General features: G+C 41.3%; 1 pseudogene across 1 annotated transcript; it reads right to left on the reverse strand.

The window, feature by feature from the left end:
- Positions 1-12,574: 12,574 nt before the first annotated feature.
- On the reverse strand, positions 12,575-28,576 carry LOC148507478 (mucin-12-like; annotated as a pseudogene). The gene is made up of 8 exons (XR_015869721.1): positions 28,411-28,576; positions 26,127-26,189; positions 19,777-19,839; positions 15,210-15,375; positions 13,990-14,151; positions 13,720-13,784; positions 12,889-12,953; positions 12,575-12,745 (listed from the first exon to the last, which is right to left on the reverse strand). The product of XR_015869721.1 is annotated as a mucin-12-like (transcript).
- Positions 28,577-72,089: the final 43,513 nt, after the last annotated feature.

Raw genomic sequence — 72,089 nt, forward strand, 5'->3', positions numbered from 1 at the left:
TAATGCCACACCGTAATGCCCTTTATAACACATTATGCCACACTAAGTAATAACCCTAAAAGCACATTGTGACACACAGTAATGCCCCTTACATGTTATGTCACACAGTAATGCCCATTACATCCCACCCTGAAAGATCTACTTCACCAACCCTCCTTTATGCTCCTGTTAATCTGTCACCTCAGCTTAAGACAGGTCGCAGTTTCTATGTCCGTGTAGAAGAAGATTATTGGGAACATATCTTATAACCTGTAAACTGTGTTTGTCAAGTTAGTGCCCCTTATACAGTGCCCCCGTAGTAGTCCTCCTGTAGTTGTGCCCCTTATGCAACGCCCCCTGTACAAGTGCCCCTTGTGCAATGCCCGTGTAGTATTGCCCCTTATGCAATGCCCCCTGTAGCAGTGCCCCTTCTGTAGGGCCATTTTGTTACTTTCGTATACTTTGGGCCATATTCAATTTGAGGCGAAAGTAAATTTTCTCGTGTTTTTGGCGGAAACTTTTCACCGATGACGTAATTTTTGCCTGTTTTGGTTTTACCCCGTATTCAATTTGGAAGACTTTTCACCTAGGCGGAAAGTCCATGCAGTGTAATAGGCAAAAAAGTATCACCTATGAATAGCAGGAGGAAAAAAGTGCAGAATTGGGGTTTAGGGGTGCAACATTGCGGAAACCCCCGTGCAGCCTTCAGACAGTCCCCCAAAGGTAAACTGTGTAAAAAAAAAATTAATAAAACACTTAAGGACACCCCAAAAAATCACTTTGAATTTGGGGACAAAAATAAATAAATTGGGGGGACAAAGTTAAAAACTAGCAAACTTGACTCTGGGGGGCTCCCCAAGTATGCCCCAGGTGTTTTTTTCATTGCAGCTGCTTGCGGCAGGTGGGTTTTTCATGATTTTATCAACTCACTTGAGCAACTTTAAAATATGCTGAACCCCATTTTCAAGTACCCCAAATTTGCTGGGCATAGTTATTTTTCCCTAAAAAACATCTAAATGCTCTTTTGTACCACCTTGTTCAAAGCCGCGGCTATTAGAAACCCCTACTTCCTTCAGGAGATAAAAATGGGGGTACCCTTTGTCATCCCCTATGTCTACACATCTTTAGGGGGGGTCCCTGGAATATTTCTCGAAGATTCCCATTGTGTTTTACCTCTAAAAAACGTGTTTAATGTTTTTTTTTAAAAATTACATAGGGTTAGCCCCCCAAAAGCCAAAACAGCCCCAGGCTTGCCAGCCAGTCCTGGTTTCTAAAAATATGGGGAACAAATTGCGTAGGGTTCCTCCTTAATTTAGAAACCAACACCAGGCTGCAGGGATCAGTCCTGGTTTTAAATATAGGGAGAAAAGAAGATGTAAGGATCCCCCTATATTTAAGACCAGCACCAGACCCAACCGACTGGGGTGTAATGCCACAGCCCGGAGACCTAATTACCGGGGCTCCAGGTCCAAAGCATTAGCACCCCAAGTCGGTCAGCACAAGGCTGTGATCTCGGGGGAGTTGGGGACCCCCAAAGAAGGGTCCCCCCCTCCCGAGCACCACAGGATTACGCTGAAGCCTGAGGCTCTTCCCCATACCCCTGGAGCGGTGGTAAAACTATTGTATTTACAGTGGAACTACAAGTGCCAGCATGCCTGTCATTTTGCACTTGTGGAACTACAAGTGCCAGCAGACATGCGGCACCTGTAACTTCACTGTAAAATAAATAGTTAAATAAAGACACCACACACACACCGTGATTAGTATAACTTTATTTCACACACCTACCCATTCACACATACTTACCTATACCAGATGTTTCTGTCCCCTTGTCCAGTAGAAAATCCTTAATGAATGGCCCTGCAAAAAAAAAAAACATACTCACCTATATCCTGGTGCTGGTCTCCGCAGTAATCCATATCAGTCTAGGCCTGGGGTGCCCTGGAGAGGGGGACCCCTTTATTGGGGGGTCCTCAACTCCCCAGGGATCCCCGGCCTGGACTGACTAGCGGTCAGAGATAATGCTTTGGCCGGGGAAACCGGTGAAAGGTTTTCCCTGGCTGTGGCATTATCAACCCGCTAGACAGAGTTCGGTGCTGGTTCTGGAATTTTCAGGGGACCCCTACTCGTTTTGTCCCCTGATTTTCCAGAACCAGGACCAGCTCAACAAAGCCCTGTGCTGGTTCTTAATATACAGGGGCCCCCTACACATTTTGGCCGCTGTATTTTAAGAACCAGAACAGGCTTTATAAAGCCCTGGGCTGGTTATGCTTTTGGGGAGGGAGTGCACGTTTTTGTTTTTTTTAACACACACAGAAGCCATCACGGATCTCACTGATCTGTGATGGCGTCTCTAAAACTCGCACCTTTAAATGCTACTCGCATTAAAAGGTGTCAGTTTACATAGTCCTAAACTCGCCTAAACTCGCAAATGCAGTAGCCTCGAGCTGAAAAATTTGAAGGCTATAGAATTTGCGAGTTTCAGTACAAACTCGCACTTTTTAAAAGTGCCAGAAAGTGCGAGTTTGTACTGTTACTAAAACTGACTACCTATTACATTTGGCCCTATATGTTTTTTCACAATAAAATGTTCATTTATTTGTATCATACTTAATACAGAACCAATATAGAACAACCTGCAGACCATTGTTACTTTGACCATTCCTATATTCTATTATATGATGAGTCAATACCCAGACAAGATAATATCATAAGGAGCCCTTTTGAATGTGTGATAATACCCCTGGCACATTATTTTAATCTTTCATTTCAATTTATTTCCCTATATATTATTTTCAAACACTTTGCCATGATTATAACTCTCGGAGGGGAGCGACATATTTTTTAATGAATACTCAATAAAAGTTATTTTTTTATGTGTTTACATTTAGTTATATTTGAATAGTGCACCAATATACTACCCCTTTTCTTTTGTGCTTGTGTCAATTTCTGAGACAGGTCAGAGCTGCTGTAATTGTGCGTGAAGGGCCGATGTTACCAATGTGTACATAGGACTGCAAGGTATTATGGATGTGAGAACGCGGCAGTGGACGTCTCTATGCTGGCTGAGCGGTTGCAAACATTTGCATATGTTCGTAGCTGAATTGCGTGCAATTACACAGCCGTGATCGCCATAGCCATCCGTGCTGAATTAGGCCCACTGTCAGCCACTGTCAGGAGGGGAGACCCCATTTGATTTTATTTTTTAGTGTTTTTTGAAATGACCAGTTTGGGGCTGGTTAATGTGATGGCAGGGTGACCCCATGCTGTGTGTGGCATTGCTATGGCATTAGCCCCCCGGATGGTTTAGCCCGGTGCTGGTTATAGGAAAATATGGGTAACACCCAGGCATCACTAGGGGAGTGCGGACCACCCTGAGTGTTACCCTCAGAGGGGGTGACACAAACATGCCGGCTCTTCCTTAGTGACAGGATGCTGAACACTGCACACCAACATCACAATGCATCGCCCGGCTCTCGATGACTGAGGAGGAGCCAGTAGTGCAGGGAGAGACACTCTCTGGGGGCAGCCCGGCAACTCCAGGAGTGCTGGACAGACACGACCCCAGAGTGATGAGACGGGGTGTGCCATGAGGCCACGCCCCTAACCCATGATGACACGCCCCCTTTTCAGCTGTGCACAGGAGTTTATTGGCCGCACTAGGGGCCTGATTCAGAGCCGTTCGCTATTTGCGGTCGTTCGTTCAAAAACAAGGGGTGGCTATTCAAATGATCAGTTTGCAAATTGCAGTCTGTTCACACCTCTAAGTCTGAATGAGCGAGCAAAACATACGCTCGTTTATTTGTTAAAAACGCCCCCTGGCCGCACGCACCATACGTCATGTCCGCTATTTATTAGATTAATCGAGTACATCGACCAGCGTATGAACTGCTCGCTATTCTTGTGGTTGGTTTTTGCTACCACAATCATGCGAGCAGTTCTGGCTATAAAATAACCCAGTGACGTGGTTAATGACGCTGCTGTATTAATTATGCACACCCATAAAACGCCCGTTTTGACCTTTAAGCACGCCTGCGTTCGGATCTCCACTCCCCATTTTCAAACACCTTCCCCTGTTACCACCCACATACGCCTCATTCTGTCACTCAAAATAGCAGGCATTCGCTATATTGCGAGCACATGAATTTCGGCCGCACTGACTGGTTCACGCATGCGTATAACGATCCGTACGCATGCGCAGATGTGCGAACATCGCTCGGAACGAGTGGCTCTGAATGAGGGCCTAGGTGTCCACACACAGTTTTACATTTTTTTTAAACCCTTTCTTTACTGTATTGAAGCCTGTACAGATCGTACTGGGCTGTGCAGTGCTTCGGTTTGGATGGGTTTGCCATTGTTTTTTCACATCTATCTGCCATCGATTTGGAACTGAAAGATCAAAACCCGATGGCATTTAGAGCTGCACAATCCGACTGACATCGATGTCAGGTTTCAGTTGAAGTTGATGGATGATAAATATTTTTTTTTACAGCAATCCAACATTGTTAATGGTCAGTCTCGTACGGTTTTGGTTTAGAACCAAAAGTGACCTAATGTTGTACCCCTCTGTCTTTGTTCATGTTGCCAGTAGATGGCAGCAGTTATCTTGTATCTTGAGTCAGAAGTCTTGTTATCTGCTATTAGACTGTACAGTAGAATGCTAAGGTGGTAAGTTTAGTAAGAATTAATTTGTTTTTTAGTCGGTTTTCTGGTGGTTTTGTGATACGTGGATTCACGAAAAGTTAAACATTTAAGCACTATTGTTTCTTTTTGTTTCTATTAAAAGGATATAAACCCTCTACTTATTGATTAGCAGGTTTAAAACCCACCTGTAAACTGCTGCAAATCCAAACCCGCCCAAATACTGTAAGTGACCTGCCTCTGGCAGGCAAGTTGGGAGAAAGCACTGCACAGATCAATAGGCTCTGTGCAGGCTCTTATGTTAAGAAAAGTGAAAGTGTAAATATGAAAGAATAAAATGGAGTGTTCATCCCCTGCAAATTGATAACCAGAGCTAGGCATCTAAGCCTAGGCTGGTAGTGAAAAACAATCTATTGTTCAATAACCAGCACTTATATTAATAATAGTGTTCTTTACAGGTGGACTACTGCTCCCAGCAAGTTTGTAAGTGTGTGATGGCACTTGGCAAACCACAAGTGCCAGAATGGCTGGGCATCAATGGCCCACTGGCACCTGTAGTCCATGTTCCATGGGGGGGCATTGCTCGTGCAACCCTAGTTACAGCTCTGGATGGGGCTGCGTTGATTGGTCAGCGTGCAAAAGCTATTCACTCCACCAGTGGTAATTACAAGCCCACTGCCAGTTGCCCTTTTGGTGTAGGACCTATATTTTTGGGGGGTTCCCAGTTCCTTGGGAATTCCTGGGCTATCCAGTCTAGGGCTGGTTGTCATTATGATGGGGGGGACCCCACACTGCATGTTTCCCTGCTGCAGTGTCACTTGCTCTAGTTGGTTCAGCTTACTGTTGCTTAGTGAAGTATAGGGAGCACCCCATGCTATTCCCGTTCCCGCCCCCCCCATTATTTGTCACTACCAGCCTAAGCTTAGAGGCTTTTGTTTAAAACTGCAGAACCTGCTGTTAATCCATGGCGAGTCCCGACGGTGCTCTGTAAAGTGACCTCTGCGCATTTTCCAGTGGATGGGTCTGTTGTAGTTACTATTATGGGTCTATTCATCAAAACATAATTATCACATGTGATAATTATAGTTTGAACTCACTGCGTGGCATCTAAGGGGCGGTGCGGGGGCTCTCTCCTTTTTTGGGGGGGTTTGGAAAATTAGAAAGTGTAAGTGGAGGAAGCTTAGCATCACATTACGCCTTATATTATATGCCTACATATTTTTTCCAATATTATTGTGGATTCCTATTACATGTTATATGCAATAACTTTTATTGCTCAAGCTTCGCATCACATTATGCTGTATACTGCATGCTTTGCATACTATTACAATTTCATTGTGGATTTTAATTACATGTCATATGCAACGTCTTTTATTGCTTCTTGAAATGTTTTTGATATCACTGTTTTATCTTGACCTTCATAATTATCTCAACATGTTTCGTGTGACGTCTTTACTAATGGTGATGTTGGATTGTGAAGCTTGTGCTTCAATGAAAAAAAAAAAAAGGAAATTATTAAAAGAAAGACAGGACACATACACTGAATGTTAAAGTTCTTTATTGAAAAATGTAAAATAAAAATACACCCCACACCCCGTGTTTTCCCATTTATTACTTACTAATTCCAAAGGAATAGGTCTTCTTTGTTCCATGTAGGCATCATGTTCCATGGGGATCCAACTGATCAGCTCCCAACTGTCATCTGTTTGAAAAAATGACAGTTGGAAGCTGATTGGCTGGAGCACCATTTATCATACGCAACAAGCTTTATCACTGGTTGTGAGGGATAAACTCATTGATAAAAGAGGCCCCAAGTCTTAGAAGCTCCTGTTTTAAAGGTCAAACTGACCCTTAGTAAATCTATTTTAACTGTAGAACCTGCCATTAATCCACGGTGAGTCCCATCAGTTTTCAAACCCCTGCAAATCTGGCGTTTAGTAAATTTACCTAGTTTTTTCCAGATAATGGATTTGTCCTTTTTATTAACTCAGGGGCAGATGCGTAGTTTGAGCATGCACCAGTTGGTAGAGTGTATCTTGGGTGAATTTGCCCTCCGGAAATAGATGCACGGGCAATGCAGAGCTGTACGCATTTTCATCGCAACTTTACTTACTGTACGACCAGTAAATGGAACTTATTGCAGTTGTAACATGGCATTCCCACTGTATGTAGGGCCAAGTTTAATAATGGTGTGTCGATGCAACTGAGTTACACAGAAGATAAATCCCTGAAGAAATGTGATGTGAAACGCGTTGAGTGGGTTCCTGTTGGTATCCTGTCACCGTCTATTTTGGACGACTTACCACGACTGGATCTCTCACTCTCTGAGTGCATCCCATCTCTTCCTCTTGGGATTTAGTGAAATATATTTGATGCTTATACATTCTTATTTATATAGCATGTATGGGTTTAGACTATTCTTTTTTTATTATTAATAATGTTTTTAAATACAACACTATGATATCTTGTGGTGTTGGTGTTGGGATTTATTACAGATCTGTTGTTACCTTCTAGACTTTGGAATCAATCTTAGTTCCAGTGATGTGATGACTACAATTCTTCTAGTGGAGTGATCTCAGATAAACCAGTCTCAATCATTTTGAAGCACGCATAATATATGACATTAACATTTAATTGTTTGGCTACCTTACTATCCTATGAGCTCCTCCCTGCTCTGTGTTGTGTATTAAAAGACAGTAGACCTGTTTGGAGGCGGACGTACACAATGATAATGCAGACTAGCAGTAAGCCAGGTGTGTGGGAAAGTATACAGCTCAGCAAATGAATGAATATACAACGTTTTTTCATCCACGATTCTTTGGTGCAAAGTACAACCAATATACAAGCAACTCTGCTACCACCGCCGGGAGACGTACAGTAGGATGAATTTAAATGCGTGGAGCTTAGACCCATTGAGTATTAGATGGTCCAGTGCTTTCATCAATTTCTGATTGTGCTCTTTCAAAGTCTGACTAAACATCACTATATCGTCCAGATTCAACACCACTTCCCGGATGTTCATATCTTCTACTGTTTTTTTCCATGCACCTCTGGAAAGTGGCAGGGGCTCCATTTATCCCCTGGTGCATCATAAACCCCAGGGACCCAATAAATGCTGTCTTCCCAACTTCCTTCAGATCCATAGTTCTGATAGAAGAACCCACTGTAGAGATCCGATACCGAGAACTACTGGCTCCCACTTCAGGGCTACGTCTAATTTCAGTACAGTGTATTGGTCAGGGACTGCACACTGATTGAGAGTGTAGTATACACACTTAGGGCTCTATTGACTACAATCTGCATAATGAATGCAGATTGTAGTGTGATATTACGATGATATGCAATGCAATGCGAGATGCATTGTGAATTCAGGCAATATCACAGGGATTTACTGCAAATCCCTTGCAGGGACAGAGCTTGCGAGAAAGCTCTGTCCCTGCGAATCCCCTCCGCACTCTAGTCACGATATTTTCGCAAAAAAATACAGTGACTAGTGCCCCGTGCATGTGCCGACAGGCCCGCCGCTGCCTCCCCCCTCGATGCAAAGCCCCACCCCCGACACTAAGTCCTGCCCCCTGTGATCACAGAATTTTACGAATTCTACTCCAATTGCCCTGTAGTAACTTTAGGTGAAACTAAAATAATGTGAAAAGGGTGTGAAAACACCCTTTTTCACTTTATTTTAGTAAAAATAATGTTAATAGAGCCCTTATGCACTTAATTTTTCTTCCTAGCCAAAACAATTGGATATACGGACAGGCTTTGAGGCTTGATGATTAAGTGGTTATCTAACAGCATCTTCAAAAGCTGCTTTACATCATCAAAGTCCATGGGGTCTAACCCCTAAGATCTCTCCCTGAAAGGGGTATCATCAGTCAGATGTATATGGTATTCCACTTGAGTGGTTAACCCAAAGTCCCACTAATTCTTTACAAAAGCCAGACCTCTTTGTATCAATTCCTTTACCAATGGGTCCTTACCAGTGGCTGATATATCACTGCTGAGGAAACAGATATTGAAGTCATTGTGGGTTCAAACTGCAGCCTTGGGTCCCTTCTCATTTTCAATCTTCTTGTATACCCTTAGACAACTGGGATGGATGTACATAGATCCAGGATAAGTTTCTACCCTTGCTTCATGGTACTTTTGTGCCAATGTCTTAAATAAATTGTTATAGGTCCCAATCACCTCACTCAGGGCAAATGAGAGCTATGGTGGTTATTTCACCATTTACTCCTGCTGTCCCTTGAGAGAACTTTAGGGTTACATTTATGTATCCCAAGTAGGGGTAGCTGTGGTTACTAAGACCCCATATCATCAAACCTGACAGGGATGAGATTGGAATGTTGGCCAGGTATTGCCTGTACCAATCCTCAAATATAATAGACACCTGGGGGTATGTTGGAGATGTTGCCCATAGCAACCTATCAGAATCTAGCTATTATCTTCTAGAAGGTGCTAGTTAAATGTTAAGTATAATCTGATTGATTGCTATGGGCAACATCTCCACTTCTAAAACTCTCTCTGTAATAAATATACCCCCTTGTGTCCACTATTCAAAAAGACATTACATGGGTGGTTGTTAACAATTGCCAGTATCAGTGGAGCCGGTCCCATAAATCCAAAGTGTAAGGGAGATTTGGCCAAGGCAACTCCCCCATTACCTTTTGAAAGGTTTTGAATGAGTTCATAGACCTCCACCTGGCATTTCCAGACATTCCTATGCCAGTGCCCCCAGCTAAATCTCATAGAATTGTAGTTATTGTCACTTGTTCATCATAGTTTGCATTCAAAGGCCCTAAGCCCCAGCCTACCTCAACAGAAACATTTTTTGCTGTCTGAAATTCTGCAAACTTCACCTCCTGTAGAAACATTTGGGACATACTGTAGCTCCTTTTTTTCCTCCACAAATTGCAGTGCCAATTGCCCCTCTTCCTCCCAAAGGTTGTCACGTCCTTGGTTACATCTCTTACTACCATAACTAACTAATTAAATTAAAACCTGTTGCAGACAGAGATTTCTCTCTCAATGGTTAAACACAGGTGCATCATAATTTAACCAATGCTATCGCTCATCAGGTCTTTATCAGATCTATCATTATTTGTACATAGATTTTAATGATAGATCTGTTAAAGACCTGATGAGCAATACCATTGGTTAAATTATGGTGCACCTGTGTTTAACCATTGAGAGAGAAATTTCTGTCTGCAACAGGTTTGAATTTAATTAGTTAGTTATGGTAGTTATATAAACCCACATGACGGAGTCTAATCACCTTCTGATGAAACCGGGAACAGCATAACCCCGGAGAAACGCGTTAAGGATCTCATACCCTGCACACAGATATTTCATCATACGGTCTGCTTATTTGGAGCTATTGGGAAGCAATCACATCCAGCACGCTCCGCGCGGCTTCTACACACAGACACTGTATTTCCGTTTAGGTGCGCTCAGAGAGAGAGCACGCACACCTGGCTCTGCTCCAGAGATAGAGCATTAGACGGAGACCTGCAGATTGCACAGTCACCAAAAGATCACCACTAGCCGGTGGCCACGGCTCTTCCTGCCTCGTTTGTTACCAGCTATACCAGCTACGCGCTCAGTACCCATCTGGAACGGATCTCGGCGCGACATCAGGTACCAGTCTGATCGTCCACAAAGGTCCATATTTGCCAATGCCTACAGGTGACTATCCATACCATTTCGTCTGTGACACCTTTTGTTATTTCTCGCTAGCCCACAACCATATGTTCCATAGAGAACTACAGTGGAATTATTGCAGACCGCAGACTAAAAAGGAAAAGACTGTCAAGGGGTCTGTTATACCATAATTACAATTGTTTGCCGTATATAAAGTGTGCATCGTATTTGTGGTTTTCATCATTATGATGTTTCATTTTTATGTTTGTTAATAAATGTCGTTATTAAATTTGTGTGGTCCCTCTTGAATCTACAAGCGCTCCCATATATTTTTTGTATACAATGTTCATATATGTGTGTGTACATCTGGCTGTGATACTAGCCAGTGCCTCCCCATCCATTGACCTCACCGCACGTCCTTGGCTTAAAAGGTCCCTAAAAAAAAAAAATTTATAAATTAAAAAAACAAACAATAGTACTGGACGGTTTCTCACATAAATCATAATTATATCATGTTATGTTGTAGTTAAACTTGTATCAAAACTAACATGTATTATGTCAGAGTTGATTCATAAAAAGAAATGACACATTATGTTACATAATATTTGCTCTGTTTATTGAGTTAAAATAATGAATATAACAAATTTACAGTATATAGAACATGCGTCAAATAAATAAAAATAATATAAACAAGACAGCATCCAAACTCAGAAACAGCAGGCAGGACGTGGTGTCCAGTACGATGGGGAAACAGGTGGCAGGACGTGGTGTCCAGTACGATGGGGAAACAGGTGGCAGGACGTGGTATACAGTATGATGGGGAAACAGGTGGCAGGATGTGGTATACAGTATGATGGGGAAACAGGTGGCAGGATGTGGTGTACAGTATGATGGGGAAACAGGTGACAGGATGTGGTGTACAGTACGATGGGGAAACAGGTGGAAGGACGTGGTATACAGTATGATGGGGAAACAGGTGGCAGTATGTGGTATACAGTATGATGGGGAAACAGGTGACAGGATGTGGTGTACAGTATGATGGGGAAACAGGTGGCAGTATGTGGTATACAGTATGATGGGGAAACAGGTGGCAGTATGTGGTGTACAGTACGATGGGGAAACAGGTGACAGGATGTGGTATACAGTACGATGGGGAACAGGTGACAGGACGTGGTGTACAGTATGATGGGGAAACAGGTGACAGGATGTGGTATACAGTACGATGGGGAAACAGGTGGCATGACGTGGTGTACAGTACGATGGGGAAACAGGTGACAGGATGTGGTGTACAGTACGATGGGGAAACAGGTGGAAGGACGTGGTGTACAGTATGATGGGGAAACAGGTGACAGGATGTGATGTACAGTATGATGGGGAAACAGGTGGCAGGATGTGGTGTACAGTACGATGGGGAAACAGGTGGCAGGACGTGGTGTACAGTACGATAGGGAAACAGGTGGCAGGATGTGGTGTACAGTATGATGGGGAAACAGGTGACAGGATGTGATGTACAGTATGATGGGGAAACGGGTGGCAGGACGTGGTGTACAGTACGATGGGGAAACAGGTGGCAGTACATGGTGTACAGTACGATGGGGAAACAGGTGGCAGGATGTGGTGTACAGTACGATGGGGAAACAGGTGACAGGATGTGATGTACAGTATGATGGGGAAACAGGAGGCAGGATGTGGTGTACAGTATGATGGGGAAACAGGTGGCAGGACGTGGTGTACAGTACAATGGGGAAACAGGTGACAGGATGTGGTGTACAGTACGATGGGGAAACAGGTGGCAGGACATGGTGTACAGTATGATGGGGAAACAGGAGGTAGGACGTGGTGTACAGTATGATGGGGAAACAGGAGGTAGGACATGGTATACAGTATGATGGGGACACAGGTGGCAGTATGTGGTGTACAGTACAATGGGGAAACAGGTGGCAGTATGTGGTGTACAGTAGGATGGGCACACAGGTGGCAGCACCTGATGTACAGTACGATAGAGAAACAGGAGTCATTACGATGGGGAAACAAGTCCTCTGCTCTTTCTTCTAGATTTTTTTTTTATTCCTACTGTGAAGTTTACTCTTGAGTTCACTATGAGATTCCAATTGCAGTGGTACCGTACAAACTACAGCTGAATTAGTTTATCTCTAAATGATCACAGTCAGTTATAGTAGAGATTGGTTCATTGCTCCCTCAGAAACAGGGATGCCACTTAATTAAGGATGTATCATTCACCCCTTTTTCCTTATGATGTCTTAATCTTCCCAGGTACTGTAGCAGAACATGTCTGTTTCCTCCACAGCTGAAGATGTCGATCTCCCAATACTGTACTAGCTGGGTGATTGTGTCACTGTCCCCATTACTGGTCAATCCTGTCCCACATCGCTGTGCATTGCTCTGTGTCCTTTAGTCCTCAGTTTAGATGGATGGTTGGTGGAAGCCATTAATGTTTAATGATCTCTGGATGTTGAAATCTTACCTAGAAAAGAAAAGGAAACGTATAAATTGGGTCAGGTAGAAAGTGACAGTGGCTGGATGGACAAGTGAAATTGAACATGCTCAGAAAAATACACTTAAATTTGGTAAAAGTTAAACAAGGGAAAAAAGAAGCAGCTATAATACCTGGACTGATGTATTAACTTTCTCCAGTGTAGGTTGAAAGCTTTGATTGCTGTACATGAATGTATCTATTAAAGAGACACAGTATTATTATGGTGAAATAAATGTGTTTGTACTACCCTGCCCTCATACAGTGACATTGAGAAATAGGGGCTATAAGCCTGTCCCTCCTCCTGCAGGGTGTCACAGTGACACATAAAGCTATTAGCATGCCCCTCCCCCTGCAGGGTGTCAAAGTGACACAGACAGGAGGGATCTATGAGACTGTCCCTCCCCCCGCAGGGACAGAAGGGAGCTATGAGCCTGTCCCTCCCCCTGCAGGGTGACACAGTGACACAGACAGAAGGGAGCTATGAGACTGTCCCTCCCCCTGTAGGGTGACACAGACAGAAGGGAGTTATGAGCCTGTCCCTCCCCCTGCAGGGTGACACAGTGACACAGACAGAAGGGAGCTATGAGCCTGTCCCTCCCCCTGCAGGGTGACACAGTGACACAGACAGAAGGGAGCTATGAGTCTATCCCTCCCGCTGAAGGGTGACACAGTGACACAGACAGAAGGGAGCTATGAGTCTGTCCCTCCCCCCGCAGGGTGACACAGTGACACAGACAGAAGGGAGCTATGAGCCTGTCCCTCCCCCCGCAGGGTGACATAGGCAGAAGGGAGTTCTGAGCCTGTCCCTCCCCCTGCAGGGTGACACAGTGACACAGACAGAAGAGAGCTATGAGCCTGTCCCTTCCCCTGTATCATCCTAACTTCTGTATGTCCTATAATCTACAGTATTGTGTAATTATCTCTCTGACCTAGAGAGTCATTCTCCTGGGGTGTGAGTTCACCTGGTGAGGACCATTTGTCTTCCTTAGTTGACCAGATCTCAGATTGATCATCAGAATGGAGATTCCTGTGGGAGGAAGTAATGATATAGTCAAGACAACAATTATTAGACACTTTTACAACACTATTATTACACAATACATAAAAGAAAATACCATATCCTACAATACTAGCATAAAACCGTAACACAAACATGGCAGAAATAATTTATTCAGGTTCACAATTCACAGAATATATAACAAGTGTTATTACTAAACACGCTGAGACCTTACCATGTGTATTTGTGTTTCTTTCTGTATAAAACAAACGTCATTGTGAGTATGATAATGAGAAGAACAGCAATGGCCGCTCCCACGCCACCATACACACCGGCCTTTAGCACCTTCCCTTGACATTGAGCATTCGTGTAGAGGTAGATGTCTGTGTCTTTGCATCTATGGAGAGATAAACAAATAAAGTTGTTACACAGTCAGCCCTCATTATAAAGGTATAGTATCTACATTAAGCATCTTCTTACATTGGTATCTGAGGATCTGATGGGAGACACTGCATCTTCCACTAACTAAATCTCAGTCTGTGACTTCCCGGTTGTCTCCATTCACAGCTCATATCATGTTACTGCCCCTGTCACATGCAGCCCTGTCCTCAATAACATCACTCATCTCCTGATATACTCTGTGCTGCTGGGGGACCCTGCCCCTTCCACTATATATCTCCCCCAGCCTGACATTAACACAAGGCCTGCCATACGGGCATGCCCCCCCAAATAACGTAATTTAGGGGGCGTGGTGTATGCATATGGTACTTAGGCCACACCCCCATTTTCAACGTGTAAGGGTCGACGAGTTACCATCCTGCACAGGGCGCGACTCCCCTCCTTCCACTATATAACTCTCACTCTGTGGCTTCCTGCAGCCTCCATTCCCCTACACACATCATGTCACTGAATCTGTCATGTGTCACACAATCTAGCTGTTCTTAATTCACATTACATATTGAAGTATAGACCTTAGCTTGGGATGAAACCAACGTGAGGTGGTCCAGTTGGATCGTGGCCAGGTTTTAGGGGGGGTTAGGGTCCCGGTTAATAATTTAAAGATTTGTACCTGGGCAACGCTAGTACTCACTACATGCTAATCACCAATCACTGTATCCTTGTATGTCAACTAAACAGGCAGAGAGTGCGAGCATAAGATAATTTAGAATCATGGTTAGCGGTGGGTTAGGGTGATGATTAGGGCTAAAAAAAAAAAAAAAAATCATGTGTCGACCATTTTCATGTTGACCTTTTGACCCTGTCGACCATTTGTACCTGTTGACCTTTAGTGTGTTGACCTTTTGTCCCAGTTGACCTATTGACTGTCTAACATCTGGTGTCTATTTAGACATTGCCGACCTTTTTACTGTCTATCTATAGTCCGGAACCCAGGCTGAAGAGCTGGGCTCCTGAGGCAGCTGCACCTACGCCCTTAACAGTTATAACAATACTTACAAGCACAGAGGACCAGTCTTGTTCTGTATCTGGCAGCTGCCACTGTAGCAGTTCAGGTATTTAGGAGACAGCTCATTACAGTGAGACACACAGCTCAGGCGTCCATTTATCATATAAGGGCTGAAGTATTTCTCAAAACCATTTGGAACAGTCATCATGCATATTTCTGAAAGAAAAGATGATAATCCTAATTATTGTGTGCAAAGTGTTACACAGACTGACGCATATTATACTAACTTCCCTTATTGGTAACTGGCATAGATACTTCCAAATACTGTACAAATACAGTAATGTTTTTAGAGGCATTGCATAATGGACTTTTTTCATAGAAGGTCGTAAAGAGATTAATCAAAGCTTTTTTTTTTTTTTAATTAGAGGAAGAAATTATAACCCACACATGCAGAGATGTGTCAGATTATTAACAGCTTATTCTGGTGCTCTCCTTAAGCTGCATACACACCTAAAGATTTCCTGTCCAACCATCCAACTAGTTGATTGGTTGGAATGAAAATCTGGTAAGGAATGAAAGCAAATGACAATCAGCAATTTGCTCCTAAACGCCAGAAAATGGACAAAAACTGTTGTTTGAACAAATTGTTTAGATCAAACATTTAACAAACTTGTCTGAACGACCATTTTCATCTGTTTTCTGGCATTTAGGAGCAAATTGCTGATCATCAGTTACTCTCATACGTTACCAGATTTTCATTCCAACCAATCAAGTCGTTGGCTGGTTGGACAGAAAATCTTTACGTGTGTATGCAGCTTAAAGGCCCCCATACATCAGAGATTGATTGCAGCAATCGTGCAATTTGCAATCGATTGTGTAAAAAAATCTTTCCCTTTTTCAATCGACTTGCCACAATCGATTGAAAGAGGGAAAGACTTTTATACACAATCGATTGCAAATTGCACAATTGCTGCAATCAATCTCTGATGTATGGGGGCCTTAAGTCCAAGGAGCAATTTCTTTTAGATGACAAAAAGAGGTCATATGAAAGCAGGAATATTGGGGTGAAAAATATAAAAATATCTTCACAGACAAACATCGCAGTGCAGAAAGCAGACAAGGGCACTGTCATTGACAAATTTACTATACGAGAGAAGGCCTACATCAGTGTTTCCCAGCCTCGGTCCTCAAGGCGCACTAGCGGTCCTGGTTTTAGTGATATCCATGGTTGAGCATAGATGTTAAATCAAAATAACTGAAATACTATTTAAGTCACCTGTGCTCAAGTTTGGCTATCCTTAAAACCTGGACTGTTAGTGTGCCTTGAGGACCGTGGTTGGGAACCCCTAGTCTACATGTAGGGAAGGGCATCACTGTATTCAATGTGGGGGATATTCATTTAATGTTTGAAGCTGGGGGGGGGGGGGCTTTCTAAGGAGGTGAATAGTGTCCATCTCTTTTCCAAACCACCTCTTAACATTCCAGGATCTGGACTATCAGCTACAGAGCTGATAACATCGGAGGCAGCAGGTGGTGAAAGCAGTAAATACAGGTAAGGATGGAGCAGTTCACTCTGTAACCTGTCCTGGTTCTAATTGGGCAGTCCTGATTTTGTACAACTGTCCCACACAAGTAAGCAGTGTGTCCGCCTGTAATGTCATGTCACATGACGTCACACAGCAAGAGCCGCAGTAACACCAGAGAAGTAGGGAGCTGGCTACCGGGTGCATCCTAAGCACCCGCCCTGCGGCTTGCCTTTATTAATGCCAACGGGAAATCATTCCTTATTGCTGTTATAAATAAACAAACCCCTGAACGGGAATATGCTTTATTTTAAAGTGAACTAATGATAATGTGCCCGATTCAAAGATGTGCGCTATTCCATTGTTTTCGCAGTTGAGCGATTATCGGTGAACTGCGCATGCGTCTAAGTCGCACTGCGCCTGAGTCAAAGCACCTTACCGTAGTCGCTTTTTTTACTTGCAGTGTTAGTGACGGGCTGGTAGCGAGTGAGGGGAGGTAACAGAGTGGTAGCAAAAAATAAACGCATTGCTGCGTTTGTCTGCGATCCCGTAGTAAGGAACTGTGGCTCCAGGGTTTCACTCCTCACGGACGTTCTTTGGGACCATAGACTGAGCCAGTACTGTGACAATCGACAGTTTTTGTCTTGTACCAAGGGTCGAGCAGCTGCAAGAGATATACCTCCTGACAGGTGCATTCAGTATACTGTACATCTTTATTGTGGTCATTTTGTGAGAACACACCTTTACTGTACTTTGGCCAGTAAAGGAGACTTTACATATCCCCTACAAAAATGCACCTCATTCGGCACAGGAACCGAATGTGTTGGAGAAATTTTCTAGCACATGCAGAGTTCAAAAAAGGAGCCATTGTACAGTAGTTAGCCAGTTGCATTTCTGTCCCACACAGCATGAGCGCCTGTGTCTGTAGCTGCCTGCAATTCATGTCTAACATCACTTATTAGGCACAGTTCTTCAGCACCAGTCTTGCACTGTGTGTGCTGGCCCCCACCCCCACCACATGGTGACCACACCCCCTCCACATAATGACCACACCCCCTCCACATAATGACCACACCCCCTCCACATAATGACCACACCCCCTCCAGGTTGCAAGTACTGGTTTCCCCGGGACCCTGCAAGCCCCATTCTCACACTCTGCTCATGTAACACATAGCTAAATAACTGCATGATAACATGCACTGCATCCTTACCATGTTTTCATGAATGTTCTCCTGAATTTCTGATTTTCTATGATCCGATACAGCAAAATGAAACAAACTGTCGCTGTCCAGATGTTGTGGAAATACAGATCCCAACATTTGTTCACAGCAACTCATTTTGCTTTGAGGTGTATTGTTATAAAGGTTCAAAGTTAGCTGCCATTGTATCCAAACCACACTGACACCGATATACAGTATACAGAATTCAACCATCATATTTGCATGTTGTAATAAAGGACTGGGTACATGATCCCGGCTCACACAATGCCAGCGATCAGCATACTGGGGCTGGAATCCAAACACATGCAGGTAAGTAATCTAACTCTTCCCATAACCGTACCGCTAACCCACCTTTCCTGCAGCCTAAATATAACCCTCCCCCCCACGCAGTCTAACCCTAACCCTCCCCTCCTGCAGCCTAGTCCTAACCCTCCCCATAGTGCCTAACCCTCCCTCCCCTCCCACAGCCTAACCCTCCCCTCCTGCAGCGTAGTCCTAACCCTCCCTCCCCTTAGTGCCTAACCCTCCCATCCTGCAGCCTAGCCCTAACCCTCCCAATAGTGCCTAACCCTAACCCTCTCCTCCTGCAGCCTAGCCCTAACCCTCCCCATAGTGCCTAACCCTAACCTTCTCCTCCTGCAGCCTATCCCTAACCCTCCCAATAGTGCCTAACCCTAACCTTCTCCTCCTGCAGCCTAGCCCTAACCCTCCCAATAGTGCCTAACCCTAACCCTCTCCTCCTGCAGCCTAGCCCTAACCCTCCCCATAGTGCTTTACCCTCCCCTCCCGCAGCCTAACACTCCCATAGTGCCTAACCCTCCCCTCCTGCAGCTTAGTCCTAACCCTCCCATCCCACAGACAAACCCTCCCCTCCCGCAGCCTAACCCTCCCATAGAGCCTAACCCTCCCCTCCCACAGCCTAACCCTTTCCATAGTGCCTAACCCTCCTCTCCTGCAGCTTAGTCCTAACCCTCCCATTCCACAGCATAACCCTCCCCTCCTGCAGCCAAGCCCTAACCCTCCCCATAGTGCCTAACCCTCCCCTCCTGCAGCCTAACCGTCCCCTCCTGCAGCCTAACCCTCCCCTCCTGCAGCCTAGTCCTAACCCTCCCCATAGTGCTTAACCCTCCTCTCCCACAGCCTAACCCTCACCCTAGTGCCTAACTCTAACCTCCCCTCCCACAGCCTAACCCTCCCCTGCTGCAGCCTAGCCCTAACCCTCCCCATAGTGCCTAACCCTCCCCTCCTGCAGCTTAGTCCTAACCCTCCCCTCCTGCAGCCTAACCGTTCCCATCCTGCAGCCTAACCCTCCCCTCCTGCAGCCTAACCCTCCCCTCCTGGAGCCTAGACCTAACCCTCCCCTCCCCTTAGTGCCTAACCCTCCCCTCCTGCAGCCTAGCCCTAACCCTCCCAATAGTGCCTAACCCTAACCCTCTCCTCCTGCAGCCTAGCCCTAACCCTCCCAATAGTGCCTAACCCTAACCCTCTCCTCCTGCAGCCTAGCCCTAACCCTCCCCATAGTGCTTAACCCTCCCCTTCCACAGTCTAACCCTCCCCTCCCGCAGCCTAACCCTTCCCATAGTGCCTAACTCTAACCTCCCCTCCCACAGCCTAACCCTCCCCTTCCCTCCTGCAGCCTAACCCTAACCCTAATACTCACCATCGGGATTCTGACTCCTGACGGCATTTTGTGCACCGGGGTGCTGACTACACCTCGTAACGACTGAGCCTAATTATTTATATGAAATATGTGAGAGTAGTTGTTGTGCAGTACAGTATGTGCAACAATGTGATATTTGTATGTAGTGTAGAGTTGCTGCTATGATAACTCACAAATCCTTTAGCTCATTTCATGGTAAATAAAAAGTTGGTACCTTCATCAGTTGGCAAAGGCTGACCATTGATGGTGGCGTTTTCATGTTCATCTACACACAATCCTGTAGGAAGAAAAAGTCATGACGTAAAAATATTTTGCAGCAATAACGTTAATCTCAATACGGCAGAGCAAAGAAAGTAATTTGCAGCACCGCAGTGTTTGGCAGAGGTCCGTACTCCCAGCAATGCAATATTTCAGCTGCGGAATGGACGGCCCATGCATTGTGTCCTGTGTGGTGGTTGGGGCAGGAGTAGGGGGCAAAAGCAGCACAGCAAAGCAACATAAGAGTAACATGACAGCCAAAATTCATCAATTGACCTGGATTTCATGCACAGTACCAGCAATAAAACATGTAATGAAAAAACATGCATAAAACAACATACAAGGTAAATCGCATCAATAATAGATGATTTCCAATAGTATAAAACTACCTGATGATAAACTAAAATATTTACAGAAATATCGGCGCATCTGCTGGTGTGTACGGGCGACCTGCCAATCGCCCATTACATTCTGCAGGGACCTGGTGGTGACGTCAGGCCCTACACATCGGGTGGGCGATTGGTAAGTGTATATGCACCGAGGTATAAACCCTTAGACCTGGCTGCATCAGAAAACAAATGCAAGCTACTATTGGAAGCTGGTGGGTTACCCCAAAAACAGACCCCATAGAACTCAGGGCCTGATTCAGAGCCGGACACTATTTGTGCTCGCTCGTTCAGAAAAAGGGGCCGGCTATTTAAATTGAGCGCTCACTCTTTGCGGTCTGTTGACGCCTCTATGTCTGAGCGAGCGAATGAAACATGCGCTCGCTATTTTGTAAAGACGCCCCCTGGCCGCTCGCATCATACGTCATCTCCGCTATTTATTAGATTAATCGAGTACATCGAAAGGCATCTGAACTGCTCGCAGTGCTTGTGGTTGGATTTTCCTACCGCAATCATACGAACAGTTCAGGCTAAGAAACAACCAAGTGACGTGGTCGATGACACTGCTTTGTTAATCATGCACACCCTTAAAACGCCCGTTTTGACCGTTTGGCACACCTGCGTTCGGATCTCCACTCCCCGTTTTCAAGCACCTTCCCCTGTTACCACCCACAAATGCCTCATCCTGTCACTCAAATTAGCAGGCACTCGCAATTGTGCAAACACACGTTTTCCGACCGCACTGACTGGTTGGCGCATGCGCATTGCGACCCATACGCATGCGCAGATGTGTGAACATCGCTCGGAGCGAACGAGCGGCCGCTTACGAGCGGCTCTGAATCAGGCCCTCAGTCAAGAAATAATCCTGCACCTCCAGGTCACATCCCAACTCAGCCATTAGCGATTATGCACGCAGTTCAACTGCGATAGTATGCTAATCCATTGCGATCGCTATTCCCTCGCAGCACTACACGAGAGCGCCCACTTTACTTACCACACATCTGTAATGTTTAGCAAGACTGCAAAACCATCGGTAAAATCAAGTACCATTGCAGCCTCATGCACACTTGCACAAGCGCTGACAATTACTAATAACCACGCACGCTATGAGTACTCAGGCTGCGTATGGCATCACAGTGGCTAATTTATGCACGCCCCTGTGTTCGCCCGACCACCCCCCATCATTACCCTCAACGCCACTTCCTGTCAATCACTCTGCAATGTGCCTGCCTAGTCACTGTGATCACAGTCTCGATCGCAATAGCTAGTTCGCGCACGCGCAGTGCGATGTATTCGCATGTGCTGAATGCAACAATTGGCCGATTGCGTGCGTATAAGCAACTGCGTTCCTTGCTGAATCAGGCCCTCAATGTCTAAATAGATAACCAAATCCCGGTATGGGTGGGGAGGGGATGGGGCTGGACCTTCTACCCAAATCAACTTCCTTCTGAACTTTCTCCATAACACTATCTGGCAACTCCAAAGCTGATTGGAAATTCCTGGGATTATGGGAACAAACGCCTCTTACAACTGGCAACCGAAATCCCTCCCTAAACCCTGGAACAAGAAATTGTGCATCCCCTTTGTCAGGGTACCAAGAGAGCCAGTTTAACATAGCATTCAACTTCATTGGCGAAACAGCCTTACTTAGAGAACCTGTCCCAGACCGCGATTTGTTCCCATAGGGTCCCACTTTAAGCCTAGCGCAATCTCTTCCTGAGTGACGGAGGAGTGACGAAACCTACAAAGGGATCTACTTGCACATTGCCCACTATTGTATGAAAAGTAAATTTCCTTAGCAGTGTCTTACAAGCTACTAGCTCCGGAGGGAAACAGCTTAAGCCCCACCTGCAAATCTTGGACCCCCCCCCCCCCTCTTGGGCTGCTTTATCTTTAACAATACTTCTTCATCTTTGTATGCACGCCATCAATTTTTTTCTGGAATCGCTCATCGCAGCACCTCCACATGCTACCATGGGATTTTTGGAATATAGAGTGAATGAGGTGCATATATTTCATAACATTCAAATATTTCCCCGGATGATTTTTCAGGTACTGTATGAGGCCACAAGAGTGTGCATCCCACCAAGCCAAAATAATATGTTTCCTCACCTATACCCCTTATAGCTTTCCCTGCCTCAAAGTCCTATTTATCCTCATAAATTAAAGCGAATATATCTACATTAGGGAGGCCAATCCCGGGATTTGGGATTGAAAAAAAAGCTCAATCCCGGGTTATACGGGATTGGTTTAGTTTTGAAAAAAATGCCCCCACAGTGACTTACCGGGTGGCGGCGGGGCTTTACAGAGGGGCTTTACGGTGGGGTGGGTGGGTGAGCACTCCAGCCGGCACAGGACAGAGGTCTTCACTGCGCAGCCCTGCATCTGCCCGCTCACCCACCCAGTGCACACAGCCGGGGGATCGGGGAGCCAGGAAGCAGTGACCATTGCCTGGCTCCCTCCCTAGTCACCACTGATCTTGGGATTGGCCTCCCTAATCTACATACATACCTGTTTTGACTTTAGCATGCATCCTAAGGCGTACACTCCGAAACACTGCAGTACTAGTACACTGCATAACTTCATCTCCCCCATCTGCGCTAATTATGGGCCCTCCCTGCGCTGGTTTTGCCATTAATCGGCCCTTTGCTGCCAGACTTTTTTTTGACTAACCTAGCAATTTTAGCTGGCCCACCCTCTGGGTTTTGCAAACACCATCGCAAATGCAATCCCTCATGGATTCACAATTTGCGAAAATATGCTAATGAGCCAGTGTTTGGATACACCCACCGAAAGCAGCTCACCTCCGCCACTCACGCAGAAAACCGGAAACATCGGAAACATGGAAACGCAGATCCGGTGGCCATCAGCCTTCTGAGTAAGTCTACGGTCCCGCAGACAATGCAGGTCTCCTGACACGCAGGGGGCTCTCCTGCTGCCAGCAAGAACGCAGTGGTGGCTCGACACGCCTGCGTTTTTCTAACCACCCCCCTCCGTTACCTCCCCCAAATGCTGACTTACCCATCACTCACTTCACAAGTAAATCCACTGTGCGAGCGTTATCGCAATGTAATCACATGCGCAATGGCTAACAATCACTCAGTCTGCCTAAATATTGGCATTGTGTCCTTATAGTGTACTAGGTACTTAGGATTACTGCTTTGACATGGCTGAGTCACAATGTCGTGGAGCACTAAACGAGGCACGTTACTATTGGCAACCGCTGGCATGGTTTGAGGATAAGGGGTAAATTTACTAAGATTCGAGATAGGTCGAGATGACCATCTCGGGTGATTTATTCATTTTTTTCCTGCTTGCAAATTTACTAAAGGCAAAGTGGGGTGAGTTAGAGAGAGATTTCTCTCATCTCACTCGTAAACCTCGGGGGAGATAGCAATCTCGAATCTTATCACCATCGGGCCAAATCAGAAGTACTTTTCACCTAAAACATAAATTTCTCAAATTTACCAAGAATCGGGATGACAAGCCTGGGTGAGATAGGAACAAACTCTCTGTCAAAATCAATTTTCAAACTCTCAACCCCCTGAGCTGCGAGATGGTCAGAAACATACACAAATCATTGTGATTTCTGTATTTTATTTCTGTAAATGGTTAAAATAGGGTCAATTTAATATAAAAAATTATGTGAGGTTCCCCCCCCAAAAAGATTAGCAAGCCAGTCCTGATTTTTAAAATGACAGGGAAATAAATGTGGGACAACAGGTTCCAGCAAGCCTCCCCCGCATGTTGGTACTTGGAGAACTATGTATGTATGTAATAACACTTTATTCTCACAGTGTGTGTTGTGTTTTTTAAACATTTTTTCATAGGTGAACTACACATATCAGTGGGCCCTTAATGCCCAACATGCTGGTACTTGTGGTTCTCCAAGTACCAGCATGCGAGGGAGGCTTGCTGGACCTGTAGTTCCACTGTAAAGTTGTTAATTCTAATTTTACACTACACCTACACTATCAACCCACCACCCACCGCCCAGGGGTGGCGGGGATAGCCCCGGGATATCAGCCTAGGCCAGGGGTACCCTGGAGAGGGGTACCCCTTTATTGGAGGGGTACTCAACTCTCCAGGGATCCCTGGCCTGGGCTGACTAGCATTCAGGACTGATGCTGCGGCTGGGGGGCCCGGAGAAAGGGCACCCCTGGCTGTGGTATCAGCCCCCCGCTAGAAAGGGTCCATGACTGGTTTTAAATATACGGCTAACCTCACGCCATTTTTTTTCTACATATATTTAAAACCAACTCTGTCCCTGCTGCTGGCTTTTAAATTGACAGTGGAACCCTACACATTTTTTCCCTTGTAAATTAAGAACCAGGACAGGCTGGCAAGTCCGGATCTGGTTAGTCTTTTGGGAAAGGACCTCACGTAATTTTTTTTAATAACATTTAACCCTTTTTTACAAGTCTTAACACACATGTGACATGTGCAGGCTGCTAGCTCGGGAGAGATTTGCAGAGGGAAAACACTGCAAGCTCGGGTGAGTAATCTCCTGCAAAACGAGTTACTCGGGAGAGATATCTCGCTCTGCTTCACCATCAGCAAACTCGTTTAGCCTCAAATCGCCTGTTGGTAAATTTGGAATAAAAAAGGGATTAAATTTTGGCGAGTTCCAGGGAGATAAATTACTTTGAAAATCGGGACCGTCTTGAATCTCAGTAAATTTACCCCTAAGTGTATGTGGACACATTTGTATGAGGTCTACTTGTCAACCAGAAAATAGACAATTTTCTGGAGAAAATTTTAGCTTTCTCCAGAGTGAGGTTTTACACCAATTTATTAAGTGGTTATCCTTGGCCAAACAAATGGTTTCTCCTGCAGAACCACAAGCAACGGCAGTCATCACTTTCCCCGTCTAGTGCTATGGGGAACCGTTGCTTGATTCAATTTCTCAGGTGGGTCACAACGTCCCCGAGATTTTCCCCTCTGGAAAGTGAATGCAAATCTAGGAGTGCCTGTTTTGTATTTATCAAGGAGAGCCCTCACTCTAGCACCACTGTCTTGTTCTGCGTACCCAAGGACCAAACTAGGTGCACAATAACAGCAAGGAGTTTTTTGTGTACTGCTGCCTCAACTGTTTTGCGCTTCGTAACTGAGGCCCCGTGTAAACGGCCGCCGTGTTTTGGTAACATAGCCAGGCAGGTGGTGAGGTCGCTGGAACATAGGACCTCATTCAGAGTCGGTCGTTGCGGCTGCACGGACATACGCCACCGATGTTCGCTAAACTGCGCATGCGGAAAGTTCGCAATGCGCGTGCGCAAACTAGCCGCTACGATCAGAAATTTCTCTCTCCTAGAACACAGCCAGGTCGGTAGTTTGAGTGACAGATTGAGGCGTTTGTGGGTGGTAACAGGGGAAGGTGCTTGAAAACGGGGGAGTGGAGATCTGAACGCAGGCGTGCCTAATTATGCGAACGGCGTTTTATGGGAGTGCATAAATTACAAAGTAGTGTCATGGCACATGTGACATGGGAGGTTTTACACTGACTTGATCATAGTGCTTAAGAGAGGGTATGGTCAACCTTAAGCTCTACGACCAGTTCCGATGGTTCCCGATGGTCGCGATTAATCCTTATATGGCCGGAGATGACGTGTAATGCGTACGAGATGGGGGCGTTTTTTTGTGATCCGACCGCTTCCTCCCCTTGGTCGGCCAGCTAACGATCCGACCTTAGGGACGCAACAAATGCGAGTGCATCATTTGCATATCCGGCCCCTTTTCCAGAACGACTGTGCGGCTGCAACGACCGACTCTGAATGAGGTCCATAGTGAATACATTGGCATCATGATAATTGCTTAGTCTCAGACAATAGCTGACTCCAGTGTGCGTATGTCACAGCATGTATAAATATATGTTTATACAGTACTAATGTAAGAGATAACAGGCATGATCACAAATAATTACCGTATGTATCTGTATTTAAAAGATGGACGCCGATCATTGAGTTAAACTTTGACTTTTCATTGGCTCCTAGAATAAAACAGGATAATTTCATGTCAATTACACTCCCATAGTCAGCGCACACAGTTATACCGTAATAAGCAGGGACAAAACTGCCCTTTTTTTTGTAGCTTTTAAGCCCACAAGGACCCACTACCCTCACTGTGGGGTGTGATGCAGCTATATGGTCAGCCAGGCCTAAGGTGTAGAGTACCCAGGCTTAAGGCCTATTTTTATCCTCTTCCTTGTGCCTCTATTCATCCATGTATTTAGCCCTAACAAAATATTGTGCCTATATTGAATAATTCCCTGCACATTCAGATCACATAATCTTCCTTGAAAACTTCTTTTGGACCCACTATGTATGACTGCAGTCTGTTTTCCCAGAGCTCTCTGCGGGAGGGCACATAAGCAGCAGTGACGTGCGGTGAGGTTAATGGCTGGGGAGGCACACATGGAGATGGGTCTGAGTGCTGGGAGCCTGTCTCACTCCCTACTCACCCTCACTACACTAAGCTTCAGTGATTGATTCTCCTACTGTACCTGCATCACTGTGTCTTCTCTTGCTGCTTCTGGCTGAGCTCTGATCTCTAAACACTGCAGTGCACTTCCTAGTCACATGACACATCCAAAGTGTTCATCAGTTCTCAAGGCACGCTCACCATACTCAGAGGCATGCTTCTAATAGTTCTCTTTCTGTGCAGCTTACTGCCCGTGTTGTGGCCCCTCCCCCCACTTTGCAAGCAGTGTCTGACTATACAGAAGCGAGGCTGAGCTGTTGCTGCCTCATCTCTCTTCTCCCTGCAGTCCCAGGGAGCTCCACAAAGCTGGTGAGTGTTAACTATAAAAATGATTACAATAAACAAAGAAGATGTTTATAAGTTATACATATCTTCTTTGTATTTTTATAATAATTTTTATATCAAATCTCAGGAGTATGACAGGGGAAGGCTTGATACATCTCCACCTTTACCATTTAAATGGCAAATATTTTTGACAGAAATGTAATAAAAAATTGTTTTTTTTTCATTATTTAAGTTAAATAAAGTTAACCTATTTAATAACTTATTTTAGCTATTCTAGTGAATATAAAAAATACACCTTGTGGGGGTGTCTAGGACCACTCTGGGGACGTGTCTACCAAACTCATGTACCGTTATCCCATTGCTATTGTTTCCATAGATTTTCATATAGCAAACGGACCCCGCTGTAACATCCACCCACCCCCACAGTGTCCATAGGCCAAATGCTGCAGCTGATGTGTGCACTTGCAGAGATCAGTGTAATAGCGCTCAGAAGGGAACTGAATTCTTCTCTTATCACTTTTGTCATAAGATCATGCTCCCCAGATTGCTGATCCCATGGCATTCTCGGCGCAAAATCGGCATGTGATGTAAGAGGCCACAGACCACAACATCACAGCCAGTGGCTCGGTGAGCAGCAGGAAATCAATGAGTTCTACACATTTGCTAAATGCTGGGGGATGGAGGAAGAAGGCACAGCCGAATGGGGTGCAACCTGTCATGGGAGGTCTTTGGGTATCAGAGCATTATTTTATCTGGATGTAATTTGGTTGGATCTCAGTAGGCTTTGGTTGGATCTGAGCATTATTTGGTTAGATATGGGTAGGATTTGGTTGGATCTGGGTAGGATTTGGTTGGATCTGGGTAGGATTTGGTTGGATCTGGGTAGGCTTTGGTTGGATCTGGGCATTATTTGGTTGGATTTGGTTAGGATTTTGTTAGATCTGGGTAGGGTTTGGATGGACCAGAGCATTATTTGGTTTAATCTGGGTAGGATTTGGTTGGATCTGGGTAGGATTTTCATTAGATGTGGATGTTGTCTCGGTGAATCTGTTGCTGGTATGCAGTTATCGCCTGTGTCCTTACCATATTGTTTTGAGCTGTGGTATTCCATGAGCTCAAACAATTTTTATCCTCACATCCTGGACTATCTTCTCATACTTCTGAGTAATATTTACACCTTTTATTTTTACAGTCACATAATGGTCAACATAAACACTGCCATTATTTGGTTGGATTTGGGTGTAATTTGGTTGGATCTGGGTAGGGTTTGGTTGGATCTCAGAAGGCTTTGGTTGGATCTCAGAAGGCTTTGGTTGGATCTGACCATTATTTGATTGGATCTGGGTAGGGTTCGGTTGAATCTGGGTAGGAATTTCATTGGCTGCGAATATTGTCTGGGTGAATCTTCAACGGGTTTGCAGTTATCGCCACTGTGTCCTTACCATATAGTTGTGTGCAGTGGTTTTCCTTGAGCGCAAGCAATTTTGTCCTCACATCCTGGACTTTCTCCTCATACTTCTGAGTGATATTTACTCCTTCTATGTATTCTATCTCCACAATCACATCATGTTCCACAATGACACTGATGTTCCTATCAGAAACAAACATCGATTATGTAGTGCTCTGCAAAGATGCTGACAGTCATTATATGTAAGTTAATGGTTCCCATCTGGCTGGTTCACAGAAAGAGGCTGTCACATTTACTTTATATGATATCTCAGAATAGAGAACTTCTAAAGGGAAACATGGCTGTTGTGCATAGGGCAAAGCGGAAAACACTTGGGGCCTCATTCAGAGGCGGTCGCAGGATGCAAGCGGTCGCTCAGAAACTGGGCGGCCGCTTGCATCCTGACCGCCCGCCTCTGTTGCGGTCGTTAGGCTGTGGGTTAACACCCACAGCTCTAATGACCGCTCCGGTGATGGTCACGATGGTCATAGACCATCGCGACCATCGGGGCTTACAACGAGACCCTAAGGTAGGGTCTCCCTTGTCGTAAGCCCCGGAGAGCTTCTGGCTCTGTCTGAGCCGGAAGCTCTCCACTGACATCACTAGTGATGTCAGTGGGGCCTCCCCCAAACGGTAGGTGTTCCCATGGGAACGCCTCCGTTTGGGCTGCCACCCCCCGGCCCGCCTTCCAAACGGGGCGAGCTGTCAATCAACATTGACAGCTCGCCCCCTTTGGATCGAGACCCGCTACGACCAGCGCTGTCGGTCGTAGCGGGTCTCACGCATGCGCACGACGGCGCCTTCGTGCGCATGCTCTGTGGGGGGCCATCGACCCGGTCCGAGCGCATCAGCGCTAACGACTGGGTCTGAATGACCCCCTTGGTTACATGGTATCATCCTTATCAATGCATACTTGCACCAGCCCTACCCTGATGGAAAAGATCCATTTGAAAACAGACATAAAGTTTATGTACTTTATGTCCACATAGCCTTCAATTTCGCTGACACAACCTTTCTGAACTGGAGATATGGGTGAAATATGTATGACTGCACTGCCCAAACTTGCATGCACTGTCCAAAAATATGCAATATACAATCGAAATCCAGCTTGCATTCATCTCTGTATCATCCCCATTATTTGTAAATACTTCTCGAACGAGGTGCCTTTAAAAAGGTAACACTTTTGGCTGATCACATCAGTTAGCCTCTTCTGAAGGGCATAAAGTGGAGGAACAAACTAAAGCAAAGTGTGTCTAGCAAATGATCTCATGAATGGAGCGAGCCCCAACAACACACCCTCTCTGCTGACGCATCTGGATCCGCCTGTTCACTCTGGGCCTGAGGGAGAGATCGGAGAGAGATAGAAGGTGAGTTAGGTATGAAGAGAGGTTCCTGGTGAAAGACAAAGTAAAAAGATATGAAAACAAAGTGAAAAGAGTCACAGGCTGTGAGAAAAACCTAGTGACATGTACAATCACTGGAGGTCATGTGTAATTTTGGAGGTCATACAAATCACTGGAGGTCAAGTATAATCCCTGGAGGTCGTGTGTAATTTTGGAGGTCATACAAATCGCTGGAGGTCATGTATAATCCCGGGAGGATATGCACAATCACTGGCGGTCATGTACAATTCCTGGTGGTCGTGCACAATCACTGGAGTTCAAGTACAATCACTGGAGTTCATGCGCAATCACTGTAGGTCATGCACAATCACTGGAGGTCATGCACAATCACTGGAGGTCACGCACAATCCCTTAAATTCATGCACAATCACTGGAGTTCATGCACAATCAAAGGAGGTCATGTACAATCCCTGGAGTTCATGCACAATCACTGGAGGTCATGCACAATCACTGTAGGTCATGCACAATCACTGGAGGTCATGCAAAATCACTGGAGGTCACGTACAATCCCTTAAGTTCATGCACAATCACTGGAGTTCATGCACAATCAAAGGAGGTCATGTACAATCCCTGGAGTTCATGCACAATCAATCACTGAAGGTCATGTACAATACCTGGAGGTTATGTACAATCTCTGGAGGTCATGTACAATCATTGAAATGTATGTACAATCACTGGAGGTCATGCACAATCACTGGAGTTCATGCACAATCACTGGAGGTCATGTACAATTTCTCTGGAGATCATGTACAATCTCTGGAGGTCATGCACAATCACTGGAGGTTATGTACAAGGCAAACAAGATATGCAAAATGAAAGACACCTAACACCTACTATCTGGTCTGTGGAGTAACCACAACAAACTAAAGCGTGCCTACGTTAGCAAGTCAGCAGAACAGATTGGAAAGTAAAAGTGCATGGTTCACTGGTCGCAGGGCATCTTTAAATTTGCTACCCACAGAAGTGCAACCGGAAGGTGGAAAATCTGTAACATTTGATGTCCATCACTTCCAAGATGGCACTGTGCTATGGGATCATTGATGTTATTTTATTAATCTCGTTCTGCAAAATTAAATATCGTTTTGTAGAGTCCCACAAACCTTAGTACATGAGTGCACCTAATCCATACTTGAAATTGACTGTCCTCACTTCACCCAACATTTGCACCCCTACAAATGCCGCCAGTCTGTGCAGAGTAAGGCGCAATTGCACTAGCATAATCATGTGATCCCCCAAAAGAGGATTTGGCACTGCACTTCTCCAATTCTGTCCACAATAAATAATCTCCACTGACCACACGGCCAGTACAATGGCACTCTTCTCAACCATTACACATATTAGTGTAAACATTTGTATTGAGTACAGACCATTGTAAATGTAATATATTTCCCTGTATTAATCATTACATCTATCAGCAATACAATATATACTGTACTGTAAACCACTAATATATGACAAAATACTGTTCTTATAAATCATTGTCTTTGGTAACTGCCTCAGGATACCTGAGTAATTTATTGATATATAAATTATTTGCTGTGTGTTTTTTTTTTTTCTTCTTGTGGCAACTACTGACCCCTGCCCATTATCCAAGGAACATTGGACAGCACTTTTGCCACCCCAGGGGCTACCAATCTTGTTAATTACCCCACTTCCAACAACACCCCACTTCCAACAACCCACGGGAAGGGCCTCGGCTTTACTGATATATTAGTGCAGAGTGTGGGTATTCACAACAGCATGTTGTCCTTACACTCATGGTCTACTTACTGTATTACAATGGAAACCTGCCCAGCACTCTGCCCATTTCTCATAACTTTTGTTTATTTTACTGAGATATTATCAGGAGATACTCTGCGAAACGCGCTGTTCTGCTGCAACTTCTCTCACCTCTACGCAGGGCCTATATTTTGATTTGGATGGCTCAGAAATCTATATATTTTACAGAACTGTTTCATTTATCTTAGAAGCACTATGGATAACACGAGAAGCTTTCTTACAGCTGTTTTCAAGCACTTGGTAGCACATGAAGACTGCTGATGCCTATGCAGTGATGCCCAATTTACACCTTCAGTTATGTGACTGAATAGTATGAGTGTTTGTAGTAAACAGTATACAGTAGCAGTAGTAGTGGTAGACAGTGTTAGAAATAAAGGCTAAAGTAACATTACCCTATTTGTACACAATATAATAATGTCATGAAGCGTCATATACACAGGAGAGAAGAATGATAACACTTATTAATAACTGCTGAGGTTGCATTTTTTTAATTCAAAATGTAATTACAAACAAATACAAAGTAAATTAAGTTCCCCCTTTAAAAACCCAAATTAGCCTTTTTACCGCAGTAGTAGAAATAAAATGAAGTAATTCGAATAGATAGGGCCATATTCAATTAGAGGCGAAAAGTCCGTTATTGCCGATGATGTAATTTTCGCCTGTTTCAATTATCCCCATATTCAATTTCAAAGACTTTTTTCGCCGGTGCGAAAAGTCTTTGTTAAAAAATGGGTATAACTTTTCTCCATGTAATACATGGCAAAAAAAAGTGCAGAATTGGGGTTTAGGGGTGCAGGCTTAAAAAAATAGCCTGCAGCCCTGGGAGTGTCCCCTAAAAGTATTCTGTGTCAAATGTTTATTAAATCCTCAGGACACCCCAAACAATGTACTTTAATTTTGGGGGCAAAAAAAATAATTAGGGGGTGTTCCCATGTATGTGGCAGGTGTTTTCTAGAATGCGGGTGGATGCGGTTTGTGCATTTTTGAATAATTTTAAAAAAATGACTTAAAGGACTTAAAAATGTGCTTGCACCCATTTTCATGTACCCCAAATTTGATGGGATAAATAATTTTTTCCCAAAACGTGCTATTCTTCACCCGTTCTTTTAAAGCCGCATTTCTGCACCTGCCGTAGCTATTAAAACCCCCGACTACCTTCAGCAGCCCAAATCGGGGGTACCCATAGTGATCCCCCATGTCAGGACATCTTTAGGGGGGTCCCAGGATGATTTCCCGAAAGTTCCCTGGACTTTTCCATAGTTACCTGTCGGCCAGGTCCCGTCTTCGCCGGATCCTAATTGAATACTGGGATAAAGTGGGCACGCGCCCGATACCTTATCCCAGAAAAAACGGCGATGATGTCGAAAAGTCTGAGCTCGGACATTTCGCCTCAAATTGAATACGGGCCATAGCCACAATTTCATATAATATAGCTGTTAATGACGTACAGTAAGTACTATAAGTTGAAGGAATCAATACACAATCAGCCAATAAATAAGCTATAGTGGTTATAGGAACTTACCTTAGAGAGCGGATGATCAAATGCTTGTAACCTGGGATCTCTGCATAGATTTTTCCCATCTGGGTAAAAGATATAGGGGTCTAGTTACTAAGCAGTGTTAGGAGACAGAGTGAAAAGTGATAAGGTGCCAGCCAATCAGCTCCCAGCCTGTGAGATGACAGTTAGGAGCTGATTGGCTGGCACCTTATCACTTTTCACTCATAGTGGTGACAACATTTTATGACCTAATGCTAGAGCCAAAATAGTAAAATAAAGTACAGATGTGTCCTATTGCTCTGGGGTTTCAGTCGCGCCAAAATGCTCCTCTCAGTGCGGCAGGTCTTCAGCGACTTGGCTGTGCCGGGCATCTATCTTGCTCAAAATGTGCGTCTTATTCGCGTAAATAAAACTACTTTGCTGGTTTACGCTGATCAACTTGATGTGCGATATTTGTACGTCTGTGTGCGACTGAGTCTGAATCTGTGTAGGAAGTGCGGCATGGAGCAGCGACGGCGGCTTTTTCTCACGCCAAGTTACTGCGCAGTGCATTGTGTTTCAACTACGCCAAGTTACTGTACTTGTTTGAAGCTAATTCCTAGTACACTGTGGGTGCTGTTTCGCTGTGTCTGCGACGCAAGTAAGATGCAGAATTGAAAGAAAAGACTGTTTGCTGCACCGCCCTGAGAGTCACACCGGCTGTCTCGTGCCGTATGGCTTATAGCTGCTGGGTGCATGAGGACACATCTGTAATAACAGCCAGAAACTTACCTCTTGTTGAAACTCCTCCTCAAACTCTTTATACTCCTCACTCAATGGATTGCGCAGTTCTTCTGTAAATTCTCTGTTAGTGATCACCAGGCTGACGTCCAGTTTAGTCTCTACAACTATCGGGAAAACAAATGTATACTGTAAATTACTGCACATTTATTGTGCCTGATGTGTACTAGGGCAGCTGTCATTGTTATTCTGACAGTATAGTTCATTCCTCCCAACTGTCCCTACTCGGCAGGACAGTCTCACATTGAGGACAAACAGTCATGGTAAGGACTGCGTATTCCCGATCGGACAGGCAGTTGGATACGTACCGTAATGGTGCGTACACACGGTACGATTAAAATGCACAATATGAATGATAACGATATCAATCGTATTGTGTTCATTCATATCGTGCATCCTCCAACCCACCAACAACCTGCGATGTGCGGGCACTTATGGATGATAAAGATATTGTCCATCGACCGTGCATGCAGGCCAACTTGGTCGATATTGACCAGGTAACTATAGGGACCCGCGGTTCTTGATCCATTGGCCATCGTTGGTGGGGTGCTGGATGATCAATCATCTAGCACACCCGGGAGATCAATCAACGATATCGTTACCGTTGACTATCGTCCCGTGTCTTGACCATCATGACCATCATCATGGCCGCTCGCTATAGCTGTGGGTGGTCACCCATAGCTATGCGAACGGCCAGGAGGATGCTCCTAAAAAAACCAGCAACTGCCCTGATTCACAGCGAGCGGTCGCTTTTTGCGAGCGCCTCTGAATCAGGCCCAGAGTTATATAAGCAAATATTGTGTATCAGGGATGGTGCTGCTGTGTCTAACCCAGCATGCAGTATCTGATGACATGAAATACATTCAGTATGTGAGAGGAGACATTGGGGCATTTACTCACAGTTAGGTGTGATTCTGTCTATAACGTCCTCACAATGAGGCCCATAGAAGTTGTCCAGACACAAGCATTTAATACCGTCATAGGTGCCTCCATTGAGACATTGGTTTACTGAAAAACATACAAAGATTAAAGGTTACGTTATTTCAGTCAGATGTTACAGACGCTGACCATGCCGCAACTTATTCTGCGTCCTTTATTACAAAATATATGGCGTATCTCCCAACATTTAAAATAGTACGAGTGGGGCAAGATAGAACAAGCAAAGTTCACCCAAGACCATTCCCACATTAAGATGGAGCCAAACCCATCTAAGGACTTTTGGGTGGTAGGCTGCCATGTGATACATTAGCACCTACCTCCCTGTGACTGACAACCATCGCATCAGCTCTCCACACCCACCAGCTCTCTGTCCTGCCCACACAGACAAGGCACCAGAACCATGCAATACAGGAGTAGTCGGCAGAACCGCTACCCGCCCCACGAGTAGGACCCAAAGGGCCCATGGATAGAAGCTTCACCAAGCACCTGTCTGCAGAACAACAGATGGGACGTTGCGATGAACGATGGATCGGGCCTACACTGCACATTGTGTAAGATATATCGTATGATATATCGCAGTTTGCAAGTGAAAAGTTTTGGATTCACTTCGCTAAATCCAGTAATGTGGTTACCACCGTTAATAACTCTGGTTGTTTTTATTGGCATAAATATTTTTTATTAAAATTTCGCAGTTAGTGTATGTAACATTATTTTTTTTTTTTATAAAAAGTAAAAAATAAAGTTTATAAGTTTACTGCTAAAACTGGAATACAAATAAATATTATATATACTGTAATGTGTGTGTGTTTTTATAATACTTTAATTTTTTTTCTCTTAACTTCCAAATCTGGCAATCCATCTCACGCATGAACACTAAAAGGTAGACTGGCACAGCTACATAGTAAGTAACCCTTTTTGCTCTAGGCCAGTAATGACGTACCAGCTGAGTAGCCTGCAGGTGCCTCAGGAAAAAAAAAATTAAAAAAATTGATATCTCCGTGTGAAATGTCAAATTTTACTACAATGACTAAAAAAAAGTATTGTATTGTATTGTAAGTACAGTATTGTTATATTTTATACTGTATGTACAGTGTCACAAGGGTTCTGCAGCACCATTCAAGTATCTGAAACTGACAACAGGACACATACATACAGACGAATGCAGACACTATCTACATTCACATAGATTCATAATCACAGTGTGCAGTGAGGATAATGAGGTAGTGCCGATAAAGGGTAGAGACCTGCCCATGTGATCTTGCAGTCTATAGGGGATATGAGTGACCACAAAGGGAGGAGAGGGCAGTGACTGCAGATTTGGAAGGAGTTGTAGTAAATTAAAATGTAAAAAGAGATTTATGGGCACGCTTAAAGGCTATGAAGCTGGATGAAGTCTAGGGAGGTAAGAATTTCAGTGGTAAGGAGCAGCTCAGGAGAAATCCCGACTGTGAGAGTGGGAAGCGGTGATCAGGGAGGAAAGGAGGTAGCAATCATTTGCAATAACAGGGAAAGGGAGTGTGTAAGGAATTGAGGCTGGAGATGTATGGAGGAGCAGTGAGGTTGAGAGCTTTGAAGGTGACATAGAAGAGTTTGAGTCTAATTCTGAGTTTAAATTGCCTACAGTAGAAATAGATAGTAAAAGGAACGAGAAAAATACAAAAGTACTTGCCTGGCACTGTTGCGGTTACGGGGCTTGTTGATGCGGTGGGTCGACTAGTTGTGGCAAGAACAGTTGTGAGAGAATGAGTAGTAGAGATTGTGGCCAGTAAGGTGGTTGAGATTGATGGAATGGAAGAAGTTCTGTTCAAGCTTGTGGTCCTTACGTTGGCAGTTGTGGATCCTTCTACTGAAGATATTTTCATTGTGGTCTTCACTCCTGTGGCATGAAGATTCACAGTTGTTGTAGGAGGGATTTTAAATGTGGATGGTTCAGCTGTCACGGCCTTTATTGTAGGTGAGGTGCCAAATGTTGTTTGCATGTTTATAATGGAAGATGCTGTCTCTGAAGCTGTGGAACTTCCTACACGTGATGTTTTCATTGTGGTTCTTACGTCTGCAGTTTCAGGATTAAGAGCTGTGGTTCCAGATGTAGACATAAGGCCACCAGTTGACTTCAGAGCTTGAGATGTGGATTGTACAGATGCTGTCACATTTCGTGTGGTAGACATATCTAATGTTATTGGTGGTCTTTGCGTTATATGCTTGGAAGATGTTTCTGCATCATCTGTAGAGGCACTAGAAGAAATTGTAGATCTCTCCAATTTTGTTATCTGAGTAGAGGTCAGAGCTTCTGTTATTTCTTGTTGATATGGCGTTGTGTCAGTGTAACTTATTGATTCAACTGTTGTAGTTTGAGGAACTTTCACAGTGGAATACTTAGATATCATTACTTTTGATGTAGGCAATTTTTCCATTTCTGTTGTTTCAGTCTTTGTAATAGCAGAACTTCCTGTTATGCTTGTTGTATCTATGATTGCAGTTGAAGATCCTTCAACAGAAGATGTTTTATTTATAGTTATTACTTCTGCAGTTACAGGACTCACAGTTGTTGTATTATGACTCTCTACTGTGGATTGTACAGTTGTTATAGCCGTTCTAGAAGAGGACCCAAATTCTGTAGTTTTCATGTTACTAAGAGAAGAAGTTGCCATTGAACTTGTGATCTCTGGGGCTGTGATTGTGGAATGTTCTACATCTGATGTTTTTATTGTGGTTTTTAAATCTGTATTGTTAGGATTAAAAGTTGTGGTTACATTTGTATTCAAAACGGCACCAGTTGTGGTCTTTAAAGCTTGAGATGTGGATTCTTTAGATACTGTCAATTGTGGTGCCGTAGATACATACAATGTTACTGAGGTTCCTTCTGTCAGATTTTTGGGAGTTGATGCTGCTACATCTGTGGTTGATGAAATTGTGTATCCTACTAATTTTGTTGAATATGTAGAGGTCACTGCTTCTGTTATTTCTTGTTGATATGGCGTTGTGTCAGTGTAACTTATTGGTTCAACTGTTGTAGTTTGGGGAACGTTCACAGTGGAATACTTAGATGTCATTACTTTTGATGTTGATAATTTTTCCAATGCTGTTGTTTCAGTCTTTGTAATAGAAGAACTTCCTAGTATGCTCGTTGTATCTATGATCACAGTTGTAGATCCATCGACAGAAGATGTTTTCTTTGTAGTTATTACTTCTGCAGTTACAGGACACACAGTAGTTGTACGAGGACTTTCTACTGTGGATTGTACAGTTGTTATAGCCTTTGTTGAAAGAGAGAAACCAAATTCTGTAGGTTTAATGTTACTAGTAGAAGAAGTTCTCATTGAAATTGTGATCTCTGGGTCTGTGGTTGTGGAATGTTCTACATCTGATGTTTTCATTGTGGTTTTTAGATCTGTGTTTTTAGGACTAAGAGCTGTGGTTACAATTGGAGTCATAAGGACACCAGTTGTCTTTAAAGCTTTAGATGTGGATTCTTTTGATACTGTCAAATGTGGTGCAGTAGATACATCTATTGTTACTAAGGTTCCTTGTGTTACATTCTTCGAAGTTTTTGCTGTTACATCTGTTGTTGCTGAAATTGTCGACACAACTACTTTTGGAGTTGTTTCTATTGTAGTTGTAGAAATATCTCTTGTGGTTTTGTGTGTATCAGTGATCCTGGATGTGTGTTCTATGCCTGAAGTTTCTGCTGTCAAAGCAGTGTATTCTTCCAGGTAAGTTGTTTGTAAAGTTGTCTGTTCTGTTGTTGTCGTTGGTATGATATATATAGTATCCTCTGTAATTTTTGAAGTAGTTATTTCTGCCGTGGTTGTTACAATATCATCAGATGTTGCTGTAGCACTTGCTGTTGGCTTATCTGTTATAGCAGTGGAAAAATCAGGAGTTATTTCTATTGTAGTTATAGAGAAATCTCTTGTGGTTCTGTGTGTTTCAGTGATCCTGGATGTGTCTTCTACACCTGTAGTCTCTGCTGTCGGAGATGTTGATTCTTTTAGGGTTGTTGTTTGTAAAGTAGTCTGTTCTATTGTTGTTGGTGGAACTATTGATATAGTTGTACCCTCTGTATTTGTAATTTTTAAAGTAGTTATTTTTGCCGTCATTGTTACAATATCATCAGACGTAGCTGTAGTACTTGCTGTTGGTTTATCTGTTATAGCAGTGGGAAGATCAGGAGTTGCTTCTATTACAGTTGTAGAGAAATCTCTTGTGGTTCTGTGTGTTTCAGTGATCCTGGATGTGTCTTCTACACCTGTAGTCTCTGCTGTCGGAGATGTGGATCCTGTTAGGGTTGTTGTTTGTAAAGTGGACTCTTCTGTTGTTGTTGGTGGAACTATTGATATAGTTGTACCCTCTGAATTTGTAATTTTTAAAGTAGTAATTTCTGACGTCATTGTTACAATATCATCAGAAGTAGCTGTAGCACTTGCTGTTGGTTTATCTGTTATAGCAGTGGAAAGATCAGGAGTTGTTTCTATTACAGATGTAGAGAAATCTCTTGTGGTTCTGTGTGTTTCAGTGATCCTGGATGTGTCTTCTACACCTGTAGTCTCTGCTGTCGGAGATGTGTATTCTGTTAGGGTTGTTGTTTGTAAAGTGGTGTGTTCTGTTGTTGTTGGTGGAACTATTGATATAGTTGTACCCTCTGTATTTGTAATTTTTAAAGTAGTAATTTCTGACATAATTGTTACAATATCATCAGATGTAGCTGTAGCACTTGCTGTTGGTTTATCTGTTATAGCAGTGGAAAGATCAGGAGTTGTTTCTATTACAGATGTAGAGAAATCTCTTGTGGTTCTGTGTGTTTCAGTGATCCTGGATGTGTCTTCTACACCTGTAGTCTCTGCTGTCGGAGAGGTGGATCCTGTTAGGGTTTTTGTTTGTAAAGTGGACTCTTCTGTTGTTGTTGGTGGAACTATTGATATAGTTGTACCCTCTGTATTTGTAATTTTTAAAGTAGTTATTTCTGACATCATTGTTACAATATCATCAGATGTAGCTGTAGCACTTGCTGTTGGTTTATCTGTTATAGCAGTGGAAACATCAGGAGTTGTTTCTATTACAGATGTAGAGAAATCTCTTGTGGTTCTGTGTGTATCAGTGATCCTGGATGTGTCTTCTACACCTGTAGTCTCTGCTGTTGGAGATGTGTATTCTGTTAGGGTTGTTGTTTGTAAAGTGGACTCTTCTGTTGTTGTTGGAGGAACTATTGATATAGTTGTACTCTCTGTATTTGTAATTTTTAAAGTAGTAATTTCTGACGTCATTGTTACAATATCATCAGATGTAGCTGTAGCACTTGCTGTTGGTTTATCTGTTATAGCAGTGGAAACATCAGGAGCTGTTTCTATTACAGCTGTAGAGAAATCTCTTGTGGTTCTGTGTGTTTCAGTGATCCTGGATGTGTCTTCTACACCTGTAGTCTCTGCTGTCGGAGATGTGGATTCTGTTAGGGTTGTTGTTTGTAAAGTGGTCTGTTCTGTTGTTGTTGGTGGAACTATTGATATAGTTGTACCCTCTGTATTTGTAATTTTTAAAGTAGTTATATTTGACATCATTGTTACAATATCATCAGATGTTGCTGTAGCACTTGCTGTCGGTTTATCTGTTATAGCAGTGGAAACATCAGGAGCTGTTTCTATTACAGATGTAGAGAAATCTCTTGTGGTTCTGAGTGTTTCAGTGATCCTGGATGTGTCTTCTACACCTGTAGTCTCTGCTGTCGGAGAGGTGGATCCTGTTAGGGTTTTTGTTTGTAAAGTGGACTCTTCTGTTGTTGTTGGTGGAACTATTGATATAGTTGTACCCTCTGTATTTGTAATTTTTAAAGTAGTTATTTCTGACATCATTGTTACAATATCATCAGATGTTGCTGTAGCACTTGCTGTTGGTTTATCTGTTATAGCAGTGGAAAGATCAGGGGTTGTTTCTATTGTAGTTGTAGAGAAATCTCTTGTGGTTCTGTGTGTATCAGTGATCCTGGATGTGTCTTCTACACCTGTAGCCTCTACTGTCGGAGATGTGGATCCTGTTAGGGTTATTGTTTGTAAAGTGGACTCTTCTGTTGTTGTTGGTGGAACTATTGATATAGTTGTACCCTCTGTATTTGTAATTTTTAAAGTAGTAATTTCTGACGTCATTGTTACAATATCATCAGATGTAGCTGTAGCACTTGCTGTTGGTTTATCTGTTATAGCAGTGGAAAGATCAGGAGTTGTTTCTATTACAGACGTAGAGAAATCTCTTGTGGTTCTGTGTGTATCAGTGATCCTGGATGTGTCTTCTACACCTGTAGTCTCTGCTGTCGGAGATGTGTATTCTGTCAGGGTTGTTGTTTGTAAAGTGGTCTGTTCTGTTGTTGTTGGTGGAACTATTGATATAGTTGTACCCTCTGTATTTGTAATTTTTAAAGTAGTTATATCGGACATCATTGTTACAATATCATCAGATGTTGCTGTAGCACTTGCTGTCGGTTTATCTGTTATAGCAGTGGAAAGATCAGGAGCTGTTTCTATTACAGCTGTAGAGAAATCTCTTGTGGTTCTGAGTGTATCAGTGATCCTGGATGTGTCTTCTACACCTGTAGTCTCTGCTGTCGGAGATGTGGATCCTGTTAGGGTTATTGTTTGTAAAGTGGTCTGTTCTGTTGTTGTTGGTGGAACTATTGATATAGTTGTACCCTCTGTATTTGTAATTTTTAAAGTAGTAATTTCTGACATCATTGTTACAATATCATCAGATGTAGCTGTAGCACTTGCTGTTGGTTTATCTGTTATAGCAGTGGAAAGATCAGGGGTTGTTTCTATTGTAGTTGTAGAGAAATCTCTTGTGGTTCTGTGTGTATCAGTGATCCTGGATGTGTCTTCTACACCTGTAGTCTCTGCTGTCGGAGATGTGTATTCTGTTAGGGTTGTTGTTTGTAAAGTGGTCTGCTCTGTTGTTGTTGGTGGAACTATTGATATAGTTGTACCCTCTGTATTTGTAATTTTTAAAGTAGTTATTTCTGACATCATTGTTACAATATCATCAGATGTAGCTGTAGCACTTGCTGTTGGTTTATCTGTTATTGCAGTGGAAAGATCAGGAGTTGTTTCTATTACAGATGTAGAGAAATCTCTTGTGGTTCTGTGTGTATCAGTGATCCTGGATGTGTCTTCTACACCTGTAGTCTCTGCTGTCGGAGATGTGGATTCTGTTAGGGTTGTTGTTTGTAAAGTGGTATGTTCTGTTGTTGTTGGTGGAACTATTGATATAGTTGTACAATCTGTATTTGTAATTTTTAAAGTAGTAATTTCTGACATCATTGTTACAATATCATCAGATGTTGCTGTAGCACTTGCTGTTGGTTTATCTGTTATAGCAGTGGAGACATCAGGAGTTGTTTCTATTACAGCTGTAGAGAAATCTCTTGTGGTTCTGTGTGTTTCAGTCATCCTGGATGTGTCTTCTACTCCTGTAGTCTCTGCTGTCGGAGATGTGGATCCTGTTAGGGTTGTTGTTTGTAAAGTGGTGTGTTCTGTTGTTGTTGGTGGAACTATTGATATAGTTGTACCCTCTGTATTTGTAATTTTTAAAGTAGTAATTTCTGACATCATTGTTACAATATCATCAGATGTAGCTGTAGCACTTGCTGTTGATTTATCTGTTATAGCAGTGGAAAGATCAGGAGTTGTTTCTATTACAGCTGTAGAGAAATCTCTTGTGGTTCTGTGTGTATCAGTGATCCTGGATGTGTCTTCTACACCTGTAGTCTCTGCTGTCGGAGATGTGTATTTTGTTAGGGTTGTTGTTTGTAAAGTGGTCTGTTCTGTTGTTGTTGGTGGAACTATTGATATAGTTGTACCCTCTGTATTTGTAATTTTTAAAGTAGTAATTTCTGACGTCATTGTTACAATATCATCAGATGTAGCTGTAGCACTTGCTGTTGGTTTATCTGTTATAGCAGTGGAAAGATCAGGAGTTGTTTCTATTACAGCTGTAGAGAAATCTCTTGTGGTTCTGTGTGTATCAGTGATCCTGGATGTGTCTTCTACACCTGTAGTCTCTGCTGTCGGAGATGTGTATTCTGTTAGGATTGTTGTTTGTAAAGTGGTCTGTTCTGTTGTTGTTGGTGGAACTATTGATATAGTTGTACCCTCTGTATTTGTAATTTTTAAAGTAGTTATTTCTGACATCATTGTTACAATATCATCAGATGTTGCTGTAGCACTTGCTGTTGGTTTATCTGTTATTGCAGTGGAAAGATCAGGAGTTGTTTCTATTACAGATGTAGAGAAATCTCTTGTGGTTCTGTGTGTATCAGTGATCCTGGATGTGTCTTCTACACCTGTAGTCTCTGCTGTCGGAGATGTGGATTCTGTTAGGGTTGTTGTTTGTAAAGTGGTCTGTTCTGTTGTTGTTGGTGGAACTATTGATATAGTTGTACCCTCTGTATTTGTAATTTTTAAAGTAGTAATTTCTGACGTCATTGTTACAATATCATCAGATGTAGCTGTAGCACTTGCTGTTGGTTTATCTGTTATTGCAGTGGAAAGATCAGGGGTTGTTTCTATTGTAGTTGTAGAGAAATCTCTTGTGGTTCTGTGTGTATCAGTGATCCTGGATGTGTCTTCTACACCTCTAGTCTCTGCAGTCGGAGATGTGGATCCTGTTAGGGTTGTTGTTTGTAAAGTGGACTCTTCTGTTGTTGTTGGTGGAACTATTGATATAGTTGTACCCTCTGTATTTGTAATTTTTAAAGTAATTATTTCTGACGTCATTGTTACAATATCATCAGATGTAGCTGTAGCACTTGCTGTTGGTTTATCTGTTATAGCAGTGGAAAGATCAGGAGTTGTTTCTATTACAGACGTAGAGAAATCTCTTGTGGTTCTGTGTGTTTCAGTGATCCTGGATGCGTCTTCTACACCTGTAGTCTCTGCTGTCGGAGATGTGTATTCTATTAAGGTTGTTGTTTGTAAAGTGGTCTGTTCTGTTGTTGTTGGTGGAACTATTGATATAATTGTACCCTCTGTATTTGTAATTTTTAAAGTAGTAATTTCTGACGTCATTGTTACAATATCATCAGATGTAGCTGTAGCACTTGCTGTTGGTTTATCTGTTATTGCAGTGGAAAGATCAGGGGTTGTTTCTATTGTAGTTGTAGAGAAATCTCTTGTGGTTCTGTGTTTTTCAGTGATCCTGGATGTGTGTTCTACACCTGTAGTCTCTGCTGTCGGAGATGTGGATCCTGTTAGGGTTGTTGTTTTTAAAGTGGTCTGTTCTGTTGTTGTTGGTGGAACTATTGATATAGTTGTACCCTCTGTATTTGTAATTTTTAAAGTAGAAATTTCTGACATCATTGTTACAATGTCATCAGATGTAGCTGTAGCACTTGCTGTTGATTTATCTGTTATAGCAGTGGAAACATCAGGAGTTGTTTCTATTACAGCTGTAGAGAAATCTCTTGTGGTTCTGTGTGTATCAGTGATCCTGGATGTGTCTTCTACACCTGTAGTCTCTGCTGTCGGAGATGTGGATCCTGTTAGGGTTATTGTTTTTAAAGTGGTCTGTTCTGTTGTTGTTGGTGGAACTATTGATATAGTTGTACCCTCTGTATTTGTAATTTTTAAAGTAGTTATTTCTGACGTCATTGTTACAATATCATCAGATGTTGCTGTAGCACTTGCTGTTGGTTTATCTGTTATAGCAGTGGAAAGATCAGGAGTTGTTTCTTTTACAGCTGTAGAGAAATCTCTTGTGGTTCTCTGTGTTTCAGTGATCCTGGATGTGTCTTCTACACCTGTAGTCTCTGCTGTCGGAGATGTGGATCCTGTTAGGGTTATTGTTTGTAAAGTGGTCTGTTCTGTTGTTGTTGGTGGAACTATTGATATAGTTGTACCCTCTGTATTTGTAATTTTTAAAGTAGTAATTTCTGACGTCATTGTTACAATATCATCAGATGTAGCTGTAGCACTTGCTGTTGGTTTATCTGTTATAGCAGTGGAAAGATCAGGAGTTGTTTCTATTACAGACGTAGAGAAATCTCTTGTGGTTCTGTGTGTATCAGTGATCCTGGATGTGTCTTCTACACCTGTAGTCTCTGCTGTCGGAGATGTGTATTCTGTTAGGGTTGTTGTTTGTAAAGTGGTCTGTTCTGTTGTTGTTGGTGGAACTATTGATATAGTTGTACCCTCTGTATTTGTAATTTTTAAAGTAGTTATTTCTGACATCATTGTTACAATATCATCAGATGTAGCTGTAGCACTTGCTGTTGGTTTATCTGTTATAGCAGTGGAAACATCAGGAGTTGTTTCTATTACAGATGTAGAGAAATCTCTTGTGGTTCTGTGTGTATCAGTGATCCTGGATGTGTCTTCTACACCTGTAGTCTCTGCTGTCGGAGATGTGGATTCTGTTAGGGTTGTTGTTTGTAAAGTGGTCTGTTCTGTTGTTGTTGGTGGAACTATTGATATAGTTGTACAATCTGTATTTGTAATTTTTAAAGTAGTAATTTCTGACATCATTGTTACAATATCATCAGATGTTGCTGTAGCACTTGCTGTTGGTTTATCTGTTATAGCAGTGGAAACATCAGGAGTTGTTTCTATTACAGCTGTAGAGAAATCTCTTGTGGTTCTGTGTGTTTCAGTCATCCTGGATGTGTCTTCTACTCCTGTAGTCTCTGCTGTCGGAGATGTGGATCCTGTTAGGGTTGTTGTTTGTAAAGTGGTGTGTTCTGTTGTTGTTGGTGGAACTATTGATATAGTTGTACCCTCTGTATTTGTAATTTTTAAAGTAGTAATTTCTGACATCATTGTTACAATATCATCAGATGTAGCTGTAGCACTTGCTGTTGGTTTATCTGTTATAGCAGTGGAAACATCAGGAGTTGTTTCTATTACAGCTGTAGAGAAATCTCTTGTGGTTCTGTGTGTATGAGTGATCCTGGATGTGTCTTCTACATCTGTAGTCTCTGCTGTCGGAGATGTGGATCCTGTAAGGGTTGTTGTTTGTAAAGTGGTCTGTTCTGTTGTTGTTGGTGGAACTATTGATATAGTTGTACCCTCTATATTTGTAATTTTTAAAGTAGCAAATTCTGACATCATTGTTACAATATCATCAGATGTAGCTGTAGCACTTGCTGTTGGTTTATCTGTTATTGCAGTGGAAACATCAGGAGTTGTTTCTATTACAGCTGTAGAGAAATCTCTTGTGGTTCTGTGTGTATCAGTGATCCTGGATGTGTCTTCTACACCTGTAGTCTCTGCTGTCGGAGATGTGGATCCTGTTAGGGTTATTGTTTTTAAAGTGGTCTGTTCTGTTGTTGTTGGTGGAACTATTGATATAGTTGTACCCTCTGTATTTGTAATTTTTAAAGTAGTTATTTCTGACGTCATTGTTACAATATCATCAGATGTTGCTGTAGCACTTGCTGTTGGTTTATCTGTTATAGCAGTGGAAAGATCAGGAGTTGTTTCTTTTACAGCTGTAGAGAAATCTCTTGTGGTTCTCTGTGTTTCAGTGATCCTGGATGTGTCTTCTACACCTGTAGTCTCTGCTGTCGGAGATGTGGATCCTGTTAGGGTTATTGTTTGTAAAGTGGTCTGTTCTGTTGTTGTTGGTGGAACTATTGATATAGTTGTACCCTCTGTATTTGTAATTTTTAAAGTAGTAATTTCTGACGTCATTGTTACAATATCATCAGATGTAGCTGTAGCACTTGCTGTTGGTTTATCTGTTATAGCAGTGGAAAGATCAGGAGTTGTTTCTATTACAGACGTAGAGAAATCTCTTGTGGTTCTGTGTGTATCAGTGATCCTGGATGTGTCTTCTACACCTGTAGTCTCTGCTGTCGGAGATGTGTATTCTGTTAGGGTTGTTGTTTGTAAAGTGGTCTGTTCTGTTGTTGTTGGTGGAACTATTGATATAGTTGTACCCTCTGTATTTGTAATTTTTAAAGTAGTTATTTCTGACATCATTGTTACAATATCATCAGATGTAGCTGTAGCACTTGCTGTTGGTTTATCTGTTATAGCAGTGGAAACATCAGGAGTTGTTTCTATTACAGATGTAGAGAAATCTCTTGTGGTTCTGTGTGTATCAGTGATCCTGGATGTGTCTTCTACACCTGTAGTCTCTGCTGTCGGAGATGTGGATTCTGTTAGGGTTGTTGTTTGTAAAGTGGTCTGTTCTGTTGTTGTTGGTGGAACTATTGATATAGTTGTACAATCTGTATTTGTAATTTTTAAAGTAGTAATTTCTGACATCATTGTTACAATATCATCAGATGTTGCTGTAGCACTTGCTGTTGGTTTATCTGTTATAGCAGTGGAAACATCAGGAGTTGTTTCTATTACAGCTGTAGAGAAATCTCTTGTGGTTCTGTGTGTTTCAGTCATCCTGGATGTGTCTTCTACTCCTGTAGTCTCTGCTGTCGGAGATGTGGATCCTGTTAGGGTTGTTGTTTGTAAAGTGGTGTGTTCTGTTGTTGTTGGTGGAACTATTGATATAGTTGTACCCTCTGTATTTGTAATTTTTAAAGTAGTAATTTCTGACATCATTGTTACAATATCATCAGATGTAGCTGTAGCACTTGCTGTTGATTTATCTGTTATAGCAGTGGAAAGATCAGGGGTTGTTTCTATTACAGATGTAGAGAAATCTCTTGTGGTTCTGTGTGTTTCAGTGATCCTGGATGTGTCTTCTACACCTGTAGTCTCTGCTGTCGGAGATGTGGATTCTGTTAGGGTTGTTGTTTGTAAAGTGGTCTGTTCTGTTGTTGTTGGTGGAACTATTGATATAGTTGTACCCTCTGTATTTGTAATTTTTAAAGTAGAAATTTCTGACATCATTGTTACAATATCATCAGATGTAGCTGTAGCACTTGCTGTTGGTTTATCTGTTATTGCAGTGGAAAGATCAGGAGTTGTTACTATTACAGATGTAGAGAAATCTCTTGTGGTTCTGTGTGTTTCAGTGATCCTGGATGTGTCTTCTACACCTGTAGTCTCTGCTGTCGGAGATGTGTATTCTGTTAGGGTTGCTGTTTGTAAAGTGGTCTCTTCTGTTGTTGTTGGTGGAACTATTGATATAGATGTACCCTCTGTATTTGTAATTTTTAAAGTAGTTATTTCTGACGTCATTGTTACAATATCATCAGATGTTGTTGTAGCACTTGCTGTTGATTTATCTGTTATAGCAGTGGAAACATCAGGAGTTGTTTCTATTACAGATGTAGAGAAATCTCTTGTGGTTCTGTGTGTATCAGTGATCCTGGATGTGTCTTCTACACCTGTAGTCTCTACTGTCGGAGATGTGGATCCTGTTAGAGTTATTGTTTGTAAAGTGGACTCTTCTGTTGTTGTTGGTGGAACTATTGATATAGTTGTACCCTCTGTATTTGTAATTTTTAAAGTAGTAATTTCTGACATCATTGTTACAATATCATCAGATGTATCTGTAGCACTTGCTGTTGGTTTATCTGTTATAGCAGTGGAAAGATCAGGAGTTGTTTCTATTACAGACGTAGAGAAATCTCTTGTGGTTCTGTGTGTATCAGTGATCCTGGATGTGTCTTCTACACCTGTAGTCTCTGCTGTCGGAGATGTGTATTTTGTTAGGGTTGTTGTTTGTAAAGTGGTCTGTTCTGTTGTTGTTGGTGGAACTATTGATATAGTTGTACCCTCTGTATTTGTAATTTTTAAAGTAGTAATTTCTGACATCATTGTTACAATGTCATCAGATGTAGCTGTAGCACTTGCTGTTGGTTTATCTGTTATTGCAGTGGAAACATCAGGAGTTGTTTCTATTACAGATGTAGAGAAATCTCTTGTGGTTCTGTGTGTATCAGTGATCCTGGATGTGTCTTCTACACCTGTAGTCTCTGCTGTCGGAGATGTGGATTCTGTTAGGGTTGTTGTTTGTAAAGTGGTCTGTTCTGTTGTTGTTGGTGGAACTATTGATATAGTTGTACCCTCTGTATTTGTAATTTTTAAAGTAGTAATTTCTGACGTCATTGTTACAATATCATCAGATGTTGATGTAGCACTTGCTGTTGATTTATCTGTTATAGCAGTGGAAACATCAGGAGTTGTTTCTATTACAGATGTAGAGAAATCTCTTGTGGTTCTGTGTGTATCAGTGATCCTGGATGTGTCTTCTACACCTGTAGACTCTGCTGTCGGAGATGTGTATTCTATTAGGGTTATTGTTTGTAAAGTGGACTCTTCTGTTGTTGTTGGTGGAACTATTGATATAGTTGTACCCTCTGTATTTGTAATTTTTAAAGTAGTAATTTCTGATGTCATTGTTACAATATCATCAGATGTAGCTGTAGCACTTGCTGTTGGTTTATCTGTTATAGCAGTGGAAAGATCAGGAGTTGTTTCTATTACAGACGTAGAGAAATCTCTTGTGGTTCTGTGTGTATCAGTGATCCTGGATGTGTCTTCTACACCTGTAGTCTCTGCTGTCGGAGAAGTGGATTCTGTTAGGGTTGTTGTTTGTAAAGTGGTCTGTTCTGTTGTTGTTGGTGGAACTATTGATATAGTTGTATCCTCTGTATTTGTAATTTTTAAAGTAGTAATTTCTGACGTCATTGTTACAATATCATCAGATGTAGCTGTAGCACTTGCTGTTGGTTTATCTGTTATAGCAGTGGAGAGATCAGGAGTTGTTTCTATTACAGCTGTAGAGAAATCTCTTGTGGTTCTGTTTGTTTCAGTGATCCTGGATGTGTCTTCTACACCTGTAGTCTCTGCTGTCGGAGATGTGGATTCTGTCAGGGTTGTTGTTTGTAAAGTGGTGTGTTCTGTTGTTGTTGGTGGAACTATTGATATAGTTGTACCCTCTGTATTTGTAATTTTTAAAGTAGTTATTTCTGACGTCATTGTTACAATATCATCAGATGTTGATGTAGCACTTACTGTTGATTTATCTGTTATAGCAGTGGAAACATCAGGAGTTGTTTCTATTACAGCTGTAGGGAAATTTCTTGTGGTTCTGTGTGTATTAGTGATCCTGGATGTGTCTTCTACACCTGTAGTCTCTGCTGTCGGAGATGTGGATTCTGTTAGGGTTGTTGTTTGTAAAGTGGTCTGTTCTGTTGTTGTTGGTGGAACTATTGATATAGTTGTACTCTCTGTATTTGTATTTTTTAAAGTAGTAATTTCTGACATCATTGTAACAATGTCATCAGATGTAGCTGTAGCACTTGCTGTTGGTTTATCTGTTATAGCAGAGGAAAGATCAGGAGTTGTTTCTATTATAGATGTAGAGAAATCTCTTGTGGTTCTATGTGTTTCAGTGATCCTGGATGTGTCTTCTACACCTGTAGTCTCTGCTGTCGGAGATGTGGATTCTGTAAGGGTTGTTGTTTGTAAACTGGTCTGTTCTGTTGTTGTTGGTGGAACTATTGATATAGTTGTACCCTCTGTATTTGTAATTTTTAAAGTAGTTATTTCTGACGTCATTGTTACAATATCATCAGATGTTGATGTAGCACTTGCTGTTGGTTTATCTGTTATAGCAGTGGAAAGATCAGGAGTTGTTTCTATTACAGACGTAGAGAAATCTCTTGTGGTTCTATGTGTTTCAGTCATCCTGGATGTGTCTTCTACACCTGTAGTCTCTGCTGTCGGAGATGTGTATTCTGTTAGGGTTGTTGTTTGTAAAGTGGTCTGTTCTGTTGTTGTTGGTGGAACTATTGATATAGTTGTACCCTCTGTATTTGTAATTTTTAAAGTAGTTATTTCTGACGTCATTGTTACAATATCATCAGATGTAGCTGTAGCACTTGCTGTTGATTTATCTGTTATAGCATTGGAAACATCAGGAATTGTTTCTATTACAGATGTAGAGAAATCTCTTGTGGTTCTGTGTGTATCAATGATCCTGGATGTGTCTTCTACACCTGTAGTCTCTGCTGTCGGAGAAGTGGATTCTGTAAGGGTTGTTGTTTGTAAAGTGGTCTCTTCTGTTGTTGTTGGTGGAACTATTGATATAGTTGTACTCTCTGTATTTGTAATTTTTAAAGTAGTAATTTCTGACATGATTGTAACAATGTCATCAGATGTAGCTGTAGCACTTGCTGTTGGTTTATCTGTTATAGCAGAGGAAAGATCAGGAGTTGTTTCTATTACAGATGTAGAGAAATCTCTTGTGGTTCTGTGTGTTTCAGTGATCCTGGATGTGTCTTCTACACCTGTAGTCTCTGCTGTCGGAGATGTGTATTCTGTTTGGGTTGTTGTTTGTAAAGTGGTCTGTTCTGTTGTTGTTGGTGGAACTATTGATATAGTTGTACCCTCTGTATTTGTAATTTTTAAAGTAGTTATTTCTGACGTCATTGTTACAATATCATCAGATGTTGATGTAGCACTTGCTGTCGGTTTATCTGTTATAGCAGTGGAAACATCAGGAGTTGTTTCTATTACAGCTGTAGAGAAATCTCTTGTGGTTCTGTGTGTTTCAGTGATCCTGGATGTGTCTTCTACACCTGTAGTCTCTGCTGTCGGAGATGTGTATTCTGTCAGGGTTGTTGTTTGTAAAGTGGTCTGTTCTGTTGTTGTTGGTGGAACTATTGATATAGTTGTACCCTCTGTATTTGTAATTTTTAAAGTAGTTATTTCTGACGTCATTGTTACAATATCATCAGAAGTTGCTGAAGCACTTACTGTTGGTTTATCTGTTATAGCAGTGGAAAGATCAGGAGTTGTTTCTATTACAGCTGTAGAGAAATCTCTTGTGGTTCTATGTGTTTCAGTCATCCTGGATGTGTCTTCTACACCTGTAATCTCTGCTGTCGGAGATGTGGATTCTGTTAGGGTTGTTGTTTGTAAAGTGGTGTGTTCTGTTGTTGTTGGTGGAACTATTGATATAGTTGTACCCTCTGTATTTGTAATTTTTAAAGTAGTAATTTCTGACATTATTGTTACAATATCATCAGATGTAGCTGTAGCACTTGCTGTTGGTTTATCTGTTATAGCAGTGGAAAGATCAGGAGTTGTTTCTATTACAGACGTAGAGAAATCTCTTGTGGTTCTGTGTGCATCAGTGATCCTGGATGTGTCTTCTACACCTGTAGTCTCTGCTGTCAGAGATGTGGATTCTGTAAGGGTTGTTGTTTGTAAAGTGGTCTCTTCTGTTGTTGTTGGTGGAACTATTGATATAGTTGTACCCTCTGTATTTGTAATTTTTAAAGTAGTTATTTCTGATGTCATTGTTACAATATCATCAGATGTTGATGTAGCACTTGCTGTTGGTTTATCAGTTATAGCAGTGGAAACATCAGGAGTTGTTTCTATTACAGCTGTAGAGAAATCTCTTGTGGTTCTGTGTGTTTCAGTGATCCTGGATGTGTCTTCTACACCTGTAGTCTCTGCTGTCGGAGATGTGGATTCTGTTAGGGTTGTTGTTTGTAAAGTGGTGTGTTCTGTTGTTGTTGGTGGAACTATTGATATAGTTGTACCCTCTGTATTTGTAATTTTTAAAGTAGTAATTTCTGACATCATTGATACAATATCATCAGATGTAGCTGTAGCACTTGCTGTTGGTTTATCTGTTATAGCAGTGGAAAGATCAGGAGTTGTTTCTATTACAGACGTAGAGAAATCTCTTGTGGTTCTGTGTGTATCAGTGATCCTGGATGTGTCTTCTACACCTGTAGTCTCTGCTGTCAGAGATGTGGATTCTGTAAGGGTTGTTGTTTGTAAAGTGGTCTCTTCTGTTGTTGTTGGTGGAACTATTGATATAGTTGTACCCTCTGTATTTGTAATTTTTAAAGTAGTTATTTCTGATGTCATTGTTACAATATCATCAGATGTTGATGTAGCACTTGCTGTTGGTTTATCAGTTATAGCAGTGGAAACATCAGGAGTTGTTTCTATTACAGCTGTAGAGAAATCTCTTGTGGTTCTGTGTGTTTCAGTGATCCTGGATGTGTCTTCTACACCTGTAGTCTCTGCTGTCGGAGATGTGGATTCTGTTAGGGTTGTTGTTTGTAAAGTGGTCTGTTCTGTTGTTGTTGGTGGAACTATTGATATAGTTGTACCCTCTGTATTTGTAATTTTTAAAGTAGTTATTTCTGACATCATTGTTACAATATCATCAGAAGTAGCTGTAGCACTTACTGTTGGTTTATCTGTTATAGCAGTGGAAAGATCAGGAGTTGTTTCTATTACAGACGTAGAGAAATCTCTTGTGGTTCTGTGTGTATCAGTGATCCTGGATGTGTCTTCTACACCTGTAGTCTCTGCTGTCGGAGATGTGGATTCTGTTAGGGTTGTTGTTTGTAATGTGGTCTGTTCTGTTGTTGTTGGTGGAACTATTGATATAGTTGTACCCTCTGTAGTTGTAATTTTTAAAGTAGTTAATTCTGACATCATTGTTACAATATCATCAGATGTAGCTGTAGCACTTGCTGATGGTTTATCTGTTATTGCAGTGGAAAGATCAGGGGTTGTTTCTATTGTAGTTGTAGAGAAATCTATTGTGGTTCTGTGTGTATCAGTGATCCTGGATGTGTCTTCTACACCAGTAGAGTCTGCTGTCGCAGATGTGGATCCTGTTAGGGTTGTTGTTTGCAAAGTGGTCTGTTCTGTTGTTGTTGGTGGAACTATTGATATAGTTGTACCCTCTGTATTTGTAATTTTTAAAGTAGTTATTTCTGACATCATTGTTACAATATCATCAGATGTAGCTGTAGCACTTGCTGTTGATTTATCTGTTATAGCAGTGGAAACATCAGGAGTTGTTTCTATTACAGCTGTAGAGAAATCTCTTGTGGTTCTGTGTGTATCAGTGATCCTGGATGTGTCTTCTACACCTGTAGTCTCTGCTGTCGGAGATGTGGATTCTGTTAGGGTTGTTGTTTGTAAAGTGGTCTGTTCTGTTGTTGTTGGTGGAACTATTGATATAGTTGTACCCTCTGTATTTGTAATTTTTAAAGTAGTTATTTCTGACGTCATTGTTACAATATCATCAGATGTTGCTGTAGCACTTGCTGTTGGTTTATCTGTTATAGCAGTGGAAAGATCAGGAGTTGTTTCTATTACAGCTGTAGAGAAATCTCTTGTGGTTCTGTGTGTTTCAGTGATCCTGGATGTGTCTTCTACACCTGTAGTCTCTGCTGTCGGAGATGTGGATCCTGTTAGGGTTATTGTTTGTAAAGTGGTCTGTTCTGTTGTTGTTGGTGGAACTATTGATATAGTTGTACCCTCTGTATTTGTAATTTTTAAAGAAGTAATTTCTGACATCAATGTTACAATATCATCAGATGTAGCTGTAGCACTTGCTTTTGGTTTATCTGTTATAGCAGTGGAAAGATCAGGAGTTGTTTCTATTACAGACGTAGAGAAATCTCTTGTGGTTCTATGTGTTTCAGTCATCCTGGATGTGTCTTCTACACCTGTACTCTCTGCTGTCGGAGATGTGTATTCTGTTAGGGTTGTTGTTTGTAAAGTGGTCTGTTCTGTTGTTGTTGGTGGAACTATTGATATAGTTGTACCCTCTGTATTTGTAATTTTTAAAGTAGTTATTTCTGACATCATTGTTACAATATCATCAGATGTAGCTGTAGCACTTGCTGTTGGTTTATCTGTTATTGCAGTGGAAAGATCAGGAGTTGTTTCTATTACAGCTGTAGAGAAATCTCTTGTGGTTCTGTGTGTATCAGTGATCCTGGATGTGTCTTCTACTCCTGTAGTCTCTGCTGTCGGAGATGTGGATCCTGTTAGGGTTGTTGTTTGTAAAGTGGTCTGTTCTGTTGTTGTTGGTGGAACTATTGATATAGTTGTACCCTCTGTATTTGTAATTTTTAAAGTAGTAATTTCTGACATCATTGTTACAATATCATCAGATGTAGCTGTAGCACTTGCTGTTGGTTTATCTGTTATAGCAGTGGAAACATCAGGAGTTGTTTCTATTACACCTGTAGAGAAATCTCTTGTGGTTCTGTGTGTATCAGTGATCCTGGATGTGTCTTCTACACCTGTAGTCTCTACTGTCGGAGATGTGGATCCTGTTAGAGTTATTGTTTGTAAAGTGGACTCTTCTGTTGTTGTTGGTGGAACTATTGATATAGTTGTACTCTCTGTATTTGTAATTTTTAAAGTAGAAATTTCTGACATCATTGTTACAATATCATCAGATGTAGCTGTAGCACTTGCTGTTGGTTTATATGTTATAGCAGTGGAAAGATCAGGAGTTGTTTCTATTACAGACGTAGAGAAATCTCTTGTGGTTCTGTGTGTTTCAGTGATCCTGGATGTGTCTTCTACACCTGTAGTCTCTGCTGTCGGAGATGTGTATTCTGTTAGGGTTGTTGTTTGTAAACTGGTCTGTTCTGTTGTTGTTGGTGGAACTATTGATATAGTTGTACAATCTGTATTTGTAATTTTTAAAGTAGTAATTTCTGACATCATTGTTACAATATCATCAGATGTAGCTGTAGCACTTGCTGTTGGTTTATCTGTTATAGCAGTGGAAAGATCAGGAGTTGTTTCTATTACAGACGTAGAGAAATCTCTTGTGGTTCTGTGTGTATCAGTGATCCTGGATGTGTCTTCTACACCTGTACTCTCTGCTGTCGGAGATGTGTATTCTGTTAGGGTTGTTGTTTGTAAAGTGGTCTGTTCTGTTGTTGTTGGTGGAACTATTGATATAGTTGTACCCTCTGTATTTGTAATTTTTAAAGTAGTTATTTCTGACATCACTGTTACAATATCATCAGATGTAGCTGTAGCACTTGCTGTTGGTTTATCTGTTATTGCAGTGGAAACATCAGGAGTTGTTTCTATTACAGATGTAGAGAAATCTCTTGTGGTTCTGTGTGTATCAGTGATCCTGGATGTGTCTTCTACACCTGTAGTCTCTGCTGTCGGAGATGTGTATTCTGTTAGGGTAGTTGTTTGTAAAGTGGTCTGTTCTGTTGTTGTTGGTGGAACTATTGATATAGTTGTACCCTCTGTATTTGTAATTTTTAAAGTAGTTATTTCTGACATCATTGTTACAATATCATCAGATGTTGCTGTAGCACTTGCTGTTGGTTTATCTGTTATAGCAGTGGAAACATCAGGAGTTGTTTCTATTACAGATGTAGAGAAATCTCTTGTGGTTCTGTGTGTATCAGTGATCCTGGATGTGTCTTCTACACCTGTAGTCTCTGCTGTCGGAGATGTGGATTCTGTTAGGGTTGTTGTTTGTAAAGTGGTCTGTTCTGTTGTTGTTGGTGGAACTATTGATATAGTTGTACCCTCTGTATTTGTAATTTTTAAAGTAGTAATTTCTGACGTCATTGTTACAATATCATCAGATGTTGATGTAGCACTTGCTGTTGATTTATCTGTTATAGCAGTGGAAACATCAGGAGTTGTTTCTATTACAGATGTAGAGAAATCTCTTGTGGTTCTGTGTGTATCAGTGATCCTGGATGTGTCTTCTACACCTGTAGTCTCTGCTGTCGGAGATGTGTATTCTGTTAGGGTTATTGTTTGTAAAGTGGACTCTTCTGTTGTTGTTGGTGGAACTATTGATATAGTTGTACCCTCTGTATTTGTAATTTTTAAAGTAGTAATTTCTGATGTCATTGTTACAATATCATCAGATGTAGCTGTAGCACTTGCTGTTGGTTTATCTGTTATAGCAGTGGAAAGATCAGGAGTTGTTTCTATTACAGACGTAGAGAAATCTCTTGTGGTTCTGTGTGTATCAGTGATCCTGGATGTGTCTTCTACACCTGTAGTCTCTGCTGTCGGAGATGTGGATTCTGTTAGGGTTGTTGTTTGTAAAGTGGTCTGTTCTGTTGTTGTTGGTGGAACTATTGATATAGTTGTACCCTCTGTATTTGTAATTTTTAAAGTAGTTATTTCTGACATCATTGTTACAATATCATCAGATGTAGCTGTAGCACTTGCTGTTGGTTTATCTGTTATTGCAGTGGAAACATCAGGAGTTGTTTCTATTACAGATGTAGAGAAATCTCTTGTGGTTCTGTGTGTATCAGTGATCCTGGATGTGTCTTCTACACCTGTAGTCTCTGCTGTCGGAGATGTGGATTCTGTTAGGGTTGTTGTTTGTAAAGTGGTCTGTTCTGTTGTTGTTGGTGGAACTATTGATATAGTTGTACCCTCTGTATTTGTAATTTTTAAAGTAGTAATTTCTGACGTCATTGTTACAATATCATCAGATGTTGATGTAGCACTTGCTGTTGATTTATCTGTTATAGCAGTGGAAACATCAGGAGTTGTTTCTATTACAGATGTAGAGAAATCTCTTGTGGTTCTGTGTGTATCAGTGATCCTGGATGTGTCTTCTACACCTGTAGACTCTGCTGTCGGAGATGTGTATTCTGTTAGGGTTATTGTTTGTAAAGTGGACTCTTCTGTTGTTGTTGGTGGAACTATTGATATAGTTGTACCCTCTGTATTTGTAATTTTTAAAGTAGTAATTTCTGATGTCATTGTTACAATATCATCAGATGTAGCTGTAGCACTTGCTGTTGGTTTATCTGTTATAGCAGTGGAAAGATCAGGAGTTGTTTCTATTACAGACGTAGAGAAATCTCTTGTGATTCTGTGTGTATCAGTGATCCTGGATGTGTCTTCTACACCTGTAGTCTCTGCTGTCGGAGAAGTGGATTCTGTTAGGGTTGTTGTTTGTAAAGTGGTCTGTTCTGTTGTTGTTGGTGGAACTATTGATATAGTTGTATCCTCTGTATTTGTAATTTTTAAAGTAGTAATTTCTGACGTCATTGTTACAATATCATCAGATGTAGCTGTAGCACTTGCTGTTGGTTTATCTGTTATAGCAGTGGAGAGATCAGGAGTTGTTTCTATTACAGCTGTAGAGAAATCTCTTGTGGTTCTGTTTGTTTCAGTGATCCTGGATGTGTCTTCTACACCTGTAGTCTCTGCTGTCGGAGATGTGTATTCTGTTAGGATTGTTGTTTGTAAAGTGGTCTGTTCTGTTGTTGTTGGTGGAACTATTGATATAGTTGTACCCTCTGTATTTGTAATTTTTAAAGTAGTTATTTCTGACATAATTGTTACAATATCATCAGATGTTGCTGTAGCACTTTCTGTTGGTTTATCTGTTATTGCAGTGGAAAGATCAGGAGTTGTTTCTATTACAGATGTAGAGAAATCTCTTGTGGTTCTGTGTGTATCAGTGATCCTGGATGTGTCTTCTACACCTGTAGTCTCTGCTGTCGGAGATGTGTATCCTGTTAGGGTTATTGTTTGTAAAGTGGACTCTTCTGTTGTTGTTGGTGGAACTATTGATATAGTTGTACCCTCTGTATTTGTAATTTTTAAAGTAGTAATTTCTGACGTCATTGTTACAATATCATCAGATGTAGCTGTAGCACTTGCTGTTGGTTTATCTGTTATAGCAGTGGAAAGATCAGGAGTTGTTTCTATTACAGACGTAGAGAAATCTCTTGTGGTTCTGTGTGTATCAGTGATCCTGGATGTGTCTTCTACACCTGTAGTCTCTGCTGTCGGAGATGTGGATTCTGTCAGGGTTGTTGTTTGTAAAGTGGTGTGTTCTGTTGTTGTTGGTGGAACTATTGATATAGTTGTACCCTCTGTATTTGTAATTTTTAAAGTAGTTATTTCTGACATCATTGTTACAATATCATCAGATGTAGCTGTAGCACTTGCTGTTGGTTTATCTGTTATTGCAGTGGAAACATCAGGAGTTGTTTCTATTACAGATGTAGAGAAATCTCTTGTGGTTCTGTGTGTATCAGTGATCCTGGATGTGTCTTCTACACCTGTAGTCTCTGCTGTCGGAGATGTGGATTCTGTTAGGGTTGTTGTTTGTAAAGTGGTCTGTTCTGTTGTTGTTGGTGGAACTATTGATATAGTTGTACCCTCTGTATTTGTAATTTTTAAAGTAGTAATTTCTGACATCATTGTTACAATATCATCAGATGTTGATGTAGCACTTGCTGTTGATTTATCTGTTATAGCAGTGGAAACATCAGGAGTTGTTTCTATTACAGATGTAGAGAAATCTCTTGTGGTTCTGTGTGTATCAGTGATCCTGGATGTGTCTTCTACACCTGTAGACTCTGCTGTCGGAGATGTGTATTCTGTTAGGGTTATTGTTTGTAAAGTGGACTCTTCTGTTGTTGTTGGTGGAACTATTGATATAGTTGTACCCTCTGTATTTGTAATTTTTAAAGTAGTAATTTCTGATGTCATTGTTACAATATCATCAGATGTAGCTGTAGCACTTGCTGTTGGTTTATCTGTTATAGCAGTGGAAAGATCAGGAGTTGTTTCTATTACAGACGTAGAGAAATCTCTTGTGGTTCTGTGTGTATCAGTGATCCTGGATGTGTCTTCTACACCTGTAGTCTCTGCTGTCGGAGAAGTGGATTCTGTTAGGGTTGTTGTTTGTAAAGTGGTCTGTTCTGTTGTTGTTGGTGGAACTATTGATATAGTTGTATCCTCTGTATTTGTAATTTTTAAAGTAGTAATTTCTGACGTCATTGTTACAATATCATCAGATGTAGCTGTAGCACTTGCTGTTGGTTTATCTGTTATAGCAGTGGAGAGATCAGGAGTTGTTTCTATTACAGCTGTAGAGAAATCTCTTGTGGTTCTGTTTGTTTCAGTGATCCTGGATGTGTCTTCTACACATGTAGTCTCTGCTGTCGGAGATGTGTATTCTGTTAGGATTGTTGTTTGTAAAGTGGTCTGTTCTGTTGTTGTTGGTGGAACTATTGATATAGTTGTACCCTCTGTATTTGTAATTTTTAAAGTAGTTATTTCTGACATAATTGTTACAATATCATCAGATGTTGCTGTAGCACTTGCTGTTGGTTTATCTGTTATTGCAGTGGAAAGATCAGGAGTTGTTTCTATTACAGATGTAGAGAAATCTCTTGTGGTTCTGTGTGTATCAGTGATCCTGGATGTGTCTTCTACACCTGTAGTCTCTGCTGTCGGAGATGTGTATCCTGTTAGGGTTATTGTTTGTAAAGTGGACTCTTCTGTTGTTGTTGGTGGAACTATTGATATAGTTGTACCCTCTGTATTTGTAATTTTTAAAGTAGTAATTTCTGACGTCATTGTTACAATATCATCAGATGTAGCTGTAGCACTTGCTGTTGGTTTATCTGTTATAGCAGTGGAAAGATCAGGAGTTGTTTCTATTACAGACGTAGAGAAATCTCTTGTGGTTCTGTGTGTATCAGTGATCCTGGATGTGTCTTCTACACCTGTAGTCTCTGCTGTCGGAGATGTGGATTCTGTCAGGGTTGTTGTTTGTAAAGTGGTGTGTTCTGTTGTTGTTGGTGGAACTATTGATATAGTTGTACCCTCTGTATTTGTAATTTTTAAAGTAGTTATTTCTGACGTCATTGTTACAATATCATCAGATGTTGATGTAGCACTTGCTGTTGATTTATCTGTTATAGCAGTGGAAACATCAGGAGTTGTTTCTATTACAGCTGTAGGGAAATTTCTTGTGGTTCTGTGTGTATTAGTGATCCTGGATGTGTCTTCTACACCTGTAGTCTCTGCTGTCGGAGATGTGGATTCTGTTAGGGTTGTTGTTTGTAAAGTGGTCTGTTCTGTTGTTGTTGGTGGAACTATTGATATAGTTGTACTCTCTGTATTTGTATTTTTTAAAGTAGTAGTTTCTGACATCAATGTTACAATATCATCAGATGTAGCTGTAGCACTTGCTGTTGGTTTATCTGTTATAGCAGTGGAAAGATCAGGAGTTGTTTCTATTACAGACGTAGAGAAATCTCTTGTGGTTCTGTGTGTATCAGTGATCCTGGATGTGTCTTCTACACCTGTAGTCTCTGCTGTCGGAGATGAGTATTCTGTTAGGGTTGTTGTTTGTAAAGTGGTCTCTTCTGTTGTTGTTGGTGGAACTATTGATATAGTTGTACCCTCTGTATTTGTAATTTTTAAAGTAGTAATTTCTGACATCATTGTAACAATGTCATCAGATGTAGCTGTAGCACTTGCTGTTGGTTTATCTGTTATAGCAGAGGAAAGATCAGGAGTTGTTTCTATTACAGATGTAGAGAAATCTCTTGTGGTTCTGTGTGTTTCAGTGATCCTGGATGTGTCTTCTACACCTGTAGTCTCTGCTGTCAGAGATGTGTATTCTGTTAGGGTTGTTGTTTGTAAAGTGGTCTGTTCTGTTGTTGTTGGTGGAACTATTGATATAGTTGTACCCTCTGTATTTGTAATTTTTAAAGTAGTAATTTCTGACATCATTGTTACAATATCATCAGATGTAGCTGTAGCACTTGCTGTTGATTTATCTGTTATAGCAGAGGAAAGATCAGGAGTTGTTTCTATTGTAGTTGTAGAGAAATCTCTTGTGGTTCTGTGTGTTTCAGTGATCCTGGATGTGTCTTCTACACCTGTAGTCTCTGCTGTCGGAGATGTGGATTCTGTAAGGGTTGTTGTTTGTAAACTGGTCTGTTCTGTTGTTGTTGGTGGAACTATTGATATAGTTGTACCCTCTGTATTTGTAATTTTTAAAGTAGTTATTTCTGACGTCATTGTTACAATATCATCAGATGTTGATGTAGCACTTGCTGTTGGTTTATCTGTTATAGCAGTGGAAAGATCAGGAGTTGTTTCTATTACAGACGTAGAGAAATCTCTTGTGGTTCTATGTGTTTCAGTCATCCTGGATGTGTCTTCTACACCTGTAGTCTCTGCTGTCGGAGATGTGGATTCTGTTAGGGTTGTTGTTTGTAAAGTGGTCTGTTCTGTTGTTGTTGGTGGAACTATTGATATAGTTGTACTCTCTGTATTTGTATTTTTTAAAGTAGTAGTTTCTGACATCAATGTTACAATATCATCAGATGTAGCTGTAGCACTTGCTGTTGGTTTATCTGTTATAGCAGTGGAAAGATCAGGAGTTGTTTCTATTACAGACGTAGAGAAATCTCTTGTGGTTCTGTGTGTATCAGTGATCCTGGATGTGTCTTCTACACCTGTAGTCTCTGCTGTCGGAGATGAGTATTCTGTTAGGGTTGTTGTTTGTAAAGTGGTCTCTTCTGTTGTTGTTGGTGGAACTATTGATATAGTTGTACCCTCTGTATTTGTAATTTTTAAAGTAGTAATTTCTGACATCATTGTAACAATGTCATCAGATGTAGCTGTAGCACTTGCTGTTGGTTTATCTGTTATAGCAGAGGAAAGATCAGGAGTTGTTTCTATTACAGATGTAGAGAAATCTCTTGTGGTTCTGTGTGTTTCAGTGATCCTGGATGTGTCTTCTACACCTGTAGTCTCTGCTGTCAGAGATGTGTATTCTGTTAGGGTTGTTGTTTGTAAAGTGGTCTGTTCTGTTGTTGTTGGTGGAACTATTGATATAGTTGTACCCTCTGTATTTGTAATTTTTAAAGTAGTAATTTCTGACATCATTGTTACAATATCATCAGATGTAGCTGTAGCACTTGCTGTTGATTTATCTGTTATAGCAGAGGAAAGATCAGGAGTTGTTTCTATTGTAGTTGTAGAGAAATCTCTTGTGGTTCTGTGTGTTTCAGTGATTCTGGATGTGTCTTCTACACCTGTAGTCTCTGCTGTCGGAGATGTGGATTCTGTAAGGGTTGTTGTTTGTAAACTGGTCTGTTCTGTTGTTGTTGGTGGAACTATTGATATAGTTGTACCCTCTGTATTTGTAATTTTTAAAGTAGTTATTTCTGACGTCATTGTTACAATATCATCAGATGTTGATGTAGCACTTGCTGTTGGTTTATCTGTTATAGCAGTGGAAAGATCAGGAGTTGTTTCTATTACAGACGTAGAGAAATCTCTTGTGGTTCTATGTGTTTCAGTCATCCTGGATGTGTCTTCTACACCTGTAGTCTCTGCTGTCGGAGATGTGGATTCTGTTAGGGTTGTTGTTTGTAAAGTGGTCTGTTCTGTTGTTGTTGGTGGAACTATTGATATAGTTGTACCCTCTGTATTTGTAATTTTTAAAGTAGTTATTTCTGACGTCATTGTTACAATATCATCAGATGTAGCTGTAGCACTTGCTGTTGATTTATCTGTTATAGCATTGGAAACATCAGGAATTGTTTCTATTACAGATGTAGAGAAATCTCTTGTGGTTCTGTGTGTATAAGTGATCCTGGATGTGTCTTCTACACCTGTAGTCTCTGCTGTCGGAGAAGTGGATTCTGTAAGGGTTGTTGTTTGTAAAGTGGTGTGTTCTGTTGTTGTTGGTGGAACTATTGATATAGTTGTACTCTCTGTATTTGTAATTTTTAAAGTAGTTATTTCTGACATCATTGTTACAATATCATCAGATGTAGCTGTAGCACTTGCTGTTGATTTATCTGTTATAGCAGAGGAAAGATCAGGAGTTGTTTCTATTACAGACGTAGAGAAATCTCTTGTGGTTCTGTGTGTATCAGTGATCCTGGATGTGTCTTCTACACCTGTAGTCTCTGCTGTTGGAGATGTATATTCTGTCAGGGTTGTTGTTTGTAAAGTGGTCTGTTCTGTTGTTGTTGGTGGAACTATTGATATAGTTGTACCCTCTGTATTTGTAATTTTTAAAGTAGTAATTTCTGACATGATTGTAACAATGTCATCAGATGTAGCTGTAGCACTTGCTGTTGGTTTATCTGTTATAGCAGAGGAAAGATCAGGAGTTGTTTCTATTACAGATGTAGAGAAATCTCTTGTGGTTCTGTGTGTTTCAGTGATCCTGGATGTGTCTTCTACACCTGTAGTCTCTGCTGTCGGAGATGTGTATTCTGTTTGGGTTGTTGTTTGTAAAGTGGTCTGTTCTGTTGTTGTTGGTGGAACTATTGATATAGTTGTACCCTCTGTATTTGTAATTTTTAAAGTAGTTATTTCTGACGTCATTGTTACAATATCATCAGATGTTGATGTAGCACTTGCTGTTGGTTTATCTGTTATAGCAGTGGAAACATCAGGAGTTGTTTCTATTACAGCTGTAGAGAAATCTCTTGTGGTTCTGTGTGTTTCAGTGATCCTGGATGTGTCTTCTACACCTGTAGTCTCTGCTGTCGGAGATGTGTATTCTGTCAGGGTTGTTGTTTGTAAAGTGGTCTGTTCTGTTGTTGTTGGTGGAACTATTGATATAGTTGTACCCTCTGTATTTGTAATTTTTAAAGTAGTTATTTCTGACGTCATTGTTACAATATCATCAGAAGTAGCTGTAGCACTTACTGTTGGTTTATCTGTTATAGCAGTGGAAAGATCAGGAGTTGTTTCTATTACAGACGTAGAGAAATCTCTTGTGGTTCTGTGTGTTTCAGTGATCCTGGATGTGTCTTCTACACCTGTAGTCTCTGCTGTCGGAGATGTGTATTCTGTTTGGGTTGTTGTTTGTAAAGTGGTCTGTTCTGTTGTTGTTGGTGGAACTATTGATATAGTTGTACCCTCTGTATTTGTAATTTTTAAAGTAGTTATTTCTGACGTCATTGTTACAATATCATCAGATGTTGATGTAGCACTTGCTGTTGGTTTATCTGTTATAGCAGTGGAAACATCAGGAGTTGTTTCTATTACAGCTGTAGAGAAATCTCTTGTGGTTCTGTGTGTTTCAGTATTCCTGGATGTGTCTTCTACACCTGTAGTCTCTGCTGTCGGAGATGTGTATTCTGTCAGGGTTGTTGTTTGTAAAGTGGTCTGTTCTGTTGTTGTTGGTGGAACTATTGATATAGTTGTACCCTCTGTATTTGTAATTTTTAAAGTAGTTATTTCTGACGTCATTGTTACAATATCATCAGATGTTGATGTAGCACTTGCTGTTGGTTTATCAGTTATAGCAGTGGAAACATCAGGAGTTGTTTCTATTACAGCTGTAGAGAAATCTCTTGTGGTTCTGTGTGTTTCAGTGATCCTGGATGTGTCTTCTACACCTGTAGTCTCTGCTGTCGGAGATGTGGATTCTGTTAGGGTTGTTGTTTGTAAAGTGGTCTGTTCTGTTGTTGTTGGTGGAACTATTGATATAGTTGTACCCTCTGTATTTGTAATTTTTAAAGTAGTTATTTCTGATGTCATTGTTACAATATCATCAGATGTTGATGTAGCACTTGCTGTTGATTTATCTGTTATAGCAGTGGAAACATCAGGAGTTGTTTCTATTACAGCTGTAGAGAAATCTCTTGTGGTTCTGTGTGTTTCAGTGATCCTGGATGTGTGTTCTACACCTGTAGTCTCTGCTGTCGGAGATGTGGATCCTGTTAGGGTTGTTGTTTTTAAAGTGGTCTGTTCTGTTGTTGTTGGTGGAACTATTGATATAGTTGTACCCTCTGTATTTGTAATTTTTAAAGTAGTAATTTCTGACGTCATTGTTACAATATCATCAGATGTAGCTGTAGCACTTGCTGTTGGTTTATCTGTTATAGCAGTGGAGAGATCAGGAGTTGTTTCTATTACAGCTGTAGAGAAATCTCTTGTGGTTCTGTTTGTTTCAGTGATCCTGGATGTGTCTTCTACACCTGTAGTCTCTGCTGTCGGAGATGTGTATTTTGTTAGGATTGTTGTTTGTAAAGTGGTCTGTTCTGTTGTTGTTGGTGGAACTATTGATATAGTTGTACCCTCTGTATTTGTAATTTTTAAAGTAGTTATTTCTGACATAATTGTTACAATATCATCAGATGTTGCTGTAGCACTTGCTGTTGGTTTATCTGTTATTGCAGTGGAAAGATCAGGAGTTGTTTCTATTACAGATGTAGAGAAATCTCTTGTGGTTCTGTGTGTATCAGTGATCCTGGATGTGTCTTCTACACCTGTAGTCTCTGCTGTCGGAGATGTGTATCCTGTTAGGGTTATTGTTTGTAAAGTGGACTCTTCTGTTGTTGTTGGTGGAACTATTGATATAGTTGTACCCTCTGTATTTGTAATTTTTAAAGTAGTAATTTCTGACGTCATTGTTACAATATCATCAGATGTAGCTGTAGCACTTGCTGTTGGTTTATCTGTTATAGCAGTGGAAAGATCAGGAGTTGTTTCTATTACAGACGTAGAGAAATCTCTTGTGGTTCTGTGTGTATCAGTGATCCTGGATGTGTCTTCTACACCTGTAGTCTCTGCTGTCGGAGATGTGGATTCTGTTAGGGTTGTTGTTTGTAAAGTGGTCTGTTCTGTTGTTGTTGGTGGAACTATTGATATAGTTGTACCCTCTGTATTTGTAATTTTTAAAGTAGTTATTTCTGACGTCATTGTTACAATATCATCAGATGTTGATGTAGCACTTGCTGTTGATTTATCTGTTATAGCAGTGGAAACATCAGGAGTTGTCTCTATTACAGCTGTAGGGAAATTTCTTGTGGTTCTGTGTGTATTAGTGATCCTGGATGTGTCTTCTACACCTGTAGTCTCTGCTGTCGGAGATGTGGATTCTGTTAGGGTTGTTGTTTGTAAAGTGGTCTGTTCTGTTGTTGTTGGTGGAACTATTGATATAGTTGTACTCTCTGTATTTGTATTTTTTAAAGTAGTAGTTTCTGACATCAATGTTACAATATCATCAGATGTAGCTGTAGCACTTGCTGTTGGTTTATCTGTTATAGCAGTGGAAAGATCAGGAGTTGTTTCTATTACAGACGTAGAGAAATCTCTTGTGGTTCTGTGTGTATCAGTGATCCTGGATGTGTCTTCTACACCTGTAGTCTCTGCTGTCGGAGATGAGTATTCTGTTAGGGTTGTTGTTTGTAAAGTGGTCTCTTCTGTTGTTGTTGGTGGAACTATTGATATAGTTGTACCCTCTGTATTTGTAATTTTTAAAGTAGTAATTTCTGACATCATTGTAACAATGTCATCAGATGTAGCTGTAGCACTTGCTGTTGGTTTATCTGTTATAGCAGAGGAAAGATCAGGAGTTGTTTCTATTACAGATGTAGAGAAATCTCTTGTGGTTCTGTGTGTTTCAGTGATCCTGGATGTGTCTTCTACACCTGTAGTCTCTGCTGTCAGAGATGTGTATTCTGTTAGGGTTGTTGTTTGTAAAGTGGTCTGTTCTGTTGTTGTTGGTGGAACTATTGATATAGTTGTACCCTCTGTATTTGTAATTTTTAAAGTAGTAATTTCTGACATCATTGTTACAATATCATCAGATGTAGCTGTAGCACTTGCTGTTGATTTATCTGTTATAGCAGAGGAAAGATCAGGAGTTGTTTCTATTGTAGTTGTAGAGAAATCTCTTGTGGTTCTGTGTGTTTCAGTGATCCTGGATGTGTCTTCTACACCTGTAGTCTCTGCTGTCGGAGATGTGGATTCTGTAAGGGTTGTTGTTTGTAAACTGGTCTGTTCTGTTGTTGTTGGTGGAACTATTGATATAGTTGTATCCTCTGTATTTGTAATTTTTAAAGTAGTTATTTCTGACGTCATTGTTACAATATCATCAGATGTTGATGTAGCACTTGCTGTTGGTTTATCTGTTATAGCAGTGGAAAGATCAGGAGTTGTTTCTATTACAGACGTAGAGAAATCTCTTGTGGTTCTATGTGTTTCAGTCATCCTGGATGTGTCTTCTACACCTGTAGTCTCTGCTGTCGGAGATGTGTATTCTGTTAGGGTTGTTGTTTGTAAAGTGGTCTGTTCTGTTGTTGTTGGTGGAACTATTGATATAGTTGTACTCTCTGTATTTGTAATTTTTAAAGTAGTAGTTTCTGACATCATTGTTACAATATCATCAGATGTAGCTGTAGCACTTGCTGTTGATTTATCTGTTATAGCAGAGGAAAGATCAGGAGTTGTTTCTATTACAGACGTAGAGAAATCTCTTGTGGTTCTGTGTGTATCAGTGATCCTGGATGTGTCTTCTACACCTGTAGTCTCTGCTGTTGGAGATGTATATTCTGTCAGGGTTGTTGTTTGTAAAGTGGTCTGTTCTGTTGTTGTTGGTGTAACTATTGATATAGTTGTACCCTCTGTATTTGTAATTTTTAAAGTAGTAATTTCTGACATGATTGTAACAATGTCATCAGATGTAGCTGTAGCACTTGCTGTTGGTTTATCTGTTATAGCAGAGGAAAGATCAGGAGTTGTTTCTATTACAGATGTAGAGAAATCTCTTGTGGTTCTGTGTGTTTCAGTGATCCTGGATGTGTCTTCTACACCTGTAGTCTCTGCTGTCGGAGATGTGTATTCTGTTTGGGTTGTTGTTTGTAAAGTGGTCTGTTCTGTTGTTGTTGGTGGAACTATTGATATAGTTGTACCCTCTGTATTTGTAATTTTTAAAGTAGTTATTTCTGACGTCATTGTTACAATATCATCAGATGTTGATGTAGCACTTGCTGTTGGTTTATCTGTTATAGCAGTGGAAACATCAGGAGTTGTTTCTATTACAGCTGTAGAGAAATCTCTTGTGGTTCTGTGTGTTTCAGTGATCCTGGATGTGTCTTCTACACCTGTAGTCTCTGCTGTCGGAGATGTGGATTCTGTCAGGGTTGTTGTTTGTAAAGTGGTCTGTTCTGTTGTTGTTGGTGGAACTATTGATATAGTTGTACCCTCTGTATTTGTAATTTTTAAAGTAGTTATTTCTGACGTCATTGTTACAATATCATCAGATGTTGATGTAGCACTTGCTGTTGGTTTATCAGTTATAGCAGTGGAAACATCAGGAGTTGTTTCTATTACAGCTGTAGAGAAATCTCTTGTGGTTCTGTGTGTTTCAGTGATCCTGGATGTGTCTTCTACACCTGTAGTCTCTGCTGTCGGAGATGTGGATTCTGTTAGGGTTGTTGTTTGTAAAGTGGTCTGTTCTGTTGTTGTTGGTGGAACTATTGATATAGTTGTACCCTCTGTATTTGTAATTTTTAAAGTAGTTATTTCTGACATCATTGTTACAATATCATCAGAAGTAGCTGTAGCACTTACTGTTGGTTTATCTGTTATAGCAGTGGAAAGATCAGGAGTTGTTTCTATTACAGACGTAGAGAAATCTCTTGTGGTTCTGTGTGTATCAGTGATCCTGGATGTGTCTTCTACACCTGTAGTCTCTGCTGTCGGAGATGTGGATCCTGTTAGGGTTGTTGTTTGTAAAGTGGTCTCTTCTGTTGTTGTTGGTGGAACTATTGATATAGTTGTACCCTCTGTATTTGTAATTTTTAAAGTAGTTATTTCTGATGTCATTGTTACAATATCATCAGATGTTGATGTAGCACTTGCTGTTGATTTATCTGTTATAGCAGTGGAAACATCAGGAGTTGTTTCTATTACAGCTGTAGAGAAATCTCTTGTGGTTCTGTGTGTTTCAGTGATCCTGGATGTGTGTTCTACACCTGTAGTCTCTGCTGTCGGAGATGTGGATCCTGTTAGGGTTGTTGTTTTTAATGTGGTCTGTTCTGTTGTTGTTGGTGGAACTATTGATATAGTTGTACCCTCTGTATTTGTAATTTTTAAAGTAGAAATTTCTGACATCATTGTTACAATGTCATCAGATGTAGCTGTAGCACTTGCTGTTGATTTATCTGTTATAGCAGTGGAAACATCAGGAGTTGTTTCTATTACAGCTGTAGAGAAATCTCTTGTGGTTCTGTGTGTATCAGTGATCCTGGATGTGTCTTCTACACCTGTAGTCTCTGCTGTCGGAGATGTGGATTCTGTTAGGGTTGTTGTTTGTAAAGTGGTCTGTTCTGTTGTTGTTGGTGGAACTATTGATATAGTTGTATCCTCTGTATTTGTAATTTTTAAAGTAGTTATTTCTGACATCATTGTTACAATATCATCAGAAGTAGCTGTAGCACTTACTGTTGGTTTATCTGTTATAGCAGTGGAAAGATCAGGAGTTGTTTCTATTACAGACGTAGAGAAATCTCTTGTGGTTCTGTGTGTATCAGTGATCCTGGATGTGTCTTCTACACCTGTAGTCTCTGCTGTTGGAGATGTATATTCTGTCAGGGTTGTTGTTTGTAAAGTGGTCTGTTCTGTTGTTGTTGGTGTAACTATTGATATAGTTGTACCCTCTGTATTTGTAATTTTTAAAGTAGTAATTTCTGACATGATTGTAACAATGTCATCAGATGTAGCTGTAGCACTTGCTGTTGGTTTATCTGTTATAGCAGAGGAAAGATCAGGAGTTGTTTCTATTACAGATGTAGAGAAATCTCTTGTGGTTCTGTGTGTTTCAGTGATCCTGGATGTGTCTTCTACACCTGTAGTCTCTGCTGTCGGAGATGTGTATTCTGTTTGGGTTGTTGTTTGTAAAGTGGTCTGTTCTGTTGTTGTTGGTGGAACTATTGATATAGTTGTACCCTCTGTATTTGTAATTTTTAAAGTAGTTATTTCTGACGTCATTGTTACAATATCATCAGATGTTGATGTAGCACTTGCTGTTGGTTTATCTGTTATAGCAGTGGAAACATCAGGAGTTGTTTCTATTACAGCTGTAGAGAAATCTCTTGTGGTTCTGTGTGTTTCAGTGATCCTGGATGTGTCTTCTACACCTGTAGTCTCTGCTGTCGGAGATGTGGATTCTGTCAGGGTTGTTGTTTGTAAAGTGGTCTGTTCTGTTGTTGTTGGTGGAACTATTGATATAGTTGTACCCTCTGTATTTGTAATTTTTAAAGTAGTTATTTCTGACGTCATTGTTACAATATCATCAGATGTTGATGTAGCACTTGCTGTTGGTTTATCAGTTATAGCAGTGGAAACATCAGGAGTTGTTTCTATTACAGCTGTAGAGAAATCTCTTGTGGTTCTGTGTGTTTCAGTGATCCTGGATGTGTCTTCTACACCTGTAGTCTCTGCTGTCGGAGATGTGGATTCTGTTAGGGTTGTTGTTTGTAAAGTGGTCTGTTCTGTTGTTGTTGGTGGAACTATTGATATAGTTGTACCCTCTGTATTTGTAATTTTTAAAGTAGTTATTTCTGACATCATTGTTACAATATCATCAGAAGTAGCTGTAGCACTTACTGTTGGTTTATCTGTTATAGCAGTGGAAAGATCAGGAGTTGTTTCTATTACAGACGTAGAGAAATCTCTTGTGGTTCTGTGTGTATCAGTGATCCTGGATGTGTCTTCTACACCTGTAGTCTCTGCTGTCGGAGATGTGGATCCTGTTAGGGTTGTTGTTTGTAAAGTGGTCTCTTCTGTTGTTGTTGGTGGAACTATTGATATAGTTGTACCCTCTGTATTTGTAATTTTTAAAGTAGTTATTTCTGATGTCATTGTTACAATATCATCAGATGTTGATGTAGCACTTGCTGTTGATTTATCTGTTATAGCAGTGGAAACATCAGGAGTTGTTTCTATTACAGCTGTAGAGAAATCTCTTGTGGTTCTGTGTGTTTCAGTGATCCTGGATGTGTGTTCTACACCTGTAGTCTCTGCTGTCGGAGATGTGGATCCTGTTAGGGTTGTTGTTTTTAATGTGGTCTGTTCTGTTGTTGTTGGTGGAACTATTGATATAGTTGTACCCTCTGTATTTGTAATTTTTAAAGTAGAAATTTCTGACATCATTGTTACAATGTCATCAGATGTAGCTGTAGCACTTGCTGTTGATTTATCTGTTATAGCAGTGGAAACATCAGGAGTTGTTTCTATTACAGCTGTAGAGAAATCTCTTGTGGTTCTGTGTGTATCAGTGATCCTGGATGTGTCTTCTACACCTGTAGTCTCTGCTGTCGGAGATGTGGATTCTGTTAGGGTTGTTGTTTGTAAAGTGGTCTGTTCTGTTGTTGTTGGTGGAACTATTGATATAGTTGTATCCTCTGTATTTGTAATTTTTAAAGTAGTAATTTCTGACGTCATTGTTACAATATCATCAGATGTAGCTGTAGCACTTGCTGTTGGTTTATCTGTTATTGCAGTGGAAAGATCAGGAGTTGTTTCTATTACAGATGTAGAGAAATCTCTTGTGGTTCTGTGTGTATCAGTGATCCTGGATGTGTCTTCTACACCTGTAGTCTCTGCTGTCGGAGATGTGTATCCTGTTAGGGTTATTGTTTGTAAAGTGGACTCTTCTGTTGTTGTTGGTGGAACTATTGATATAGTTGTACCCTCTGTATTTGTAATTTTTAAAGTAGTAATTTCTGACGTCATTGTTACAATATCATCAGATGTAGCTGTAGCACTTGCTGTTGGTTTATCTGTTATAGCAGTGGAAAGATCAGGAGTTGTTTCTATTACAGACGTAGAGAAATCTCTTGTGGTTCTGTGTGTATCAGTGATCCTGGATGTGTCTTCTACACCTGTAGTCTCTGCTGTCGGAGATGTGGATTCTGTCAGGGTTGTTGTTTGTAAAGTGGTGTGTTCTGTTGTTGTTGGTGGAACTATTGATATAGTTGTACCCTCTGTATTTGTAATTTTTAAAGTAGTTATTTCTGACATCATT

The sequence above is a fragment of the Taudactylus pleione genome, unplaced genomic scaffold (assembly GCF_031769625.1).
Source record: "Taudactylus pleione unplaced genomic scaffold, aTauple2 ptg000393l, whole genome shotgun sequence".
Lineage (NCBI taxonomy): Eukaryota > Metazoa > Chordata > Amphibia > Anura > Myobatrachidae > Taudactylus > Taudactylus pleione.